At 40.2% G+C, this 72089-nt stretch overlaps 2 protein-coding genes and 1 pseudogene across 8 annotated transcripts; 2 read left to right on the forward strand and 1 right to left on the reverse strand.

The window, feature by feature from the left end:
- The first annotated feature begins 16732 nt into the window (after nt 1-16732).
- On the forward strand, nt 16733-51972 carry DDX6 (DEAD-box helicase 6). Of its 7 annotated transcripts, none has more exons than XM_061203451.1 (14): nt 16733-16850; nt 20128-20602; nt 23274-23337; nt 24281-24385; nt 33989-34118; nt 35349-35495; nt 36620-36714; nt 38175-38297; nt 38785-38913; nt 40366-40482; nt 43516-43579; nt 45825-45926; nt 46408-46614; nt 47624-51972. In XM_061203451.1, exons 2-13 carry the CDS (start codon nt 20403-20405, stop codon nt 46581-46583), a joined length of 1452 nt encoding a protein of 483 aa, XP_061059434.1. In that variant the 5' UTR covers nt 16733-16850; nt 20128-20402; the 3' UTR covers nt 46584-46614; nt 47624-51972. The 7 variants fall into 7 exon arrangements, with proteins under 7 accessions (XP_061059434.1, XP_061059432.1, XP_061059436.1 ...); XM_061203449.1 differs by lacking the exon at nt 16733-16850 and adding an exon at nt 17263-17347; XM_061203453.1 differs by lacking the exon at nt 16733-16850 and adding an exon at nt 17263-17347 and having other exon boundaries at nt 46408-46590.
- Nucleotides 29894-30141, reverse strand: LOC133099021 (metallothionein-1E). Its single transcript, XM_061202489.1, has one exon. The coding sequence runs from the start codon at nt 30107-30109 to the stop codon at nt 29924-29926; it is 186 nt and encodes a 61-aa protein (XP_061058472.1). The 5' UTR covers nt 30110-30141; the 3' UTR covers nt 29894-29923.
- Nucleotides 51973-66279: 14307 nt separating the features above from the next.
- LOC133099785 (large ribosomal subunit protein eL31-like) lies at nt 66280-66632 on the forward strand (annotated as a pseudogene).
- The last annotated feature ends 5457 nt before the right edge of the window (nt 66633-72089 follow it).

Consider the following 72089-nt stretch of genomic DNA (forward strand, 5'->3'; position numbering starts at 1 on the left):
ACTTCTCCCTGTTGACAAAAAATTAATCAGTCAATCTAAGAAAGAAATGGAAAATTTTATTCAAGCCAAATTGAGGATTACGACTTGGGAACAGCCTCTCAGAAAGCTCTGAGAATGGTTCAGCCCGTTAAAGGTCAAAGTACAGATATGTAAGTTTTTGAGACAGAGGGCTCTACATTAAATGAGGTATTATTGACAGTACACAATCCAGATTGTGGGTCGTAGTGGCCCCTTACAAGATTTAAGAAGCAAGGCTATCTCTCAAGGAGTTGCGACCCTTGATGAGATCAAGAAATAATGTTATCTCCTAAGGAGGTCTGGTTAATGCAGATGTACGATACACACTAGAGGAGAAGGAGGAGGCTCAAATGGACAAAGAAAAGTTTTATGTTTAAATTTTCCTTGTCATGCCATAAAATATGAATTTTATTTCATCATCCCTTAGCCACACATCAAATTTATCCCCAAGGCTAAATTCTTGATTCTTCCTCCTAAATATCTCTAGAACCTGCTACTTCTCTCCCTCAACACTTGATTCTCACTCAAACCTTCATTTCTCACCTGGATTACCTTCTGATCTTCCTGCCTCTAGTCTAGCTCCATTTTATGCATCTAATTTCTTTTTCTAAAATACAAATGTGATCGTGGCACTTTCCCAGGGTCATGGTTTTAAAATTCAAATTTGAATGCTTTCAAGTGAGTGTGTACTCTGGAAGTCTTTGCAGGCCCCATCACTTCCTCTAGGACATTTTTTTAGGCCACCTGCCTTCCCCTAAAGGCGTTTGAGCTTCTGATTCCCTGCTTTAACGATTTTCCATTGCCATAGGGTAAACTACAAACTCTTTATCTGACCTACAAGACCTTCATGATCTGGCCCTGCTCACCTCTCTCCAGCCTCATCTTTCCCCATAACTCTGTTCTCTAGCCAACCTGAACTACTGAATACTTTTACTTCAAATTTGCCAAACTGCATCTTGCCTTAGGGCTTTTTGTGTGCTATTCTCATTCTCCCCTTCCCATTCATCTGGCTAATTCTGACTCACACCTCAGTTTCAATTTAGACATAATTTCCTTTGGGAAGCCCTACCAGTTATTTGCCCCTCCTGCTGGCTCTCGCAGGGAACTCTGTCTACTTCTTCTATAATAGCACTTATCACACAATATTCTAATTACCTGTTTATTGTTCTATCTCCAAAATGTATCTCAGTATTTGACACATAGGAGACCCTCAATAAATATTTCTGAATTAATAAATACATTTATTTAGTAGCTAATGATAGGTCAGGCCCTGGGATAAACTATATATAAATATATAGATATTTATATACCATACACACACACACACACACACACACACACGATCTCCTTTTGTCCTCACAATAACTCTGGATGTAGATATTATTATCATGATAATACACATTTTCTAGGTGAGGAAACTTAAGTCTCAGAAAAATAAAGAAACGTGGCCTAAATCATATAGCTATTAAGCAACAGATCCAGGATTCAAATACAAGTCTGCCTGATCCTGAAATCTTGCTCCCAACCATTTAGGTTGCTACATCTTTAGTCTAGTTCAGGAAACAGCCATCCATGCCTTCCTGGACCAAGTCCTAGCCTGCCCCAGGCACTTGCTCTCTCACAGTCCCCTTGTAAGTAGTCCACTCACTCTTTCATGATCTGTTGTGCACACAGCCAGGAGACGGAGCAGCATTTTCATGGCATCCCATAGCTTCTCCCAGGTAGGGTTGTCAGATTTAGCAAATAAAAATTCAGGAAGCCAAGTTAAATTTGAATTTCGGTAAATAAGAAATTATTTTTTTGTCTATGTCCCAATGCAATATTTGAGACATATTTATATTAAAAACTTATTCTCTCCTTATCTGAGATTCTAATTTTTCACTGTGTGTCTTGTATTTTATCTGGTATCTCTGCACCATTGTCCTTCCACCTTCTCTGAAAGCCCCTCTACTTTCAAACCATCCTGCTCACTGTCATCTATTGATTCATTTGTTCAACACATACTGAAAAACCAGATACTGACTTGCTGTGATACCACACATCCCCTACAGGGAATATAGAGAAGTCACTACCTTATCAGTATTTAGCGCTCTATTTTTTTTTTAATACATATCACTCTGAGCACATAAACATGCTCTAGCCTTCACAATAATTGTCAGCCCTATTTTCCCTTCTCAGAATCACCCTATTTTTCTCCTCTACTCAGCTCAGATTCTTAAAAGACTTGTCTCCACTTCCTCACCTTCCATTCATTTGAAAGATAGGGTAAAGAAGAGTGATTAAGAGTATGGATTTTACTGTCAGAATACTTGGGTTAATATCCAAACTGACTCTTGCTATTAGTAACCCAAAGAGCTTGATCTCTCTAAGCATCAATTTCCTTGCCCATAAAAAGAGATAACAGTGCCTGCCTCACTTCAGAGGGTTGCTGTGAGCATTAAATTAGATCATTCATATAAAACACTTAGCACATGCCTGCAGATAATAAACATTCAATAAACATTAGTATTATCCAACTGAAATCTATATTCTGCCCAGTACTCTACTGAAAATGCTCTGGCCTAGGTTATCAATGACCTTGTAATTGTCAGATCCAAGGGTGTTTTTCGGTCCTCATCTTGCTGAACTCTTGTGACACTTGGCACTACTTCTTTCTTTTCTTTTTTCTTTTTAAATATTTATTTATTTATTTGGTTGCTCCGGGTCTTAGTTGCGGCAGGCCGTTCCTTATTTGCAGCTCGCAGGCTCCTTAGTTGCAGCAGGTGGGCTCCTTAGTTGTGGCATGTGAACTCTTAGTTGTGGCATGCATGTGGGATCTAGTTCCCTGACCAGGGATTGAACCCGAGCCCCCTGCGTTGAGAGCTCGGAGTCTTAACCACTGTACCACCAGGGAAGTCCCACTACTTCTTTCTTGAAGTTCCCTCTCCCTTTCTCCCCACATTCTCCTTGTTATCCTTGGCCTGTCTCTTCTTCTCAGACTTCTTTGCCACATCCTCTTCTTCTGCCTGACTCCCCTGATGTGCCCTTCCTTGAGTTTATCCTTCGTCCTTCTGCCTCAGTCCCACCTACCTTTCCTGGGACATCATTCCCACTCCTGTTGTTTTAACTCTCCCTCTCTGAAGAAGACATTTTTCCTTTTTCCACTTTTGACCTCTCCTCTGACCTTCAGTTCCATATCTCCAGATAGATGCCTACAATAGACTGAATGGTTGCTTCCCTCCAAAATTCATATATTGAAATTCTACTCTCAATGTGATGGTATTTGGAGGTCGGGCCTTTGGGAGGTAATTAAGTCATGAAGGTGGAGTCCTCATGAATGGGATTAGTGCCCTTATAAGAAGATGCCAGGGAGCTAGCTAGCTCTCTTTTCTACCATGTGAAGATACAATGAGAAGTCAACTGTCTGCAACCTGGAAGAGGGTCTCACCAGAACCTGACCATGTTGACACTGATTTCAGACTTCTAGTCTCCAGACAGAAATAAATTTCTGTTGTTTATGAGCCACTCAGACTATGGTATTTTGTTATAGCAGCCTGAGCTGATTAAGACAATGCCAAAGAGGCATCTCAAACTCAGTACTCAACTTAGCCATCTCTGAAAGTATCACTTACCATCCCCACCATGAACCTAATCTTCCTCTTAGGTTCTCTCTGACAGTGGCTGTTGCTTCCAACCTCCCAAGTCTGCAGGCCTAGAAACCTAGACGTCATTCTTTCCACCTCCTTTACCTTTCTTTCTTTTTCTTTTAAATTTATTTTTGTTATCTATCTATTTATTTATTATTTTTGGCTGCGTTGGGTCTTCGTTGCTGTGCACGGGCTTTCTCTAGTTGCAGTGAGCGGGGGCTACTCTTCGTTGCAGTGTGTGGGCTTCTCATTGCGGTGGCTTCTCTTGCTGTGGAGCACGGGCTCTAGGCACACGGGCTTCAGTAGTTGTGGCTCACAGGCTCAGTAGTTGTGGCTCGTGGGCTCTAGAGCGTAGGCTCAGTAGTTGTGGCGCACGGGCTTTGTTGCTCTGCAGCATGTGGGACTTTCCCGGACCAAGGCTCAAACCCGTGTCCCCTGCATTGGCAGGCAGATTCTTAACCACTGGACCACCAGGGAAGTCCTCCTTTACCTTTCTTCCCCACATCCAATCTATTCCCATGTCCTGTCATTTAACTTACTATTGATCTCCCAAATCTGTCTCTCTTCGTCAACCCTCATGCTGGGTAGAGAATGGATTATAAGGACCAAGGAGATCAGTTAGGAGGTGTTTTCAGTAGTCTAAATGAGAATTGATGAGGAACCTCTTAACTGGTCTCCTTGGCCCCTCAAAAATCCATCTCTATTCAGCTGTCAGAGTAATATTCCTTTTATTTTATTTTGCCACACCACACGGCTTATGGGATCTTAGTTCCCCAATCAGGAATTGAACCTGGGCCCTTGGCAGTGAGAGCATGGAGTCCTAACCACTGGATTGCCAGGGAATACCCAGAGAGTAATATTCCTATAGTCCCATAAAGTCACCCTCATCTTCAAAATCTGTAGGTTAATGTATAACCTTCAATGCTTGACACAGGCTGTTTATAGAGTGATTCCTGATGGGCTCTCCAGCCTCAGCTATAGTCACTTATTTTCCCAACACACACCTACACACCTAAGCTACTTGTGGGACCCCACTCCCCATCCTAGTCAACCTGCTGTTGACTCTGTCAGTAATGCTCTTTAATCTGTGGTCCACCTGATCAATTCCACTGCATCCCTACCCCCTTGCAGAATTAATTACTCCCTGTACTCCTCTTAGGCTTAGTACGTATTTTCTTATTTTAAAGCTTGCTACATGTTTTTATTATAGAATGCATTATTATGTTATTTTGGTAATGTGTTTATCTTTGCTACTATTAGAGTGTAAATTTCTTTTCATTCATATTTGCTCCCCCAGAGTCAAATGTCAGGTCTGGCACATAGTGGATGTACAGTTAATGTTTTTTAAGCTCAACTGAATTTCTGTACAGGTGAGGCCTTGAGGAGGAAGGAAAAGGGGATATTAAGAGAGAGGGGAGGTGGGAGCTAAGTTTGGAGAGGTTGGGAGAAGGCACCTTGTTTGCCAATCTACGACGCTTGGCTTTTACCCTATGGAAATTTGGAACCAGCAGAATCTTCAAGCTGGGGAGTGATGTAGAAAAAATTGTTTCAAGAAGCCAGTTCTAAAAGCAGACTTGAAGACTGTTGCAATAATGCAGGCAATGGATAATAAATGTGTACATCAAGATAATGGCAGTGGGTATAGACAAAGGAGCTAAGCTGTAAACAGTATTTCTGAAATAAATTTGATCAATTTAATTCAGAGGGGTAAGGAATGAAGGTTAAGACTTCTAGGTTTCTGGCTTAGATGGCTGGTGATACCATTAACCAAGATACACAATACAAGAAGGGCAGGGATGTTGGGGGGTTGGGACACAGTCAGAATGAAAGGCTAGTGAGGCAGCCAGAATAGATGTACCTAGTCACTAGATGGGGACACAGCCTGGGGGTTATGCATTTGGTGGTTATCAACACACTAAATGCCTGGTGACCTCATGATGGGTGAGATCATCTTCAAAGGAAGAAAGAGAACCAGGAAAAGTGGAGTCCTAGGAGCCAAGGAAGGAAGATATGGAGAAATAGTGGGTACTCAACAATATCTAACACTGGAGAGTAACGTGTTCCCATGTGTGTTTTATGAACTCCCCTGGGATGTTTGGCAGTATTCTACTACTGGGAACGTGAGAGAACAAAGAGAGCAACTGGTGATCGAGTTTGGAAAATCCTGTGCTAAACAAATTTGAACAATGTTTTTCTGTTGCAGGATTTTACATTTACATATTCACACTGTGAATTTCCCAGAGGGAAATGTATTCATTCATTCATTCATCCTTTCAGTTCGACAAATATTAAACATCTTTTACGTGCTGGAATTATGGGGCTATTCAGTAACAAAACAGATAAGGGTTCCTGCCCTGAAGAACATGAATTTCTCAGAAAAGTCAGATATTAGCTAATTAAACAAAGTAACTGCAATTGAGCTACATGCTACAGAGTTGACGCACAGGGTACTACAGCAGCGTCTAATAGGAGGAACGTGAACTCACTTTTTTACCAGAGCAACTCTAGGGACTAGTGTTCTGCAGAACCAAATTGAGGAAGTGTGGCTGTGGAAAGGTCAAGTAGGCTGAGAACTGGAGCATATGTCTGTGGATTTAAAAACAAAGAGGTCATTCATGGTACTAGTGAGAGCTATTTCACAGAGTGGGAGTTGATGAGGTCTAGACAGACAATCTACTCTTTGGTAAAGTAAGGGAAGAAGAAAACAGGGCTGCAGCTGCAAGGGGAAGAGAAAGTCTAGGGTAAGTCTTTAGTCTTTAGTCTGTCTTTTGTCTGGGGAGTCATACCCATTTGCAAGTTAAAAGGAAGGAATCAGAAGAGCTAGACAGTTTGCACTCAAAAATAGTGAGGGCACTCAATCGTGTACAGTATTCACTTGTAAATGTTTGTTTGGTATATTCTTTGCTCTAGGGATTGTACTAGGCACTTGGGATACAAGGGGGAAGACAATATACATCGTGCCTGCTCTCCTATATTCTAACAGGGAAGACAAACAATAAACAAGTCATCATGAAGAAATAAAATAATTAGAGCTATGATAAGAAGTATGAAGAAAATAAACAAGATCCTGTGATAGGGGACATGGTGTATGTGTATGCGGGAGGGTCTTTGAGGAATGAGATTTACTTGAAGAATAACAAGAAGCCAGCTGTGTAAGGAGAGGAGAGGAGTGCTTCAGTTAGAGGAAACAGTAGGTCTTGAGGTGGGAAAGAGTTTAGCTGATCTAAGAACTTCCAAGGGCCACTGTGGCTCAAGTAGAATGAGGTACTAGGAGAGTGGCAGGAGCTGAAGTAGGAGGGGTAGGTAGGACTCGGATCATGTAGGTCCTTGCAGACCAGGGCAGGGAATTGGGAGCATATTCTCAGCATATTGGGAAGCTATTAACAATGCAGGGTACTGATGCTCTCATTTACATGAAAAAATATCACTAAGGCTGTGTGGAATATAGATTGGGGTAAGACAAGGAGTAAGTAGGGAGCCCAAGTTAGGACACAACAGCAGTAAACAGGCCAGTGAAAGACAATTCTGTCTGGTTGAGATTGGAGGCAATGGGGTAAAGGAGTGGACAGATTCAGGAAATATTTTAGAGGTTGGTGATGGATTGGATATAAGAGATGAGGGAAAGATCTAGGCTGAGGAAGTAGAAATTGAGATACAATGTAATTCTTTTGGAAGGATTTTTTTTTCAGTAAAACTTTCTGTGATCATTGAAATGTTTTACATTTGCCCTGTCCATTATGAGCCATACTGTGTGACTATTTATTTATTTATTTATTTTTGGCTGCGTTGGGTCTTTGTTGCTGCACGCTGGCTTTCTCTAGTTGCGGCGAGCAGGGGCTACTCTTCGTTGTGGTGTGCGGGCTTCTCATTGCAGTGGCTTCTCTTGTTGTGGAGCACAGGCTTCAGTAGTTGTGGCACATGGGCTCAGTAGTTGTGGCTCACAGGCTCTAGAGCACAGGCTCACTAGTTGTGGTGCACGGGTTTAGCTGCTCCGCAGCATGTGGGATCTTTCCAGACCAGGGCTCGAACCCGTGTCCCCTGCATTGGTAGGCAGATTCTTAACCACTGCGCCACCAGGGAAGTCCAAGAGCCCTTTCAATAAACACTTACTGAGCACCTACCAAATGCTAGGCCTTATGTTAGGTGTTGGACATACAAAGAATAAGGCATAGATAGATCCAGTCATTGTGAAAGGCAAACCTACAACCAAATTAACTCTGATAGCAAGGGATCTGCACAGTCACAGAAATTTGCACAATGGTGGCACTGAGGTGGGAGTGCTTCACTCTGCCTGGGGTACTGGAGGGAAGGGATGTAGGGAAGGAGGTAAGGCCAGGTTCTCTAGAAGATGAGTCTAGAGGTGGAGAAGGGAAACTGAAAAAGACTGAGCTCTGTGACCTTGATTTTTTCCACGAAGCAGGAGGCAGTCATCTGCTGTGAGTCAGTAATAGGTCAGAAGACTTATGTTACATATTCTTGGTTGTGTTCTCTGTAGGTGAAGTACCTGGATTTGCACCTTCAGCAACCAGCATGATGTCCTGACCTTAGTCACAGGGCATTTTATACTCATCCAGAGATATCATTGAGAGCATATCTCCAAAAATGTCTGCATCTCCACACATTACTTACTACTCTATTATTCATTCAACATTTTTAATTGTACGCTTTATTTTTCCTTCCAGTTTTATTCGTAACTGACATACAGCACTGTATAAGTTTAAGGTATATAGAATAATGATTTGACTTACATACACCATGAAATGATGACCACAATAAGTTTAGTGACCATCCATCATCTCATATAGATACAAAACTAAAGAAATAGAAAAAAATGTTTTCCTTGTGATGAGAACTCTTAGGATTTACTCTCTTAACAGCTTTCATATATACCATAGAGCTGTGTTCATTATATTGATCATGTTGTACACAACATCCCTAGTACTTATTTATCTTATGAGTGGGAGTTTGTACCTTTTGACTGTCTTCATCCAATTCCTCCTCCCTCAACCTGCCCCTCTGGTAACCACAAATCTGATCTCTTTTTCTATGGGTTTGGTTGGTTGGTTGTTTTTGAAGTATAATTGATCTACAACACTATGTTAGTTCCTGTTACACAACATAGTTATTTGGTATTTCTATACATTTCAAAATGATCACAGTAAGTCTAGTTACAATATGTCACCATACAAAGAACATCATTATCGACTATATTCCCCACACTGTACATTTCACACCCATGACTCATTTATTTTGCAACTGGAAGTTTGTACCTCTTAATCTCCCCACCTATTTCTTTCTTCCCCTTACCCTTATTCAACAGCATTTAATAAGCGTTTATTGTGTATCTGGTATAGAATAAATGAATGAATGGTGAATAAATGAACAAAAGAATAAATGGTTGAATGAATGAACAAGTAAAGAATTACAGCTTGTCATTGACACTAGAAACAAGATTTAACTAAAAATTTGATAGCAATTATATTTTTAGCTACCCCACCTTTAGCATCGAAACCTTTAGCTGCCTAGATCACTCACTATAAAAATAGCTATTGTTTATTGAGGCTTGCAATGAGTTAGGCCCTATGCTAAGCAGTTTACATGTATTTCTCATTTACTCTTCTCATAATCACCCCAGAGGCAGAGGTATCATCCTGATTTTACAGATAAGAAAACAGGTTTAGGGAGGTTAAATAGCTTAGGAATTCAAGGTCTTTTTATTCCAAAGTTAGATCTCAACACTATGCATAGTTTTCACTCGTCCCCTACTTCCAAAAGACACTATGCTTTTGCATAACCATTACTTGATCTTTTGAACCTGTACCCTGAAAACATTACTGAAATTGTTAGGATGGAGATATCTGAAGCTCCTCCTTTTGCTGGCTGGAAGAACACAGAGGCATGCATCTACAAATAGGGAAGGTGATATTTGACCCTGGTGCCACTGACTGTGGGCACCTAACCTGATATTTCCTACCATTGTCATCACTTCACTCTTTCCTACAAACTACCAGCCAGTAAGTATTGAGCATCTCAGTTATCAACCAATTTATAAATATGAACTAGTTTTGTGATGTGGAATGGAGAATTATTAGACGTGATACTTGCCTTGAAAGAGCTTCCAATCTAGTAGAAGAAATAAGATCACAAAAAACTCAAAAAAAGCAAACTAGCTAGTATGTACCTGGGTACTAAATGGTGTGGCACAGTCTATAATCAAAGAGCTTGGGAGACATGACATTTGGAGTCAACTGGGGGCAAAGGAAAGTAACATTTATTGGGCTTTTTTTTAGCCTAACACACTTACAATGTGTTAGATATTGTGCTAGACTCTTCACATACGTGATCTCATTTTAATGTATCATCCAGTTTTATTCAACAAACACTTCCTGAGCTTTTACTATATTTATACAAAATACTAGGTGTTATTGATGAAAGAAATAGGAACATGACTTTGTTCCTGTCCTCACTGAGCTTAGAAATAAGACGTGTACAAATGGCTATGATACAGGGCTTTAAACAACAGTGACTGTATAATTTATTGTCCAAATTGGGATGCTTTTGAGAATAAATAGGAGCACTATTAATAATTACTGTGGAACAACCCAGGCATTAAACCCAGACTGCTCTGAACAATCCAGGTTGTTATCACCTCGGCAAGGAGAGAGCTTGAAGTGGTGGCCAAGCACAAAGGAGCCAGGGGGCTGAATCAGCGAAACCCAGTGCTAGAAATGGATCATTTGGGCTTGCTGCTTGGGAGGGCACAGGCAATAAGCATGTAAACAACATAACTTCAGGTAGCTTAAGGGGGTAAAGAGAGGGGGGAAGGGGACTACTTTAAAAGGCATGGCCAGAGGAATTCCCTGGCGGTACAGTGGTTAGGACTCCACGCTTTCACTGCCGAGGGCCAGGTTCAGTCCCTGCTTGGGGAACTAAGATTCCACAAGCCGCACGGCACGGCCAAAAAAGAAAAAAAAAAAAAAAAAGAAGAAGCATGTTTAGTGGGAAGACATTTCGGAGGCAGTAAAATTTAAGCTGAAACTTGAATGATGAGAAGAATCAAGAAATTGAAAGACAAAAAGAAAAAAAATTCACAAGAATGGTCTTATCTCAGCAGTGATCTGAAGGTCAGTAGGCCCAACCTCCCACTCCTGGGGTTTGGGGTGAGGAGGTTTAGGGGCCTCCTACTTAGCGTGAAGAGAGATGAGGGGACTTCAGTTTTATTCTGTAGGTAATAGAGAATCATTAAAGAGTCTTGAACAGAACAGTGATATGAGTGGAAAAATTACTCTGGCACTAGCGTATAGGGTGGGTTAGAGAGGGGAAGAGGTTGAAGCAGGAAATCCAGGCAGCTATTGAAATAGTCCAAGCAAGAGAAAAAACTCCTGGATTGGGACAGTGGCAGTAACATTGGAGAAATAGAGATGGAAGTGATACCCCAGAGCAAGAACATGTAGGATTTATGCTAGGATGTCACCTAGCATAGTGCCAATCTCTAGGAGGCCCTCAGTAAATGCTAGCTCCTCCCCTCCCTCACTCAGCAGGTAATGGGAGTGAGGGAAGATTGTTTCTGTTTGTTGTTTAGAATCGAGAAAAACCTGGGCAGGAATCCAGTTTCAGGTTAAGGGGAAGAACCAGTAGAGAGGGAGATATCAAAAATGTAAGGGAAAGGGGGTTACCGATAGCATGTTTTATTTAAAAAGGGATAGATGTAAAGGTGAATATAGTCTTAGATAGGAGGTGTGATACTTCATCCTCCAAGACAGGATCAACAGAAGTCTGTCGAGGGAGGTGGAAAGTCAGTGAAGCTTCTATGGAACATCTTTGATTTGAAGGTGGGCTTATGGATAGAAGAAAATATTTGGAACGCTTCCGTGGGAAACAATTTGTCCAATAGCTGTTCTCACCCTTGGTTGAATATTAGGCTCTTCCTGGGAGCCTTAAAACAAAAAATGATGCTGGACCCCCAGCCCCAAAGATTCTGATTTAATTCCTCTGGGATGGGGCCTAGGCACTGGTGTTTTCAAAAGTGCCTGTGTTGCTGTTAATGAACAGCCCTGATTGGGAACCATCAGAAAGAGGTTCGAGGGCCTCAGAAAGGGCTCAGCTGAGGTATGGGAGCAGGAATTTGTTGTTGAGCCAATCAGCCTGGTTACAGGGCTCTCTCCAGCACCAACTTTTCTGGAGCAGAAGCTGTGAAATTAGAGCATGGCTCTTGTTTACTGAGGTTGGTAAAGCACTAGGCTGAAGAAGTAAGAGGTGATAGAGGTTGGGGGAAAAGAATTGGCCAATCACAGATTGTCTAATCTGACAGAAAAAGCAGAGGTTCAGATGAAAGTCGATAAAATAATAATAGCAACACCACATAATTTTTTTGAGTGCTATCTACCAGTTGCAAAAATAAAGTGATTTATACAAATTCTCATTTACTCTCACCGAGCTCTAGGTCCTCATTTATTATCCTCATTTTATAAACGGGGAAACCGAAGCTCAGAAGTTAAGAAAGGTTCCCAAGTTTATGGAGTTAATAAGTGGCAGAACTGGGATTTGAACGCAGATCTGACTGACTCTAGAACCTGAGCTCTGGTTGGGCAGGAACAAGCGAGTGGGAAGGAGGGAAGATAAGAGCCTGTAGGAATCTGCTGGGTTTGAATGGGCTTGAGATTGGCCTTGAGGAAAGGAGATGAGAGGGTTTCTGAGGGAAACAATGGAAGGTGAGGGAATGGGTCCTGAGCATTAGAGGGAGAGTAGGAAATCAGATTGGATAGGCACACTGACAGGCCCAATCTGTCAATGGAATGTAGACTCCATGTGGTAAAAAGGAACTGGGCGACACTAAGGGGTTATTTAGGAGGTGGTTGACGTGATAAAGAGTAACCTTAAAATTTATCAAGCAGATAAAGAGCTAGGAAGGTCACTGAGGAGAGCTCTGCACTGAAATACTTTTTTCTTCCTTTGTTCCCTGTCTTGTCCTGGTAGCCACAGATGTGACTTAACCCACCCATGGCACTCAGGACTGCAGACTGCCCACTCCTCAGCTCTAAGCTATCTTTCCAGGGCTCGTACCTAAGATCACAGTTCTATGTTCAAGGATTAATAGAAGGCTCTGCAGATTGACTAGTGGCTGGAAAGTGGGGCTGGGCACTTTGTCATGTTTGTTGCTACCCTTGCAGAGAAGGTTATTCAGAAATATAATGTTGTTACAAGGTGCTGGGTACAAAGGAGGCACCGTACACATGCCAACACCACGAGAATTCCACAGGATTGCCAGGGACCTCCATCAACATCACTCATTAGCAACTGCCCCTGACCTAACTCAGAAAGTACCCAAGAGCACCAAGCCATCTTCGATGGGGACGGTGTCAGTTCTTTCTTGATTTGAGTAGACCAAATTAAATTTATACCTAAAGAACTAGTTTCCAGATTTCAGTGTCTTCCCAGCCCACGTTGTTTCCAAATTAATGAAAATTAAAATTGCTGGTGCACAGTAAGGAAAACTGAAGAGGCAAAATGAATAGCTAGAATTCTCTGAGTGATGACCAGAGTACAAATAATGCTGGGACCTGATGAGGCCAAAAGACACCTAGTGAGCTTAGCTAGCTGGCTGTGGTACCCGGGGAAGGGGGAGATGTTATCTGTCAAAGGGAAGATAAATTCTGCAAACCAAACCTGGCAGTTTGGGGAAAATGTGTTTAACCCACTCACTTCCCTCCTTATTTGTAATATTGCTTTCCTACTTTTCAACTTGAGTTTACTCTGGAAGTGGAATATTTATTCCAACAAAATGTGCCCGGTGTGGTCTCTCAGAGATTAAAGACATCTGCTTAGTAGGCATTAACTTCAGTGTAGTACTTGCACCTCTCCGAGGATGTCTTACTAAGCCCTCAGTAGGCTGACGCTGCTTCATTTTCTTCAGGTATATAAACTGAAGAGGCAAATTTTACCTGCTCTGAAGTCCAAAGAAAATGGTACTTGGCTCCTTGGGCTCATTAGCCTTTAGTCTTGGTTAGTAATTACCAGATGTTGCTCAGGCATATTTGGAAAAGAACTTTATCTGTTGAACTTTCTTTTGGACAATCAGAACATTATACTGCAAATTGTGAAGGAGGGGAAATGCTGTACTAGAAAGCTTAGCCAGGTGTGACATAATCATTTTCTTGAGGATGTGGTGTGGCAAACTTTTTTTCTTCTAGGTAATGAACACATTTGCTTGTAGTTTGAGTTTAAAAAAAAAAAGCTGGGGCTTCCCTGGTGGCGCAGTGGTTGAGAATCTGCCTGCCAATGCAGGGGACACGGGTTCAAGCCCTGGTCTGGGAAGATCACACATGCCGCGGAGCAACTAGGCCCGTGAGCCACAACTACTGAGCCTACGCATCTGGAGTCTGTGCTCCGCAACAAGAGAGGCCGCGATAGTGAAGAGGCCTGCGCACCGCGATGAAGCGTGGCCCCCACTTGCCGCAGCTGGAGAAAGCCCTCGCACAGAAACGAAGACCCAACACAGCCAAAAATAAAATATATAAATAAATAAAAGATTACTATAAAAAAAAAAAAGCTATTATGTTTCCTTTAAAAAAACGTGTAGACCGTCAAAAGTGTGAAATCCATTTTAGCCTGTTGAAAATATTTGGGTTTTTAAGATAGCATCACAGATGTATATATTCCAGGTTCAAATTACTCGGAATTCTAGATTCTAAATATTATAAACTGAAGTTGAAATCAAATGTAAATTAACCTGTGATTTTTTTTTTTTCTTCTAGTTATTTTTAGGTAAATAACTGAGGATAGGATGTGAGGCTGGCAAACAATATTCGCTGGGAGGACCCTTATTGTGATCGAATTCCAAGTAGTATTTTTTAGTCACATCTCATTCTTACACACACACACGAATCCTGTTGTGTTTTAAACAGATACTGAAAACCTCAACTCTATTTGTGAATCTTTTTCTTTTTTAAGATATCTTTCCTACAGACGGAATCTCTAGCAGCCAGCCAACAATCCAGGCCTAACACTTTAGCTAACAGCTTCATGGTTCAAAAAAAGTAGGGTGGGGGAAGTGAGAGTGAGTAAAAACAAAATGAAAATGACCAGTATGTTTTGGGAAACACTTTACTACAGTTATTAGGTGACCTCACTGGGGATAGCACGCCCTCCAGAAACCGTATTTACCATGAATCACCCAAACTATTATATTCAATAAGGTCAAAGGGCTGATTTATGTAATATTTTTTTTTTGTAATATTTTTAAATTTACATTTTATAAATATAAGGATACTGTGTGTATTATCAAATAATTCATCTGTATTTCTAAAGTGTCATATTTTCTATCGTTCTTGTTAATCTGTTTGAACTAGGGAGAAAAAAAGGTATTGAGATAGTTGAATATTGGATCCATCAATCACTAAAACTGAACCAAGAAAAGATCCAAGTTTTCATAGTTTAATTCTATACCATCCATACTTCTCACCAGAAAACTGATAAGGGCTGACATAAATAACTCAGTTGGAAGGATATCTGACTATCTTATAAAAACATTATGCAGAATCTTTAAAGGTGTTAGCCCTGGCAGGATTCCTAGGTGAGAATAGGCAACTATACCATATTCTACTTTTGGTGGCCTCCTCACTTTTGGTTTTTGTCATGACCTCAACCAGGCCCCCTTTGAAGGTTTATTTGTGAACACAAACCTTTCTCCTTTGGCTGGTCTCATTTTTTTAGTGGTCTAGGGAAAGAGACCAAGGCAGGCTGTGGCCTATTTTAAATCCTTAGGTTCCCTTCCCTCCCACTCCTTGCCCTCCTCCCCTCCACATTCCTGCTACATGGAAAGGCAGTGGGGCCTCATACCTCAACATTTTATTAAAGAACCACTTAGCCATTCTCTCACCAGGATGGGCACAAGATGCCGGTTATTCCCTTAAATGAGTGGGTTTTTAAAAAGCTGGGTGGGAGACCCCATGCTACAAATTTAATTTAAAAACTGTTAAAGGAACCTTTTTTTAAATCTCAAGAACAGCCTTTTCACACTTCTCTACCACCTTTCCATTGGCTGTGTGTAAATAAACAAAGACCACCAAGTGAGAACAGGCTATTTATTCAAAGCTTGCTACAGCAACGGAGCCAGCCACCTTCACTCAGCTTGGGACTTACAGGCCGGCAGTTAAAAAAAAAAAAAAAAAAAAAAAAAGGGGGGGTGGGTGGGTGGGTGGAGTAGGCTTCAGGGTATGCTCTGATTGGAGGTTAACTCGGGGAAGCTGGAGGCGGGCTAACTAGAAGCCGGGCGTCTAACGTGATTGGTTGGGGGGGGGGAAACATATTTGGCTTTCTCTGATTGGTCCCGAGTTGGTAACAGGGGCAAAAATTTGGGAAGCTGGCAGTCAATGACCGACTCCTGCCCGTTCTAAGCTGATCACTGCAGAGGCTGTGGTTTGGCTTCCCGTGTTGGTTGCAGCAGAGGTTGTGGGTCGTAGTTCTGTTGTCAACATATGGTCCCGTCATTGCCCTGTATATTGTCTGTCAACTGGGCGAGACCCAGGTTTTTTTTTTCCCTTGACCTAGATAACTTTCTAGCTTCCGATTTTTGTTTTACCTGGAACAAGATTGCATTCCTATTATTTCTGTTAAGGATAAACGGAGACATTAGGATATGGAAAGTATTTATGGGAACAAATACATAAGTGTCTTTCTGATGAGGGTCAGGCTGGAGAAAGAATCACCCTCGGTCCTCTGATTCCCCATTTCCGTACAGAACTCCTATTACCATTATAACTGACTCCTTAGCAGCGTTTCCTTCCTTCGGGGGAGGCTCGGCCTCCTTGGTTCCCTCTCTTTGAGGACGGCCCTTTGGGGCCGAAAGAGGAGGATCGCTGCCCCAGTCTCCCACTCCCCTTCCCGAAGCTCGCTTTCCGGGTTCCGGCCCGGGTCGCACCCCCGCTACCCAGCACCCCACCCCCGCCCAGTCCTCCTACAGCGTCCTCCACCCCCGCCCCCGCCCGCGCACAGCGCCCCCTGTCCCCCGCCCAGCGCCCTCCCCGGTTCTCCCCACCGCACCGGTCCCGGCCGGCCCCCCTTCCGGTTCCCACACCCGGACGCGTGCCGGCGCCTCCGGACCACTGGTTCCGCGCGTTCCTGCACGGAGGCGCGCCCCGGAGGGGCTCGAACGGACGCGACCCCCTTGGTCCTGCAGCAGCCTCCCCGGCCCGCGGGAGATGTCAGGTCAGCTCTCCTGTCCCCGAGTCGCTACCAGGTCCTTGGTCAGGAATAAGCAGATCCTTCTCGGGTCCCAAGCCCCCGACATCCATTCTGGGGGGACTCTTCCCAGCCACCATTCCCTGATCATTTCTCCTCAGCTGTGGAAAAAGCAGCCCTCCTTTCTCTTCAGAAAGGGACCCGTATTTTCCCTTCAACTTCCATCAACTTGGGCCCCCGCGGGCCTCCAGTCGGTGGGAAAGCACTACCCTCCATTTTTGCCTCAGGGAGGTTCCTCGGCCCGGATTTCTCCTGCCACGAATCAGGAGAGGCCGAGGCGCCGCGGCAGGCTCAGCGGCTGCAGCTGGGCCCTCGCCATTTTGCGCGGAGGAGGAGCCGCGGCGGCCGCCATGCGGAGAGCTAAGGGGCGGGGGCGCTGCGGGCGAGGGAGGGGGCGGGGGAGCCGAGTTAGCTCGGCCCGGGCGGCGGCTTCGGCGGCGCCTTGAGAGCGGGCAGCGGCGGAGGTAGGGCTGGGCGGCCCAGGGAGCGGGCGAGCGCCGGCAGGCTGGCCCACCAGCCCCCGGCGTGGAGCGGGGCGGGGGGCGGGGCGGGGGGCGGCCGAAGCGAGGGGCCGGGTGGGGGCGGGCGGAGGTTTCCGAAGAGGAAGGAGCCGCCGCCATTTTGGGAGCTTCGAGTCAACAATAAAGGACCGAGGGTACAGAGCGGGAGTGGCCTCAGTGGTAGGACTCGGGCCCGAGCCGCGAGGAGTGGGGTGAGGTGAGGGGGTGGAGGTCGGCGGTGCAGCGGGGGCTGCGGGGAGTCCCCTGCCCCCGGCCGGCGTGGGGGGCGCTCTGAGGCGGAGGACTGAGGCCTGGTCGGGCCCGGCGGAGGAAGGCAGGCGGCAGCTGTGGGGCGGGGGCGCCCGGGAGGAGTGGGATAGAGCACTGTTGTGCCCGGCGGGGTCCGGAGGAGGAGCGGGAGAATTCCTCGGAGGAGCTTTGTGGGAGACGAGGGAAGGTGGGATCGTAGGGGGCGGCAAGGACTTAGGGAGATCGTGGAGGTTACAGGGTACGAGGCGGCCCTATAGGGGGCGGCAGGGATATGCAGTAGTGGAGGGCTGGGTTTCGAAGAGGACCGGCTGCTTGACGGAGTTAAGGCCTTGCAGGTCGATAACAAGGGGGTGATTATGGAGCCCCAGAGTCATGGAGGAAAGGAGGGGCCGTCTGACTTAAGGGTTTCTCTTCGGGGCCTTTTGGGGGAGCCCCTATTGTTTCCTACCCGCGGAGCTGGTTCCCTGCTCTTGTTGCGCAGATACGATTGCAGGGCCCCAACCCTTTTGTGTTTATGGGCCCAGCGAGCTGACTCGAAGTGTGTGGGTTTGGGGGGGGGGGTGTTGAAGGGGAGGGAAACAAATTATTTGCCTACAGTTATGGGGCTCAAATCATTGGCTTGTTTCTTTCCCTTATCGCTCACTCCCCTTTCTCTTCCACAGTCCCCTCGCCCCTTCAAAATAGAAAGGTCACTCCAACTTGCAGACCGAGCTTAGAGAAACTGCGCTGCATTCGCACACAAAAGGTCTTTTTGGAGATGACGATACTGTTTTGGGTGTGAAACTGTCAATTGCTAACTACAATCTGGGAAGTGCTGTAATTAACTCCGCTAGGGGTTCCTCCCAACTCGTCTCTGTTTCGTTCGTATTTTTGAAAATGTAGAAATATAACTTGCAAATCTAAATTGGGAAGGGGTAGGAGGAATATTTCTTTTCCTGAGACGTAGAGCTGCAGTGCTGGTTTTAGTTTAATTAAGAGGGGAGCAGTTATCACATAGTCACATTTTGGATGCAGGGAGGTATGACGTCTTACGTGCATGATGGACAGTAATGATATCATTTAATTTTTAGAAGTTGCCACTTTCATCCTCTTAGTGCTTGCAAATAAGTAAGTCTTCTGGTATGAAGTAGGTGATATCGCTGATCATAATATAAACCTGTCAATACAGGAAACCAATTACTACCTTGCACTGAAATTGGGTGGCTCTTAACCACTCTCTGCTTAAGAGGTCTCTCAGCTTCTGGGAGACTTGGAAATATACAGCTTTGTGTACGTGATAATCAGGATTTGCTTGTGAGCAACTTTATTTTCAATTAAAAAAAAGACATCAAAGAGGTTTTTTTTTTAATTTTATTGTTTGAGAAACCTTGGTGTATGGCAGAAACGCTAATTAATAAGCTAGTGTATATTTGGTAAGAAATGTAAAGGAGTTAAAGAACAAAGCAAACAGAGTAGCCCTTTATTTTCTGGTCTTTTTCCCTCTGGCTTTTAAATTACGTTTTCATTTACTTCCTTTAAAAATAATTTTATTTGGGGAACAATTTAAAAATTTTTAAAATTAACTTAATTAGTACTCTGGGTTTCCTGGAAAGTTTGATTAAAGTTACTAGTATCTTTAGCCTTTCACAGATTTTTTTTTTTAACACAGGTAATTTCCTTTTTGTGTTTTTGTAATTTAAAAAAATGCTACTTCAAGTTGGGATATACTTTTTGAAAAGTGTTGTATTTAAAAAAGAAGTTTTTTTAGTATTCAGATTTAATTAAGGTAGCTAAAGGTTTTCTTGGCTGTTTTTCAAGCAAAAGATTTTGACATGTAGACATATTTATATCCCTTGACTGCTTCCGTTACTCTTTTAAAGGGCAAAAACTTAAGGGAAAAAAGAAAATGTATTTTTTTAATAGTTTAACTTATGTCGTTGAAATTCATAAGGGCATAAATGTGTTCTTCTGAAAGCATAAGGTGAAGTCAAAAGCTCAACTCTTCAAGGATTCTCAGTTGTCAGAAATAGAAAAAAAATTAATGAATTGTCTTGCCTTGTTCATTTGTAGATTTACATTAAGTTGTGTGATACTTCATTGAGTTGTAATGCAATTGAGTGTAATGACTCATTGACTTGATAAGAGGTGGCAGGGACTTCAGAGAATTCATCAGGGAGGAAATAAGGGAAGAGATTGTCATTTGACAGCTAATGCTAACTTAATCACAGTATCTTTCTACTTGGTATTCTCTGGGTTGCTTTGAACTGACAGTTTAAAATGTTTGAGATCGGTCTCGGTGCAGGTTTGGTTTTTGAGGCAGTTCATCTTTTTGTGTCTTTCCTAGCTTGGCTAGTGATTTGGTCTCAGTGCAGCTATATTCTTAATTCTTTAATTTAAAAGAAGAGAGTGCTTCTAAATGAGTTCTTTAAAAGGGAAACAAATTTTTTTTTCTAATTTTACTCTGTTTGCTAATTTAACTTTTTTCTTTGTTTCAGACTGAAGTGAGCGAATTCAGATATATAACTCAACCTTGTTAGAGGGCTTTATTAAAAAATAAAGAGTTGATTCTGTGCATGAGAGCAAGTTACTGCTGCTTACCGTTCAGAGACTTACAGGTGCTTGCCTGCATTGCAATAAAGGACTCATATATTGAGCAAGACTTATATTTATCTCTTCGTTTTGGAGAGCCTAATAAACTGTTATTACAGTTTCTCTACTGACTTTCAAAAGTTTTGAAGTTTGAAAGAGACATCTTTACAATTAATACAGCATGAGCACGGCCAGAACAGAGAACCCTGTTATAATGGGTCTATCCAGTCAAAATGGTCAGCTGAGGGGCCCTGTGAAGCCCAGTGGTGGCCCCGGAGGAGGGGGCACACAGACACAGCAACAGATGAACCAGCTGAAAAACACCAACACAATCAATAATGGCACTCAGCAGCAAGCACAGAGTATGACCACCACTATTAAGTAAGTGTTAGAATAAATAATAAACACACTTGGGGGACCAAGGAGATTTGTTTTGTTAGTTTGTTGTTGACTACTTTGTGTATACCTTAGTTTAACCATTTTGATAGCAAATAGAGGACAGATGCCTTTGTTTTATGGCCAGCAGGTATTTGCAGTAGAAGAATGTATTTCTGTCATAACTAATTCAGGTTTATTAAGTAACTTAACAGGCACAGATTAATATATATTAATTTTGTATAAACTATTTTTTGAAACATTTCTGGCTTTCATAATGAGCTCAGATTCATCTTGTTTTTGCCATTATGGCTTTTTCCCTAGTGTTAGAACTTGACCTTATCCTAGTTTGAATGGCAGTTATAGCCAATTTCACGTTTTAAATTTAAAGACTTGCCCAGCCTTCTGAACTTCAAACATACTCATAGAAAATTTATCCATAACTTTTTTTTAGTTTATGACACTTTGCTTTTCTGCCCTATTTATTTACTTTTCAAATACACTTTCTCCTCCTTTTACACACACACACAAAATAACAAGCAGTTTATGTCATAGGGAACTCAGGATTTTGAACTCTTGTAAACACATCTCTGAATAGTCCCAAACCCGTTTGACAACTTCTAAAAACGTAAGAGCCTCATCTTACTACGGAATATTTTTTCTTTTAAATTTGGAAGTGTGTAGGCTATCATCTTTAAGTGTACACTTTAAAGTATTTGAGTGGTAACTATGACTCCAAAGAATCAGTTAATAGAAAACATTCAAGAATCTTGACCCATTTGAGATTTGTCTTTGTTAAAAATCTAGCCATGTAAGTTGATTTAATCTCTAGAAATCTTCGTAAGATGATAAAACTCTTTCAAGGAACCAAAGCTTGTGTTTTATTACAACCTAGATCTTTTCCATGCTTAAAAAGTACTTACTAAAGAAAAATAGTCCTAACTTCCAACAGAATTGGTTTGGTCACTGGGAGAATTGGCATTAATGCGTATTCTGTTATTTTTGAGATGAATATTTTAATTAGTATAGAAATCAAGAATATTTTCTAAATTGCAGTTTGTCTTGACAAAATATGAATAGGCCAGCAATATTTAGGCTATTTTTAATCCTTAATCATAGAAACATAAAGCTACATTATTTCATTTTGAGAGTATTTTCTACTTGAACTCAGATTTGAGACAACAGTGGATTTTGCCTTTTTTTTTTTTTTTTTTTTTTTTTGCTTTTCCTAGGATTAATGGTTTCTTTTCAATTCTGTGAATCTTTAAATCTCGGTTTAAATGTCATCTCTTCTATGAAGACTTCTAGATCCCATGGCTCAGAGCTCTTCTAATACCTATCTCTATCACTTATTTTCTCATTAAAAAATTTTTTTAACCTCCTAAGATTATACATTTTTTTTGTAGGCAGATTTTGCGTTGTATCTTCCCGCATTTTTATCCACTATTTAGTGAATTTGGCAATGTGGCAGGCTGGCTTACTAGGATGTTCAACTGACATTTTTGTTTATACCAAACTTTGCTATGGTATAGACTGGGGTGAAAGGCTTTAGTACCCTTGGATTGGTAGCAAATAGTTCCCTGTGTTACAGTATCTTGGATTATGTGGGACCTAGCTTTAAGTAAAATATATGCTTATCTTTCTAAATCAAGACTCTTGAGATGTGTGGGGTGCTCTAATTATATGAGTTATTGCAATTAAATCAGTGAAAGCTTACTTATTTTAAAGACACAGTTGAAAGCATTGCTTTATTGACAGTCTTTTTTCTGTTAGATCCTTTGGGTATTGTATTATTTGAAGTTTTTACCTGACCAAAAAAAATTTTTTATTACGTTTTCTTTGTTGTTTTCTTTCATGATTTCAGGCATCCCCAGTAAAAAAGATAAAGAGAGATGTTTACTAGCAGCTAATGTCGAGTTCTTCTTTTGCCAGGCACTGTGCTGAGTGCTTTATAGAAATTATTTTATGTAATTTTTATCCCATTTTATATGTGAGAGAATGGAGATTTAGAAAAGTAACTGTTCCAGGGTCACAGAACTAATATGTAGAAGAGTCAGGGCTTGAACTCAAGTCTGAAACTTTATAGATTCCTTGGCTTTAACTAGTCACCAAGAGATACAAACTCAGATGCCTATAGGGGACTGCCAGATTAGAGGGTACTTGCCCTATTAAAAGGCATCAACCACTTGATTTTAAACTCCATTTACTAAGCTCTATCAAACTGTTGCCATGCAGAAATTTGAAACCAGTGTTGCTAAAGCTTCCAGGTTTTTTCAGGAAAATCCAGAATCTGGACTTTTACACAAAATCTCCTAATTTTTTAATGTTGGCCACTAATTTAAATTAAAACACACACTATATAGGTCAAACAAAACATATGGGTTACCAGTTTTGAAAATGGTTGGACTGTATACAACACTGCTTCTCTTAAGAGGATGGATACCTTACTCCCTTCTGTTCTTGATTTTTTAAAATTCTCCCTAGATTGTTGTGCTTTGTAAGAAAGAACCGTTTTTCTAAAATTGTTTATCTCTTTTGTTACCTGTATTCTTAAGTAAACGGCAATATGTTAAACTTAGTGTGGTTTTTAGAATTATGATCGAGATGAATTATCTTTGTATTTTAGAATACTAATGCTGTGAATTCTGATACTTCAATTTTACTGTATTCTCTCTAGACCTGGTGATGACTGGAAGAAGACTTTAAAACTCCCTCCAAAGGATCTAAGAATCAAAACTTCGGTAAGTTGGTTGTAACATTCAAGTGGAAAAATGATGTGGAAAGTGAAGTAGTTATTTAATGATAACAGGCACTGTGTTTACTCTTAAGTAAGTTGAAGTGGTTGAAATTGTATAACTCATGTATGATGAGTTGCCCCAAATTTCCACTATTTGGAGGAATTAGTAATAATGTGTATGTATACACATTATTGCAGTATATAATGTAATATTTAATATACAGTATACAATACAATAATTATCACTATATATACAGTATTTAATATGTAATTTATATATTAAATATTGTGTTTATACGTATATATATCTTATCTCATTTGTGGAACGCTTTTATGGTTTTCAAGGTATTTTCTCAAAATTCTCGTTTCCAGCAGCACAGTAAGTTTCAGGGTAGGTATTGTCCACATTTTGTGGATGAGAAAACTGAAGTTGAGAGGTTAGTTCTCTTAGCCCAGTGTTCTCAACCAAGGGCAATTTTTGTCCCCTAGGAAGCATTTAGCAATAGCTGGAGACATTTTTGGTTATCACAGCTGAAGGGATGCTACAGAACAGCCCCTTACAGCAAAGAATTTTCTGGCCCAAATGTCAATAGTGCTGGGCTTGAGAAACCCTGGTTTAGACTAGGATATTTGTAGGCAGTGCATGGTGGAGCTAGGGTTTGACTTCACATCTTGTGGTTTGATACTTATATAGAAATAACAGTATTCCACCAGTCCTTAGAGAAAAATGACCACAGGGTGGCTGGTCTTTCCCCAAAACATAGTTTTTAAATGGCTTGTGTGTGTTAAAGAGAGTGATCAAGACAGAGAACTAATCTGCATATATTTATATTTTAAATGGGGTAAAGAATTAGTCTCTCAAACACTTTATTAAGCATGCTAATTACCAAAGGAACCCAGTTGTACTTCATTCTTCTGATGTTGTGTGTCTGCTTTTGTTTGACCAGGATGTGACCTCCACAAAAGGAAATGAGTTTGAAGATTACTGTTTGAAACGGGAGTTGCTGATGGGAATTTTTGAAATGGGCTGGGAAAAGCCATCTCCTATTCAGGTATGTTTCCCCTTTTTTATCATATGTATAATGTTATGAGTTAAGCATTACACACTTTTTGATCTGGGGGGATGATACAGTGAAACAACAATTCTCTCCAGTTTGTATACACACACACATATATATATGTACACACAGGCATACACACTTTCCGAACCTTTAAATGGTAAGTTACAAAATCATGGCCCTTTATTTCTAAATATTTCAGTATGTATTTCCTAAGAATAGGGATAGTCTCTTGAATAATCATAGTACAGTTATGTTCAGTCAATTTAACTTTAATGCAATATTTCTATCTCATCTGTCATTTGTAGTCTTATTTTTAATTGGCCCCCAGATTTTGTCTTAAAGCGTGTTTTTTCTCTTCTGTATAGGACCCATCCTAGGATCAGGTATTGCATATAATGGTTACATCTCTTTTAGTAGTGAGCATTTCCCTATTCTTTTTTTGTCTTTTATGACATTGACATGTTAAAAATATGGCCCCCTTCCTTTTTTTTTTTTTTTCCTCCAGTAGAACATTCCTCATTTTGGGTTTGTCTCATGTTTCCATGTGATTAGATTCAAGTTATGCATTCTTAGCCAGAATACTGCAGAAGTCACATTTGAAGGTATAGTGTTCATCTATTCCTCAAGGGTGATTTTAATTTTGATTAGCCTTTTGAAGTGGTGTCTTGATTTTTCTACTGTATAATTATTGCTCCCCCCCACCACCTTGAAACTAATAAACAGTCTTTGGGGAGCATTTTAAGGCAATGCAGATATACTACTCTTCATAAAAATTTCCCCCTAGCTCCTCCTTATGTATCTATATATTATCAATGTGGACTCATGAATTACTTTTTTTTTTAATGGTATTTTTTTATATATATAAATTTATCTATTTATTTATTATTTTTGGCTGCGTTGGGTCTTCGTTGCTGTGCGTGGGCTTTCTCTAGTTGTGGTGAGGGGAGGCTACTCTTCGTTGCGGTGCACGGGCTTCTCATTGCGGTGGCCTCTCATTGCGGAGCACGGGCTCTAGGCGCACGGGCTTCAGTAGTGGTGGCACACGGGCTCTAGAGCTCAGGCTCAGTAGTTGTGGCGCATGGGCTTAGTTGCTCTGCGGCATTGGCAGGCAGACTCTTAACCACTGTGCCACCAGAGAAGTCCCTTTAATGGTATTTTTGTGCTCGAATTGTCCCATATTTGGCCAGTGTGAGCTCCTTCAGGCCAGTTCCTTTGTGTTTGTAATGTTCCTCTTTCATTTTTTTCCTCTGATAGACTATTTTATAAAGCAGTTTTAAGTTCATAGCAATTGAGCAAAAGAGATTTTTCATAAATCCCTGCCCACACTCATGCATAGCCTCCCCCATTATCAGCATTCCCCACAAGAGCAATATTTGTTAACAACTGATGAACCTGTGTTGACACATTATCACCCAAAGTCCATAGTTTGCATTAGGGTTCATTCTTGGTATTGTACATTCTGTGAGTTTGAACAAATGTATAATGACATGTATCCACCATTATAGTATCATACAGAGTAGTTTCACTGACCTCTGTGCTCCGCCTATTCACCCTTCCCTTCCCTCTTCGTTTTTCTTGAGCACTTCCTTTTTGGTGTATCATGATGTCAAGCTTATCTGTAGAGCTACCCTTCCCCAGCCTCAGAATCAGCTATTTCTCCAAGGAACTCTGATTCCAATTAGTGGGGAGTAGTATTAGGGACCAAGATCTAAGCACTAGGTGCACTCTTTCAGTGGAAGGAGCAAGGAAATCTATGTATGTATACACATACATGCCTGTAGACCTAAACATGCATTATACATACACAGATTTGATAAATGTGTTTATTGTCTTCACATAAATTGAAGCTGTTGAATCCAAGCTGTACTCGGGACAAACTCTGTGACATCATTGAGTACTTTTTCATTGAACAAACATGTATCAAGTGACCTAGAAAGTGTTAGACCCTGAGGGTGTTATGATGAACAAGATAAATAGGGTTCCTGCACTCAGTAAGGACAGCTTATTGTACAGGTAATTTCAGTGTAATGTAATGGGCACATATATGTAGTTGAAATTGCACATATATGTAGCCACTAGGGAAGATGGAACAACATGGAAGAAGTGATCCATGTTCCAAGTGGGGAACACTGGAATGGTGATTGCCTGGGGATGAGAGTGTGCCTTTGTGGACAAGCTGAAAGGAGTTTGTTGTGGTTAGAGAAAGTATCAAGATAAAGTTATACCTCATCAGGCAATTTGAGTGCAGATATCAAAAATATTTAGGAATCTACTTTTCTATAATATAGTTGATGTTAATCTATTTTATCTATAGGAGTGAAACATTTTATGGGCACTTTTCTACTGTATCATTCAACTTTGTATCTCTAGTACTTAGCAAGGTGCATGGCAGGAAATAGGCCCTCAGTTGTATTGCTTTGTTGGAATTATGGTTAATGGATATCTGTAAGCGAACTTCGTCTAGAGAAGTGTTTGAGAGCACTGTCTTTGCGGTGAGGCTGCGCAGGTTGAATCCCAACTCCACTCCTAAGGAGATTATTTAACTGTCTCGAAGCCTCCGCTTTCTGACCTATAAAATTGATAAAATAGTATATACCGTGGGGTTGTTGTAAAGATTAAGTGAGGTAATTCATGTTAGTATCCTTACTACAGTGGCTAGTAGGTGACAAATGCCCAATAAATGTTATGGGGTTTTATTTTATGTAGTAGTTTTATCAAAAGAGATTGATTCATTTAGCAGAGTTAATTCTTAACGGACCCTTGCTGACTCCTGTTTCACACCTTTGTATTAAATTTTAAAATTCACTTTGTTATTTGCATTCTCAGTTTGGTATAGCATATAGATAATTAACTCTCCAGCCACTTAGCCAGTCTACCATCTAGCTTTTTCTGTAAAGTAGAAATGATCTCCCTCCCAGGGTTTTTATTGTGAGGATCAAAGGTAGTGTACAGGCATACCTCGTTTTACTGTGCTTTGCTTTACTGTATTTTGCAGATACTGCGTTTGGGTTTTTATTGGTTTTTTTTTAAAACAAATCGAAGGTTTGTGGCAACCCTGTGTTGTCAGATGATGGTTATTATTTTTAAATTAAGGTGTGTATATTGTTTTTTTACACAGTGCTACTGCACACTTAATAGACTATAGTATAGTGTAAACATAACTTTTATATGCACTGGGAAACAAAAAAATTTGTGTGACTCACTTGATTGCACTGATCTAGAACCGAATCCGCAATGCTCCAAGGTGTATTTTGAAATAGCAAGCAGAGTATGAATATAAAGTATTATTCTATATACCTGAGACTATCATTCACATTGCTTTTTCCTGCACTATTGTTTTGCCTGAGAATCCATGGAAAACACAAGATAACATGCTTCTTAGAATCATTCAGTGTAACAAACCATAAATACTAGGACTTTAGAACCAAAAGAAATCTAGAAGTCTTCTAGTAAAATCCAACCTCGTGACTGACATTCTTCTATTCTCTTCTTGTCTACCTTCTCTCCTCACCTTTTTTTTTGTTATTTTTTTTCTTTTCCTAAAACGTGTCTATTGTCTTTATAGTACTTAGTTTTACAGTTTTATTCAGGTTTTTTTTTTCTCTCCAGATATAAAATCCTCTTGATCAGATGGGTGTCATATGCATTTGAATCTTTTTTAAGAGATCTGACTTAGTTGCATTTTGGCTATAAGATTATTGGAAAATGAGGCACTTAAAATCTTTTGAGGCGATATAATTTTACACTGACAGGCTGGAACCAGATATACTACAGATTGCTTCCACACATCTTTCTTTGGTACAGCCATCTGTGATTCTAGTTCTAGGTCTGAATGCTGTGCCCAGTAGCATAACCATGCCATTCTAAGGTCTAGCTTTACAGGAATAGAGACTTCTTTGGAGGACCTAAGAGTCTGTCTTATTCTGCTTAACATTGAGAAACCTTATATTAACTTGGGGATGATTGGTGACAGCTCTTGCTGCTTCCAGACCTTAGGCACAACTTTTGAAGACTTTTTAGGTAAGAAGGTGATGGAATGGCAAGTAGTTCATTATTGAGGGAAACATGGAAGTTCCTTCTTTTGGCAACCAAATTTCATATCAAGTCGGGAATCTCAAATTATTTTGAGAAATTATTTTGTTAACCAAGTCTAATTGGTCGTTTATTAAATTTATAGTTAAGAATTAGAGCATTCTTAATTCTTTTGTAATTCATTCCTCCTGCTAACATGGATTTATTGCCAAAAGAATTATTTTCCTAAATTCTCAAAAAAGTCTTTAAATGCATGTCTTCATTGGTTACTATGGTAAAATTGGGGTGTGTTCCTTAAGCTGGAGATGTTCTTTTTGAAATTACTATCTTTCATCTCCTTTTTTTCTGGGTAGCAGTAGATGTCTTAACCATTGCTTACCTCCTCCACAGTACCCATATTTTTTTTCCCCTGAAATTAAGGTTTTTAAATTCAACTGGTCCTAGGAAGTAAAAAGAAGCAGCTACTCTAAAAGCAGCTAGCTGAGCAATTTGGAGCCTTTTCAGGTACTGTACTTTTGTAAAATGCCTCTCAGTACTAGGAAATTGGAAGGTATCCCATTCTTTGGTTGTAGGCAACAGAAACCAACTTGGGTTAACTTAAGCAAAAGGAAATTTATTGAATATCAGGAATTCACAAGATTAGGGAGAAGCCTGGAGAAACACACTTGGGCATTGGCCAAGAACCAAGGCAGCCCTAAAGGGCTCAGGAAGCTGTAAATTGTTATAGGATGCACTATAGCAATTTCAATTCTTAGAAGGGAGCATTCAGCCAGCCTGACTTCAGTCAGTGTCCTCCATTTAGCTGAGGAAGTTGGCTAGACTATCCATTGGGGTGGGGAGGATGTAATTCCTCAAAAGGAAAGTTAGGGTGCTACTAAGAAAGGGAAATGGATAGTAGGGTTATAAAAACACAATAAATACATACTGGCTCAGTCCCTAGACCTTACAGTGGAACATGGACTTTGGAGAGCTAAAGTGGCAGAATCAGACCTTAAGGTCGTGGGGTTGTTTCTGTTTTTTGTGTTTGTTTTGGTTTTGTTTTTGGTTGCTTTGCTTTGTTTTTGGTGGCCTTAGGGTATAAATCACACAGCACACAATTCACACATTTTAAGTATACAATTCATTGTTTTTTAGTATATTCACAGTTGTGCAGTCACACAACTAAAACAGTCAGTTTTAGAACATTTTCATCACCACAAAAAGAAACTTCTTTAGTAATCACCCTTCATCTTCTGCTAGCTCTAAGCAACCACTAATCTACTTTCTGTCGGTATGGATTGGCTTATTCTGGACAATTTCACGTAAATGGAATCATACAATATATGCTCTTTTGTGACTGGCTTTTTTTTTTTTTTTTTTTAAGTCAACAACTTTTATTACAACTCACATATTTGATAGAAAAAGGAATGTAGCGTCAGGTCCGGTTGTATGAAAATCGGTAAAATGCAGGTTCGTCCTGGTTGCTCTGTTGACAGCCGGGTCAGGCTCTCGGCGACATCAGGCACAGCAGCTGCACTTGTCCGAGGCCCCTTTGCAGACGCAGCCCTGGGCACACTTGGCGCAGCCCACGGGGCAGCAGGAGCAGCAGCTCTTCTTGCAGGAGGTGCATCTGCAGGCTTTGCAGGTGCAGGAGCCAGCGCAGCTGCAGGAGCCGCCAGTGGGGCAGGAGCACTTGGGGTCCATCTGGAGGAGAAGTGAGGCCCGAGGTCCAAAGCAAGGGGGGCAGCCGCTTCACTGGTCCGGTGGGGGGCGTGTGACTGGCTTTTTTGACTTAGCATGTTTTTAGGGCTCATCCATATTGTAGCATGTATCAGTACTCCATTCCTTTTTATTGTTGAATAATATTCCACTGTATAGCTACACCACATTGGTTTATCCATTCTTCAGTTGGTAGGGTTGTTTCCACTGTTAGCTGTTATGAATAATGCTCCTTTGAACACTGGTGTATGAATTTTTGTGTGGAGATATTTTCATTTCTCTTCGGTATATACCTAGGAGTAGAATTGCTGGTTCATATCGTAGCTCTTTAACCTTTTGAGGAACTGCCAGACTGTTGTCCAAAATGGCTGTACATTGTACTTAGTGGTATATGAGGTACTGATTTCTCTGTTTGCAAACCGAAGTTCAAATCCTGGTTCTAGCATTTCTTGCTTTGTGACCTTCAGTAAAACAGTCTGAGGATCCATTTGTCAGTTGTAAAACAAAAAGTACCTAACTTGAAAGGATATAATTAATGTTAAGTATCTAAGCATAGTGTCCATCACAGTAAGTTTTTAAAAATTATTTAGCTTCCTTCCTCCTTTCTCTTCTCCCTGGCAGCTCCCCATGACTTCCTCTTGGGTTTCAAAGCTGTCTGAGTCGGACTTGAATTCTCTTGCTTCATATTCCTTAATCTTCCTAGCAAACAGTGGTAAGAGACGGTGTGGATATACTGGATTTCCTGACTGCTAATCATAATGATCACCATATGAGATGAAATACAGTGCATCTTAACTTACAGACCAGCTTACTTTGTTAAAGTCCTATCCTTAAACAGTTTGTGTAGAGCATAAGTCCTGTCAGAGTAGAGGAATAGAAGTCAGTGAATGGCTTTTAAGTCAAAAGATAAACCCCAAATAGGAATTAGGATACCCCCCAATCTAATTCTATCCTCTCTTACTTCATTCAGAAGTCTTATCTTTTTTTTTATTATTAATTTTTATTGGAGTATGGTTGCTTTACAATGTTTTGTTAGCCTCCACTGCACAACAAAATGAATCAGCCATACACATACAGGTATCCCCTCCCTTTTGGACTTCCCTCCCATTTAGGTGACCACAGTGCATTAGGTAGAGTTCCCTGTGCTATACAGTATGTTCCCATCAGTTGTCTATTTTGTACATAGTTTCAATAATGTATATGTGTCAATCCCAGTCCCTCCCTCCCCACCCTTTTCCCCCTTGGTATCCATACATTTGTTCTCTACATCCAAATCTCTTTCTGCTTTGCAAGTAAGATCATGTATACCATTTTTCTAGATTCCATATATACACGTTATTATACGACATTTGCTTTTCTCTTTCTGACTTCACTCTGTATGACTCTCAGTTCATCCGTGCCTCTACAAATGACCCAATTTCGTTCCTTCTTATGGCTGAGTAATATTCCATTGTATATATGTACCACATCTTCTTTATCCATTCCTCTGTTGATGGACATTTAGATTGCTTCCATGTCCTGGCTATTGTAAATAGTGCTGCTGTGAACATTGGGGTGCATGTGTTTTTTTTGAATTATGGTTTTCTCTGGGTATGTGCCCAGTAGTGGGATTGTTGGATCATATTGTAGTTCTATTTTTAGTTTTCTAAGGAAACTCCATACTGTTCTCCATAGGGGCTGTATAAATTTACATTCCCACCAACAGTGTATGAGGGTTCCCTTTTCTCCACACCCTCTCCAGCATTTATTGTTTGTAGATTTTTTGATGATGGCCATTCTGACCGGTGTGAGGTGATACCTCATTGTAGTTTTGATTTGCATTTCTCTAATAGTGATGTTGAGCATCCTTTCATGTGTTTGTTGGCCATGTGTATGTCTTCTTTGGAGAAATGTCTATTTAGGTCTTCTGCCCATTTTTGGATTGGGTTGTTTGTTTTTTTGATACTGAGCTATGTGAGCTGCTTGTATATTTTGGAGATTATTTAATCTTTGTCAGTTGCTTCGTTTGCAAATATTTTCTCCATTCTGAGGGTTGTCTTTTCGTCTTGTTTATGGTTTCCAGAAGTCTTATCCTTTTAAAGAACCTGATCCAGGAAGTCACTGGGAGACTACCTAGCCTTTTTTTCTGCTGTAGAACTGAGTAGTATGCAAGTAGCCTGTTTAAAACCATAGAAGAGAATGAACCCATGGGGATAATGGGCCTTCAGGACAACAAAAGATTAATAGAGTTGACTCAAAGTAGGGGGGAAGAGATTAAGACCAAAGGGTCAAAACCAAAGTTTTCTTCTTTGACCTGCTTTACCATACAGAATAAGCAGACTGTTTAATGCTGGCTGTAGGAACAAGATAATAGAGTATTGTCACTGGATCATTTTCGCAGTTGTTCTGGCAGCTATGTTAGTTATTCTGACCATATGGAACCCATCTGACCCCTGTGATTGGGGTTCTAGAATAAGAGTCATGGTGGGAAATGAAAGTCATGATGCTTACGATTTAGATATTTCTCCAGTAACGGTTTTTGTTTTGTTTTTTTTCTTTTTTTTTGGCTGCGTTGGGTCTTTGTTGCTGTGCGTGGGCTTTCTCTAGTTGCAGCAAGCGGGGGCTGCTTTTTGTTGCGGTGTGCAGGCTTCTCATTGCAGTGGCTTCTCCTGTTGCAGAGCCTGGGCTCTAGGCGCGTGGGCTTCAGTAGTTGTGGCACGAGGGCTCAGTAGTTGGGGCTCAGTAGTTGTGGCACAAGGGCTCAGTAGTTGTGGCACACAGGCTTAGTTGCTCCGAGGCATGTGGGATCTTCCCGGCCCAGGGCTCGAACCCGTGTCCCCTGCATTGGCAGGTGGACTCCTAACCACGGCGCCACCAGGGAGGTCCTTCAGTAACAGTTTTAAAGTGCTAGAGATACTTGTTTTGGTCATTAGCTCAAGCATAGAAAGAACTAATTATTTTAGTGATTGTGAATCTCTTTTCCTAATTTATTTTCCTAATTTTCTAGTTTTAGAAATTAAAATGTTTAGTTTTAGAAATCGAAATGTTCTGCTTCCTCTCTGTTTATACCTGTTTTACTTTTTAAATTTCTCTCCGTATATGTGTATTTAATATTTAGTAATTGTTAGGAATCCTTTGCTATTGTCTAGGAAATATTATAATATTATAATAAGAAATATTATCTTCTGCAAAACACATATGACAAACTAAGCCAAATATGAGAATGAGAAGTCAGCCTTGATAATGTGACCATGGATCAAGATAACTGGAATAGAGTTGAGACTCCAGTTGAGCACATCTCAGGACAGAAGTTGGCTGTGAGACAGACATTGGACATTATGTAATACGATTTTTAAAAAAATCAAATAGGACCTGAGGTTAAACTTTCCCAGCTGATTCCTGTTTTGTGTAGGGATAAATTGTCCAACCTACAATTTTTCATTGTGGTCAAATTGGTTTACTAGTCTCAGAATATCTTATTACAGTCTTTCCTTTGAATATTGTTTGTGCTATCTTTTCCTCCAGTTTTTAATTGTGAAATGTCCTTTGCTTTTTTTTCCTCTGTGTATTCATGATGTTAGCCCAAGTTACTCTTCTTGGCTGTTGATGCTCAGCTTCCTTAGACAACACATTTGCACATGCAGACTTACATGTACAGTTTTTTTTTATTACTTGAGTATTTTATAAGCAGTTCTGGTAAATGTCAGTTGATACTGATGGTGATGTGGACTGGTCCTGCTAATTTATTTGGTCTCTACTTATTCTCGTAAAATACTTCAAAATAATACCAAAGAGCTATGTATACTTTCAGTGTGTTTTAGAGAAGAATTTGCTTTATGTACTGTTTTTATTCACAAATAATTTGCATTGTCTTATCTCTTCTAGGAGGAGAGCATTCCCATTGCTTTATCTGGTAGGGATATTTTAGCTAGAGCAAAAAACGGAACAGGCAAGAGCGGTGCCTACCTCATTCCCTTACTTGAACGGCTAGACCTGAAGAAGGACAATATACAAGGTTAGTTGTTTGTTTAAATTGTAAATGGCGATTTAAATCTTGGAGCTATTACCATCTTTTTTTTAGTCAGAACTTAAATAATCTGGAATTCGTATTTATCCTTTTCACGGTTTTTGGCCTGGTTGTCTTGTAAAAATGATTCCTAACTTTTTAAAGAGATTTCTAGTTTTCAAAGTTCTTTTACATATTACACAGCTATGACAACATTCCAGTGAGATAGGCAAAATAAGTATTATTGTCCTATAGATAGGAAAAGCTAAGATCTTGAGAAGTTAAATTATCTGACATAGATACTTACAAACTATGGAACTGAAATGTTTCTTGTGGCAGCTGTGTGTCTGCAGAGTTCCTTGTAGAAACATGAACTTTTTCTCTTTAAAGCCTTGTGATTTGGGGATTTTAAGAGCTTAGGCAGTAGGGAAGAAACAAATTTCCATAACTGTACCCAGAGTAAGCTAATAGAGTTAAGTTTTCATCTCTGAAGCTTTTTCTTAAATTTTCAGCTATTTTTTTCCCCAGCTTTCTTTCTTTCTTTCTTTCTTTCTTTCTTTCTTTCTTTCTTTCTTTCTTTCTTTATTTTTGGCTGTGTTCGGTCTTCGTTTCTGTGCAAGGGCTTTCTCTAGTTGCGGCAAGCAGGGGCCACTCTTCATCGCGGTGCGCAGGCCTCTCACTATCGTGGCCTCTCGTTGCGGAGCACGGGCTCCAGATGCGCAGGCTCAGTAGTTGTGGCTCACGGGCCTAGTTGCTCCGTGGCATGTGGGATCTTCCCAGACCAGGGCTTGAACCCGTGTCTCCTGCATTGGCAGGCAGATTCTCAACCACTGCACCACCAGGGAAGCCCTCCCCAGCTTTCTTGATCTATAATTATTATTTCTGCCATCTCTCTGTTACTTACTTTCATATGATATAAATAGAACTGGGCGGCAGGAGTTTCTTATTTGGGTATTTTGACTAGTGAATCTCTTACTAAAATATTAACGAACTTTGGGCTAATAATTGACAACTCGAAGAACCCTTTAAGGGGTTGTAACTAAGAAGAGTACAAGAATTGTATAGCATTGTTACTGAGGAAAAGTCTAAATCTGGAACACTATGATAGGTTCTCTTTTTTTTTAGGAAATTTATTCATTTGAGTGTCTTAATTAAAAGGGGAAATATTTCTGTAGCTTCTTAAACTCTTAATATATGCTGTTTTTTTTTCTGTTTTCTCTGTTATTTGTTATTTTCCAGCAATGGTGATTGTTCCCACTAGAGAACTTGCTCTACAGGTCAGTCAAATTTGCATCCAGGTCAGCAAACACATGGGAGGGGCTAAAGTGATGGCAACCACAGGAGGAACCAATTTACGAGATGACATAATGAGGCTTGATGATACAGGTAGGAAATGATTGATGTAAGTTGGCTGGCTCTCTGTAATTCCACACACAGGTGTTTCCTTTCAGTAACTTATTAAAGTTGTTTTTAAAATTAATAAGGAACAAACATTGCAGTAGAAAAATGAATAAAGGAAATGACCATTTCATTCAAGCAAAAAAACAAATTGTTTTAGTAATTGAAAGAATATTCAACCTTACTAGTAATTTTTTAAATTGCACATAAAAACAGTAAAGTGATATTGTACCTTTCTGATTGACAAGGTTAATTCATATTGGCAAGGCTAATTAGTAACCAATAATGTGAGTTTGTGGAGAAATTGGCTGTCTTGCAACATGGGGGTATAAATTGATATAAGCTGTATGGTGGGCAATTTGGCATTATATTTCAAAATTATAAATGTATATTTTTAAGAATCTTTTTTTGAAGAAATAATTGGACAAATGCAAGGTTGTTTACTACAGCATGGTTTGTAGTACTGAAAAAATTGGAGCAACATGAATGTCAGGGGAGTTTGGCTAAAATACATTGGGTATAGTCTGAAGGGAATTCCACACGGCCATTAAAGAGTGAAGCTGACCTGTATTCATTTTTTAATGAAGAGTTCTCCATGATAACATTATTTAGTGAAAAAAGAAAACAGCAAGAATGAAATCCACTTATATAAAATTATATATAGAATTTTAGTCAAAATTTTATATATGATTATCATTTGATTAGTTTAATTACTATATTCTTTGTGCTGTCCTGTTATTTAAAATGATTATTTGATCCTTATTACAGTCTTCAGAAGACCATTGATCTAGATTAAAGGCAAGCTACTGTATCAGAAGCTTGGCATACCTTTTGTTTTTCCTTGGGGGTTGCCCCAAGACAAGTATGCCCCTTATTTGGAGCAGGTGATTTGGGAAGTTGTAGCCCCACCCCATGTAGCAGTGAAACTAACAGGTATTCTCTAGCCAACCAAAGATGAAATGGAAATCCATATTCTAAAACACACCTTTGCTTCTTTGTATTATTCCTACCTCTACAGCAGTATTTCTGATAAAATATATGATATAAACCTTTACTATATCCTTTTTGCCCCAACTAAAATTAACGAAAATATGTTTTCTAATCTTGTATAGTGCATGTCGTGATAGCTACCCCTGGGAGAATCCTGGATCTTATCAAGAAAGGAGTAGCAAAAGTTGATCATGTCCAGATGATAGTATTGGATGAGGTAATGTCTCTTCATTTGGAAACATACTATTCTGTACTAGTCTGGCTTTGTTCATAACTGCCAGTGAGTGAAGCATAACCTCTTCGTGTTTATGAGCTTTTATTTATTTATTTTTAGTTTTTGGCTGCATTGGGTCTTCGTTGCTGCACGCAGGCTTTCTCTAGTTGTGGCGAGCGGGGGCTACTCTTCGTTGCGGTGGGTGGGCTTCTCATTGCGGTGGCTTCTCGTTGCAGAACACAGGCTCTAGGCACACGGGGTTCAGCAGTTGTGGCACACAGGCTCAGTAGTTGTGGCTCGCAGGCTCAGTAGTTCTGGCACATGGGCTTAGTTGCTCTGCGGCATGTGGGATCTTCCCGGACCAGGGCTCGAACCCATGTCCCCTGCATTGGCAGGTGAATTCTTAATCACTCTGCCACCAGGGAAGTCCCTGTGACCTTTTAATAAATGCATGACTCTTGTCGGTTCAAACTAATTTGCTTATAAAACATGTTTTACCCTTTAAAAACAATAGATGATAGGAATTTATAGGAGTAAATCAGCCTTGTGTCTTTTTCCTAGTAAAGCCAGGTTTTTATTTTTCAATAAGAGAAGTTGTTGAATAATCTCAAAGCCAAGTTCATTCTAAGTCTCTTTCCATTCTGTGATTCACCTTAAGAAGCATGTAATGTCTCTAACCCCTCATTTAACATACAACTTTGTATTGTTTGGTTTTTCGTCTCTGTTATAATGTGTTACCTCACCAGGTTATAAGTGCCTTTTAAGAACTTATTTAGCTCTGCATCCTTGGGACCTAGCAGTGTTTTATACGTATATGAAATCAGTGTTGATGTTTTTAAAGTTATTTTCCTGTTTGGTCTGTGTTTTAGATTACTAGAGCAGTTTCGTCATGATCTAATTCGGAACAGGTTTTTATCTTTGAGTAATGAGAGAGCACATTTATTAGTTACTGCGTGCTAGCACTAAGTGCTTTACATGTTTTTTCATTTAATTTTTGCAAGAATCCTATAAGGTAGGTATCCTATAAAGTAGTTACTACAGTAAGAAAACACCTTAATTTTTAAATTGTGGAAACTGAAATAGTCAGTGGTTAAGAAGCCTCCCAACATAGCTAATAAGCGAAGGAGACAAGTTTTAAACCCAGGTAGTTTGACTCTGCAGCCTGTACTTTTTAACCACTATACCATAATCTCTCTGTAATGGGAGTCACATTAAAATTTTGTTATGGGAACAAGGATTATATCTGTCTAGGACTATTTTTCCTTGGAAGATGAGTATTACAGACTTTTCCCCTTCTGAATCACTGGTAATGTGTCTTGGTGCCTTTGGACTATGCAGTGTTGTAGAGGACTTACTGTTTACAACCAGGAGCATTCCATGAACTTGCTGGATGATGCCTTATTAACCAAAGACCTTAGACATTATTTCATTGTGTTTAAGATCGTCTTCTCTTTGTACTGCAGGCAGATAAGTTGCTGTCACAGGATTTTGTGCAGATAATGGAGGATATTATTCTCACGCTACCTAAAAACAGACAGATTTTATTATATTCTGCTACCTTCCCTCTTAGTGTACAGAAGTTCATGGTGAGTATAAACCTGTACTTGGAAGCAGTACTATCCTGTTGTTCATGAGTACATCTTTATCCATGATTACATCTCACTACTAGTCTATATATTAACGCTGATTTCAAGTTTTGGGCTTTTTCTTAAGCTGATCAATTAAGGTTTGTTGTGCATAAATTAACTGATTTTTTTAAGATACAAAAGTAATTTGATTCTTATTTGTTCACTTAGCTTTTGGTGTCAGACTGACATAGCCAGTGATGCTAGATAAATTGATTACAGCATAATTCTATATTTAAAGTACAAAACAGTAACTTAGCTGTATATCTGAATGTTATATCTCCCATTTTATGGTAATTTACTTCTTTCATGACAGATAATAACATTTTAAAGAGGGCTCCATCCCTTAAAGTAAGAGTTTATCAGACAGAAATGTATGAGGATATATTCTGAGTTTAAGAAATAGACTCTGCTTTCATTTAAATATGAGACTCTTCTTTTTTTTCAGAATTCCCATTTGCAGAAACCCTATGAGATTAACCTGATGGAGGAACTAACTTTGAAGGGAGTAACCCAGTACTACGCATATGTAACTGAGCGCCAAAAAGTACACTGCCTCAACACACTTTTCTCCAGGGTAAGTCTGTTAGGCTTCAGCGGCTGAATGTTGTCCGTTACTTACTACTTAACCTCAGTAAAACAAACAGTTGTATCGGTTTTCTCACCATTTTCTTTTTCTTTTCTTTTTTTTAAATACTTATTTATCTGGCTGCTCCAGGTCTTAGTTGTGGCATGCGGGATCTTTTAAGTTGCAGCGTGTGGGCTCTTAGTTGTGGCATGCGGGATCTAGTTCCCTGACCAGGGCTTGAACCCGGGCACCCTGCACTGGGAGCACGGAGTCTTTAACCACTGGACCACCAGGGAAGTCCCTCTCAGCATTTTCAGTGCAAAAAAAATTCCTTAGTTTTTCCTGAAAGGTAATTTGAGTTGTTGATCTGAAGCTGATACTGTATGATTGACAAGTCACAGGCACTTCTAATTTGATTCTAAAATAATTTGACCTTAATTACAGATAATCCTCATTATTTTCAGTAATTATAATTGTTCCATTGTAGGCAGATTCTGTTTTTGCAAATTTGCCTACTTGCCAGAATTTCCTTGTCACCCCGAAGTCAGTACTCAGGTGCTCTTGAGGTCATTTGCAGACATACGTGAAAAATTTGAGACCTCACGCGGTTTCCCCCTGCTTTCTTGTTTCAGCTCATACTATAAATGAACACCCTTTTCACAGTCTATTTAGTGCCACATTTCCCACATTTCTGTGCTTTTCTGTTGATTTCACTCTTTTAAATGGCCCCTAGGCATAGTGCTGAAGTTTTGTCCAGTGCTCCTAAGTACAAGAAGACTGATGTGCCTTGCAGAGATAATGTATTAGATAAACTTCATTAAGGCATGAGTTACAGAGCTGTGGGCCATGAGTAAATAAGGTGTCTTTAAACAGTAACACTGTTTAAACCACATTCCTTGGTGGTCCAGTGGTTAGGACTCCGCACCTCCACTGCAGGGGGCATGGGTTCGATCCCTGGTCAGGGAACTAGGATCCTGCAAGCTGTGTGGCAGGGCCCAAAAAAAAAAAACCAGTAACACACATAAAACAAGGTTATCTGTTGACCCGTTAATGAAGAAGTTAAGTGTTCCTCACAGGAACCTAACCCTGTATTTCCCCTGGAAGCAGTGGTCCTATATTCAGTAATTCAGTGTTTCCAGTAACTGTATAGAACATAACTACCTCAAGTAATGAGAATTGGCTGTGATTTACTCCTGTTGGCAATTATGTGGCCCTTATGAAAAATACTCTGCTACAATAAAACTTACTCTACAATAAAAATTATCTTCAACTACTACGTAAATGAATAGTACTTAAAATTTTTACAGTTTTGCATCTCTCTTGTATCATGAGATTCTAAGTCTTAGATGATATTTTCAACATTAGGGTTAATATTTTCAAGATTTGGCAAAGTTAATGAAGGTTTTTGTTTTCCTTCCTTATGTCATCTTTTGTTTTGTTTTGTTTATCCCCTGTGCTCAGCTTCAGATAAACCAGTCGATCATTTTCTGTAACTCCTCTCAGAGAGTTGAATTGCTAGCCAAGAAGATTTCTCAACTGGGTTATTCTTGCTTCTATATCCATGCTAAAATGAGGCAGGTGAGTGTAAAACTTGAACTTGCATAGATTTTTTAAAAAACCTTTTTCTTAGTATTTCTTGGATTTTGTTTGTTTTAATGCTCTTCCAAATGCCCTGAGTTTAAGAATAAATTATTCCTTAGCAGGCAAAGGACCATTCATTTTAACCTCTCTGGCGTTAGGTTTTCTAACTACAAACAGGGGTAATAGTACATATTCTTACCTCACAAGGTTGTCAGGAAGATTGAGATTATGTAGGAAAGAATAGTTTGTAAATTGCCAAGCATAATAGAAATGTGAGATTTTATTCCCTTCCTTCCCCGTATTCTTAGATTTGGGCTAGTATTTAATACAGTAATCACTAGCTACACGTGGCAATTTAAAAGAGTTGACATTTAAATAAGTAAGTTAAAATTAAACAATATTTAAAATTTAGATTCAGTGCAATCCCTATCAAACTACCAATGGCATTTTTCACAGAACTAGAACAAAAAATTTCACAATTTGTATGGAAACACAAAAGACCCTGAATAGCCAAAGCAATCTTGAGAAAGAAAAACAGAGCTGGAGGAATCAGGCGCCCTGACTTCAGACTATACTACAAAGCTACAGTAATCAAGACAGTATGGTACTGGCACAAAAACAGAAATATAGATCAATGGAACAGTATAGAAAGCCCACAGATAAAGCCACTCACATATGGTCACCTTATCTTTGATAAAGGAGGCAAGAATATACAATGGAGAAAAGACAGCCTCTTCAATAAGTGATGCTGGGAAAACTGGACAGCTACATGTAAAAGAATGAAATTAGAACACTTCCTAACACCGTACACAAAAATAAACTCAAAATGGATTAAAGACCTAAATGTAAGGCCAGACACTGTAAAATTCTTAGAGGGAAACATAGGCAGAACACACTATGACATAAATCACAGCAAGATCCTTTTTGACCCACCTCCTAGAGAAATGGAAATAAAAATAAACAAATGGGATCTAATGAAACTTAAAAGCTTTTGCACAGCAAAGGGAACCATAAACAAGACGAAAAGACAACCCTCAGAATGGGAGAAAATATTTGCAAATGAAGCAACTGACAAAGGATTAATCTCCAAAATACACAAGCAGCTCATGCAGCTCAATATCAAAAAAAACAAAAACCCAATCCAAAAATGGGCAGAAGACCTAAATAGACATTTCTCCAAAGAAGATATACAGATGGCCAACAACACATGAAAGGATGCTCAACATCACTAATCATTAGAGAGATGCAAATCAAAACTACACTGAGGTATCACCTCACACCGGTCAGAATGGCCATCATCAAAAAATCTACAAACAATAAATGCTGGAGAGGGTGTGGAGAAAAGGAACCCTCTTGCACTGTTGGTGGGAATGTAAACTGATACAACCACTATGGAGAACAGTATAGAGGTTCCTTAAGAAACTAAAAATAGAAGTACCATATGACCCAGCAATCCTACTACGGGGCATATACCGTGAGAAAACCATAATTCAAAAAGAATCATGTACCACAGTGTTCACTGCAGCACTATTTACAATAGCCAGGACATGGAAGCACCCTAAGTGTCCATCAACAGGGGAATGGATAAAGAAGATGTGGCACATATATACAATGGAATATTAGCCATAAAAAGAAACGAAATTGAGTCATTTGTAGTGAGGTGGATGGACTGAGAGTCTGTCTTACAGAGTTAAGTAAGTCAGAAAGAGAAAAACAAATACCGTATGCTAACATGTATATATGGAATCTTAAAAAAAAAAAATTCTGAAGAACCTAGGGGCAGGACAGGAATAAAGACCTAGACGTAGAGAATGGACTCTAGGACATGGGGAGGGGGAAGGGTAAGCTGAGATGAAATGAGAGAGTAGCACTGACATATATATACTACCAAATGTAAAATAGATAGCTAGTGGGAAGCAGCCGCCTAGCACAGGGAGATCACCTCATGCTTTGTGACCACCTAGAGGGGTGGGATAGGGAGGGTGGGAGGGAGATGCAAGACGGAGGGGATATGGGGATATATGTATACATATAGCTGATTCACTTTGTTATATAGCAGCAACTAACAACAATGTAAGGCAATTATACTCCAGTAAAGATGTTAAAAAAATAAAATTTAGTTCTTCAGTCACACTAACCACGTTTGAAGTGCCGCATTACATGTGACTAGCAGTCACAGTTTTGGAAAGTACAGATACAGAACATTTCCATCATTGCAGAAGGTTCTGATTTTTCTGTGTACCTCCTCAGGTACATCTGTTTTTACTGTTTGCCTTTAGAAAAGGATGCAATCTATATTTCAGAACTTAATTCAACAGAAAATAAATTCAAAACCATCACAAGACAACATTTTGTGTTTGTGCTGACGTGAAATTTCATGAGAAAGTAGTTTCTGTAGGCTAACGGGTTAAGAACTTAATCAACTCACATATGGTTTTCAAAGAAGCTTAGTGTCATGGATCAGATACCTTCATGTAGGCCCCTAATATTAAAATTATCACAGGAAATGAATGAAATTGAAGAGAGTATTTTCAGAATGGAAGAACATTGTGTTGAAAGACCAGTTTGCCAGATGCTATATTTATTGCTTTTGCTAGTCAGTGTATGTTTTCATTTTTGTTTTTTAATTGGAAAGTAGTTATTTTTAGCTTTTATATATAATAACTGAAAAGGTAAATAGTAGATGTTTTGGTCAAGCCAAACTTTTGACATCTTTTGTTTGAAATATTTTAGAAGTATGGTGAAAATTATCACTAAAAATCCACTCCAGCAAAAAAGAAAAATACCTTTAAGAATTGAGATAATAAGCAACATATACACACGTATTCATATTAATTCCCATGGGAAACTAATTTATGGTTAATTATTTTCACCTTTTGTTTTTAATTTATGTGTATTGAATTTGGCTCCTTTCTCATTCATGTAAAAAAATTTTTGGGTATAAAGAACTTTGGGTAGGAGAAAAAAATCATGGCAGTTTGGGGGCTTGTGTGAGTTTTAATCAAATCAAATGCATTACTTTGTTCCTAGGAACATCGGAATCGTGTATTTCATGATTTCCGAAATGGCTTATGCCGCAATCTTGTTTGCACTGGTAAGTATTTTGTTTCGTTTACGCATAGTTTTCCTTCTTAGTTTTGCTCTTTCTCTATCGTATCACGCAGTGAGGCCCATGACATAGTCCAGCTCGCTCTACTATCGTTTCTAGAATTTCTGAAGTTGAGAATGAGCTGTAGTTAACTTTTGAAATTAGGTTCCATACCTGAAACTGCAGAAGACTTGTTCTGGCACTCATACCTCATCTCTGCCTTTTAAACCAGTTTTGGGGTTTGTGTATTTTCTGAATAGTTTTAGCATACAGGAATGAATTACATATAGCATACACAAAATGAATTATGTTAAGAAACTATGTTTTAGAAGTGTTTATCATGGCCTTTTTGGGTTTTTTTGCCAGAATCAGACCAGTTTATATTTTGGTATATTTCACTGTGAAGAAAAACAAACTGGGGCGGGGCAGGTGGACAGTCAGAGCAGACAAAACAAATGGATTCAGTAGCCTCCCATCTCTACACTGGGAATATAGTCTTCGTATTGATACTAGATTGATAATCTAAACTAGGCTTCTGGATAGAGGGAAGAACCTGGATTTTTTATTTTTTTTTTTAATTTTTGAGGTATACACACAGATAAATACAGAACTGCATGGGTTCTGAAGGCCGGCTGTAAAGTTATATGCAGATTTTCAACTGTGAGACCCTAACCCCTGAGTTGTTCAGGGGTCAACTGTATAGACGAACAGAAGGTGCCATTTGCCATTAACCATTTCCTTATTTGAGAATGAAAAATACTTTTTTGTTTTCTAGAAAGAGTTCTTAGTACTTATAGAACTCACCCATTGATATGAATTACTGCTGTGGTTACATGGTTTTATTTTTAAGCATTACTTGCAAGGCTGCCTTCAGATAAGTTTTTGAAGTGCCGATGCTTTCTTCTTTCTGATTTTTCAGAACAGTGGGTAATATGTCGTTAAATAAGTACTGAATAACATATATGTATAAAATGTATAAATAAATATATGCAAAGTACCACTCCTCTTTTCAAGGAGTAGTTGTTTAATCAGAGATAAAAAGATAACATTACGAACCTAAGGCAGGGCCTGCAGACTTTTTCTGTGAAATGTCATATAGTAAATACCTTAGACTTTGCACACCATATGGTCTCTGTTACAAGTTATAAACTTGTGGCAGTATATAAACAAATGGGCATGGCCACATGGCAGTAAAACTTTATTTGCAAAAACAGGCATTGGGCTGGATCTACAAGGGAGTAAAGGTAATTTGCAAGTGGGAGGTATGTACAGTAAATAATCATAAATTTTCGTAAGAGAGGGAAGGTGACTAGCTGAGGTGATCTGAGAAGAGATGAAATGGTAATTTAAGCTATAGGTGAGTTTCATACTTGGAGAAGAAGGAATTTTAAGTTAGGGGACTGGTATAAAAAGTAATCCATAGACGGCTAAGAAGATACGTTTAAAGAAGTATAGTGGACAAGTTTGGTGGAGAGGAAGGTTTGAGATGTGTTAGAGAAGTATGTTAGGACCAGAGTATAGAGTGGAGGACCTTGAATATCAGTTTTAAATTTTATCTGGAGGCAATTTAAAATACTGAGTTACAAATTCAAAGCAGTATTTTAGAAATATTTGACCATGGATTATTTTGAAGTGTGGAGCTGATAGATGCAGGGAGAACTAGTTATTAGCCTATAATAGTTATTTCTACCTGTATTTTTCAAAGCCTAAATTAGCATAATAATTGTGGGACTAGAAAAGAGTTAGAAGGGATAGCCTTGCATATTAGCTTACCTCAGACCTGTTATAAATCATTTAGCAGAACGGGATGAATGAATTCTAAACAAAGCATAAATAATTACTGCTAGAGGATTATGTCTTTTTAGAAGTATGCTACGTTACACAACAAAATTTTTAAAAATAATTTACTCTGTTAACCTTGGATTAAATACTCAAAAATAGACGGAAGAAAATTATACTCCTGAGACTCATTTATGAATGTATAGCTTATCAGTCATCCTTGATTTGCACAGTCACCTTAGACCATTTTTTAAAACTTTGTTACAGGACTGGGAAAAGGTAACTTGTTGAGCAGAAAGCTGCTTATGGTAACGTGCATGACAGATAATGCCAGTAATTTGCAAATGCTTTTGAATTACTGATGAAGTGAATGAAGCTTAGGTTTACATTAGAAATATATGTTAAAGAGTATTATGGCACCAAATTGAAGGATATAATGGAGTTTTTGTTTTTGTTTTTGTTTTTTTTAAAGATTTGTTTACCCGAGGTATTGATATACAAGCTGTGAATGTGGTAATAAACTTTGACTTCCCAAAGCTGGCAGAGACCTATCTCCATCGTATTGGAAGATCAGGTGAGGAAAAGGAAGGAGATGTTCTTCGTGGAAGTTGTTTGAGAAGTTTAATCACTAAATTTTGTTCCTTTGTAGAGTGTGGTAGCAGTTAGAACAGTGAATTAAAACTAATTTAGTTGTTTGATATATCAAATTAATTTCCAATTCTTCCAGAACACTTATTTTAAAAAGTTAAAATAACTTTATGCTTAATTTAAGATTCACAAATGAGAACCTCACTTCTGTAACTGTCCTGTTTAGTATGTATATTCTGGCAACTTCTGACAGAAATGAGCACCCGTTTTTTCATTTGAAAAAGGTAAAATAGAAGTACTACTTCAGGCTGTGAAACCTGAAGTTGTAACGTGTGTATGGGTTCATATACTCAGAATGGTAGTGAACAAAAACATAAATCCTGTATGGATTTGCCACTTACACACTAGTGCTTGCACATTGATTCCCATATTTAACTGTTTTATTAATTAAAATTGGTTTTTGTTAGGTCGCTTTGGTCATCTTGGCTTAGCCATCAACTTGATCACATACGATGATCGCTTCAACCTGAAAAGTATTGAGGAGCAGCTGGGAACAGAAATCAAACCTATCCCAAGTAACATTGACAAGAGCCTGTATGTGGCAGAATACCACAGCGAGCCTGTAGAAGATGAGAAACCTTAACAAGCATGTGTGTACCCGACAAAATAGCAAAGTGAGCATAATGTTTAAAGAAAGGAAATCAAGGTCCTCTTTCCTGGGGGAAATTTGATGTTCCACGATATACAATTAGCAATAAAGGATGAAATACCTCTTGGCATAAATGACAGTAAACAGGAAGTATCTCTGTTGAAGTTGTGATCTTATTGGCGAATCCATAAATGCGGTTCACTTGAATACAGTCTTCCTAAGTAATGTAGTATGTGAGCAGTACTTAAGACAAGTTCAGACTTCTGAAATAATGGAAGCAAAAAAGAATCTTAGCGATTTTGAATATGAAAATATTTTTGCTCTTTTCCTTTATCACTCGGTCATCTCTGTTAGCGTTCACTCTTAATTTCTAAGGGGTACCTTAATAAATTATGTTAAATTACCTGTAAAATTTTATTGCTAAAGGTGTAATCAGGTTATGAGGATAATTGTCTTATTTTAAATGCCCACTCTGGTTTCCTGCAGATGGTTTCTCATCTTTTGGTGACTGTTGGGCTCTGGTAGAAATGCTTAAAACAAGGCTTAACATAGGGAAAAACCTTTAAAACAGCCTACATTCCTCTAAGGAAAATCTGATTTAATTTGAGAGCTGATAATTTCCAAATCAGCAGTGAACATCCTACCTGTTGCTATTTTCAGATTTTTCAAATTACTCTCTTCACTTTAACCTTTTTATCCTAATTTAAATGTCCAACACAAAACCCTTGGACAAATATAAAACTAGCCCATGTTTGCTAATACATTGGCAGGCTGTTGAGTTCATGTACGGTTTAAAAAAAAATTTTTTTTTTAAATTGTCATAGAGACTGCTGCCTGTTACCAGAACTTTCAGGGTTTCATTCTGTCTCTGGGATACATAGCAGAAATTCCTTAATCCTGAGTGGACTCTGTAGTAGGCAGACAGGCTCAGTAGAAGCTGTGCTAGAGAGCAGTGGGACGGGGATTGTGAACACCTGTGTGTCCTAGTTCATATTGCTTTCAGGGCATTAATTTCAGGCTGCTTTTTTTTTTAGGTTTTGACAAACTACAGAAGGCTCGTTTGGATCTGTGACACATCGATTTTGGGGGGATGCTCTTCTCTTTGTGGGTTTTTCATCTTCTTTTATTTTGGAACTATAAAGACTTAAAAGAGCGCAGACATTTTTTCTTTTTTTTAATTGGTGAAGAGAAAAAAGCTGAAAAGGAATTTACCTTTTTTGTTCCACTTGTTTGCACTGTGTGCTGACTGAACATTAGTTGCACTAACTGCTGGTTTTTTAAAAATGTTTTCTGGGGAAGGGGGACAAGGAAGGAGGAGAAAGAAGAGAAGGGGAGAAACCCTAAAAAGAGAAGAATCTTGATGAACACAAGCTTGTCTGCGATTTCAAAATTCTCCAACAGCTGACTCTTGAGTGCATTTCAACTTCTCCCTGGTTACTCATCCGTTTTTTAAGCCTGAAGAGCTTATTACTTATTTGTGCAAAGTGCCTTATGCTATGAGACCATTCAGAATATCATCTTTTAGACACAGCCCAAGGAATCAACAGTAGTATTGTTTTTTTCTTTTTTCTTTCTTTTTAAAATTTTTGTCTTTCCATTTTGGTTTCAAGTTGAAGTCTCTCTCTTCCCTTTCTACCCGATACTCAAGCCCAGGGCTGGAAGATGAAACGTATTAGTAATGTTAAACACCATTTTCTTTTTCTTTATGTGGAGGAGTTGATATGCAACTGCAGTTCATCCGCACTGTAAATACATGTATTTAAAAAAAAACAATCCCAAGTAAAAATTTCTTCTGGGCTGAGTAGATGCAACATCATCGCTCCCAAAGGAAAGAGCAGTCTATCATTGCAGGAGCCATATGACAAGCCTTTTGTGCTCTATAGCAGAACACTAAAGACTGGTTTACATACGCCTCCATTAGCAGTTATGGCACTTGATGTGTAGACATGTCAGAGCCTTTGACCCTCTTTCCTCTGTGGCAAAGCGTGTCCCATAGAAAATTGGGTGTGTATACTTGTATAAACTTTGTAAATAGGTTTTTTTCTGGGTTCATATATATATATACATATATATATATATATATATATTTTTTTTTTTTTTGGATGAAGGTTGCTGGGATTAAGGGGATTAGAGTGATTATGGGAGCAGCTAAAGATGAGAGGGGCTCAGTTTTCCGCAACACTAAATTCTAAAAAAGTACTTTGGCTTCTTACTGTAGAGAGCAGACCTCTACAGGGACACCCTCTGTTGGAAAAGGGACCCAGAAGTCTGGGATTCACTGCTGCCACACTTTGTCTCATATAGTACCTTTGGAGGAGGCCTGACAGAGAGAGCAAGGAAGCTTCAGAAACCTGTAATTCAAGATGTTATTTTTGAGACGCTCTCTCTGATAATGTTTCTTCCTCCCTTTTGTTTGAGAAACTTTTCAAGCTCAGCAAAAGGGGACAAAGAATAATTTGCCTTGCAGTGTGGCAGTTTGAGTGGCAGTTTCTTTGAGCAGTATATGTATAAAGCATGGATTTGCATTTCAGAATATTAGCCAGTACCAGCTGTGGTAACATTAGCAGTTCTGGGGCTTACTTTCTGTGGATCTTCTCCTGTACTGTGTAAGTGTATTGCCCTCTGCCCACCTTGATACATAAACTTGCAGGAATGGGCAACCCCTGAGAGCTGTTAACTTTGACGCTACAGAAAGCTGCTTGCCACCCTCTTGCTTTGTGACAAGAATTATCTGTCATTTTGCATTGTAAATTGCTGGCAAATGCGTTACAGTCAATAGTGTTGCTTTAAATTGTGCCCCTCCCAACATGCTTGATGTTTGGCCTGATCTCCAGGCAAAAGGAGTGAGATGAAGCAAAACCAGTGAACTTTTTTTTTAATGTTTTTAATTCCCTTTTAACCCAGTGTACTAGGTCAATTAGGAGGCATCTAGGATTTTTTTTTAAAAAAAGGAAAAAATAAAATTAAAAAAATTTGATTTCCATATGCCATTGTTTTCCAAAACCCTAAAATATTGCAAGATGTGTCCTGCATAAACTTCCATGCTTAACTCATCTGGAAAAAAATCAGTTATTCAAAGTTGCTTTTTGACTCCGCCTAGTTCTAAGCAAAATTGTGACTCACCCAAAATTCCTTGAGGATCAAAATCCTGCAGATGCCTCCTGATCAGACATAGCCCTAACTCCTTAAAAACTGTAGCAAGAGCTGCACGGTACAAACCCCAAAAAGAATAACTCGTTTATCTGGTAGCCAAGCCACATGTGTCTATCCAGCCAATGTTGGTTACTAAATACAAGGCCTACTTAAGGAAGTAACCTTTTTCCGGGGAGGGGTGGGGGGAGGGAATTTAAAAGGCATCAACTTTTGACCAAAAATCTTGCCCTTGTGCTGATGCAGCTCTCATTCTCCCCCACCTCTGGCGAGATAAGAGGGATCATTCATTATAGAAGAAAAACAAGGACTGCTCATAAATGCAATTTTGTGTCTCACTAGAGAGTGTGTGGGTGACTAAGCAACGCAGTCTTTTTTGCCATCCTCAGACTGTGCTCTGCCTGGTGCCACATGCCTGTGGGTCCCTCTAAAAGCACAGACTTTAAATTGAAAGTATTAATGAAGTACAGCCTCTGATGAGGAGTGGCACTTAAAACTATCTGGGACACCACTATTGGACACAGTCTTGTAGAGGCAGCTGTCCAGTTTTGGTGCTTGTCTCTTGAATAGGAATTGTTAAATGGAAAGATGCTCTAAGGACTAGGTCAAAGCCTAGTCGTCTTTTTTTTTTTTTTTTTTAATTGCCCTTACAATAAGGAGCATTGTTACTATTGGAAGTTGTTTTTGTGTTCCTTGCAGTATTGGGTGTTTATTTTAAGTAATGATAATATTTTTCCACTGGTTCATTTGGATGAAAACTATTTGCCCTATTTTTAATATTTAAATTACATTCAGCACCTGGTTTAACCAGTGGGTATATAGTTGTGTAATGGGTTGTGGACTGTTACACAGCTTGCTGCCTCTGTCTTTCTCTTTTCCTTACATTCCGATGGAGAAACTTTCTTGCCTTTTCCCTTAGGAATGGAATGGAATAAATTTATTCTAAAATGATCTTCCATGGGAAGAAGTAAGGGAGAGAGAAACCTAAATATAATCTCTAAATTATTTTCAAGTTGGTTCCAGCATCGTAATATGGGTTGGCCCCAAAGACTGGGGGGGAGGGGGGAGGCAATTGGTTATCAATATTTGTTTTCAGAATGAGATGGGAGCATCTTTCCTTTGCCATGTGCTTTGTGTTAGAGACCGTCATGCTTGGGTTAGAACCAGACAACCCAGCACAAAGCCTTGAGTGTAAATTGTTGGAATCAAAACATCTCATTCTGATCACTTGATTTTTTTTTTTTTTTTTAATAGGGGTGGGAGGGAGGTTACTTTGCCCCAAAAGGGAGGGTATCTGCACTAAGGATTTAGAAACACTTTGGAAGCTCATAACCTCATCAGAAACTGCCTTTAGTCACACTCCTGACCTTATAGATGAGTAACAAAAAGATGAAATAAGTTCTTGGGAATTAAGCCATGTTATTTTAATTTGCTCCTTTTTCAATGTTCTGTGTCTCTTAAGCTGTTATTGTGGAATCATTTTCTGGCAAAATACCTTTGTCAAGCAAAATTATTGGCCTCGTGGGAGCTGACGTCAGTCAACTTCGGTGAATTTAAGTGGACTTTGGTGAGCTTATAGTTGTACTTTATATCCTTAAAGGTAGTTTTTTAAAACTTCCAAAGAAAACCCACTCTCCTTTCTGATCTAAAAACTCATCTTTGGGGTAAAGAGTTAAGTGTCCAAAGGTTGTAACAGTTCATGAGGTAAGAGGGCGCTAGCCTGGCACCTGGATTCTGCCCCTCTGTTGCTGACAGATTCCAACAGAAGTGTGTTTAAACTCTCCAGTAGACAATACTGGGTGGGGGGGAAGGGGGGGGGAGGGTTGGGTTGCTAAGGTACAGGCTGCTGTACTTTACCCAGTGGTTGTGAGGGAGGGTCCCTGGAGAAAACCAAGTCGCTAGTCCCTTTTTTGAAACAAAATTAAAACTTGAAAAAAATTTTGTGTTTAGTACAAAATGGGATAGAATTTAACGTCCCTAGCCACAAGGGACCAGTTCCACTGAGAAGTGAACAGTGGGGATTCAATTTTGAAAACATTTGGGGAAAGGGAAAATTGGCTTTCTGTTAATTGGCAAATGTTCCAGTGGGGCTCTGTTTTTGTTGGAATGTGTTATGTTGTATGTACACATATATGGACCAGAGTGTCTGCTGAGTTTATAAAGTTAAGAAAAGCTGGTTGATAAAATCTTGATTTTTGTTGCTTTATCTCAATAAAAGCCCCCTGGAACTTCAGATGTGTGTGTAGTGTGTCTATAGCAGCAGGCTGTGCGGTTTAGGAATACTTGCCTTTGAAATTATTTTTACTTAAATAACTCACATTCTGGTAAAGCAGTAAGATTCTCAGCACTACTCCTCTGAATAAAATATGTGAGCACCTTTGTCCAGCCTTATTCGTTGTCCCACCGTTCGCATTTCACTCTGTTTTCATAGCCTAAACACAGAACAGATAAATCAGTTGGAAAGGAGAGAGATGTTGGTCCACAGTATGTCCGGGGGACTGCCAGTAGTCAGTCACCTCCTAGAATTGTTCAGATGTTTTAGAAAGTTGAACAAAAATTACTTAGGAATTAACGACATGAATGGAATTTGTATTCTGAGACCGAGAAGTACTAATGAAAGAAATCAGAAGACCTAAATAATTGGAGAAATCCAGACACAAAGCTGGACACAGCATCCTTGCCCCCCACCCCAAAAGAAATACTTCAGTATAACAAAATAATGTTCCCGACATGTATGCTGAAAACTGCAAAATGTGCTGATGAGAGAAATCAGGCCTGAAGACATAGCCTTCCAATCCATGAACATGACACCTCTATTTTTGTCGTCAGTTCCCCAGTTTCATCTGTAGGTTCAGAGTATTTCCTTCCAGTCAGTCCCAGCAAGCTTTTTGACAAGATAGCCACAAGATAATTCTAAAATTCATATGGAAAGGCAAACCGCCATAACAGGTTTGGAAAAGAAAATTGGAGGACTCATTACCTGATTTCAAATTATAGGAAGCTACAGCAGCCAAGAAATTTGTAAATTCAGTTCTTTCACTACAGTACACTGAAGAAATAAATGTAGGGAGACATGCCATCAACCTTTTCATCTAAGGAGCAAAGAATGGATGTGTACAGTCTGGCCGAAGATCAATTTTTCTTGTAGATGCTGTGTGGGCAGTTGTTTGTTCCTAGTTCATTAGGTGCATTTCCATTATCCTGTTAATCTAATCGCGGAACAGCTCTCTCTCTGCCTCTGGATTTGTCCCACCCTCCCTCAGTTTGCTGTCTCCAGAGATTGACCTGTATGAACCACGTAAATATTTCCTCTGCTCTCCGGCTCCCATTTGGGTTTGCTCACCAGGGATTCCCCCTCAAGAAATTAGAAAAAGAGTGAGGTAAGGAGTTTGTATTCCTTTAATTCCCTTCCGATAAGATGCCTCTAGCTGCTTTGTTTCTCAACTGGAGATCTCCGCAGCTGAGTCTGTCACTCTCTCCCTCCATTTTCTGGTAACCATCCTCTCCCCTTGGTAGATTTTCCCTACACCCATGCTTTTGTAAATAGGCCAGATGTAAATAAACTCTCCTCAAATTTTCCTATGCCATCTGTTTCTTGTTGGGACCCAGACAGAGTAATTGGTACCAGAAGTGGCCCCAGGAAACAAGACTCTTAAAACGAGATTCTGGGATTGGGTTAGTTATATTTGATGAGCTCAATGATAACCTCCTTATGGGGGTTGGTGGATGGGATGCAACATGAATAATTCATGGTATACAGTGGCATCACAATTCAAATTTTCACTGGTAGTACCATGGGATTAAGTGCAGGTAAAGGACGAGGCATAGGGAAATCAAGGGGCTGTGACAATCAGCAATAATACAACCCACGGACTGGGAGAAAATATTTGCAAATGATGTGACCGACAAGGGATTAATTTCCAAAATATACAAACAGCTCATACAACTCAACAAAAGAAAAACAACCCAATCAAAAAGTGGGCAGATGATCTATTTCTCCAAAGAAGACATACAGATGGCCAAAAGGCACATGAAAAAATGCTCAATATCACTAATTATTAGAGAAATGCAAATCAAAATTACAATGAGGTATCACCTCACTCCGGTCAGAATGGCCACCATCAAAAAGTCTACAAATAATAAATGCTGGAGAGGGTGTGGAGAAAGAGGAACCCTCCTACACTGTTGGTGCGAGTGTAAATTGGTGCAGCCACTATGGAGAACAGTATGGAGTTTCCTTAAAAAACTAAAAATAGAGTTACCATATGATCCTGCAACCCCACTCCTGGGCATATATCTGGAGAAAACTATAATTAGAAAAGATACATGCACCCCTATGTTCATAGCAGCACTATTTACGATAGCCAAGACACAGAAGCAACCTAAATGTCCATCAACAGATGAATGGATAAAGAAGATGTGATACATATATACAATGGAATATTACTCAGCCATAAAAAAGAATGAAATAATGCCATTTGCAGCAACATGGAAGGACCTAGAGATTATCATACTAAGTGAAGGAAGCCAGACAAAGACAAATATCATATGATATGCTTATATGTGGAATCTAAAAAAAAGAGAAAAATGAACTTATTTACAAAACAGAAATAGACCCACAGACATAGAAAACAAATTTATGGTTACCAAAGGGGAAAGGTGGGGAGGGATAAATTAGGAGGATGGGATTAACATATACTCACTACTATATATAAAATAGATAACCAACAAGGACCTACTGTATAGCACTGGGAACTATACTCAATATTCTGTAATAACCTATAAGGGAAAAGAGTCTGGAAAAGTATATCTATCTACATATCTATATCTATAGATATATATATATCACTGAATCACTGTGCTGTATACCTGAAACACAACATCGTAAATCAACTATACTTCAACAAAAAAAATAATAACTTCCTTGTACCTTTCCTCCACCAACCACACACACACATAAAAGTGGTAGACCTTTTAAAACTTGTTCTTTGGCACGGGGTGTAAAAAAAAAAATGAAAAGGCCTCAATTGCATACATAAGATTAAAAATATGAACATGCAATTAACATACAAACAGAACAAGAAGGCCTCCCTGGGAGTTTTGAAGAGGGTCCCTTATCTGTAGATAGCTTTGTCCTTAGCTAATTGGTTACTGTGTCCCTAGGACTGAAATAGATGGCAGCCTTCTAAAGTTTTACTTGATTTGTATACACAGAAAATCTCTGGATCTGATGAACAGAATTCTGACTTGAGCCAGTCTGTTGATCTCCTCTGAAGTTTCCAGATGCGAGACAGTTAGCTGACACAGAGCCTCTTGAATAAAAGCGAAGCCTTTCTCAAAAGGACTTGTGACCATTTGCTAGTGTGACTATATATTGGGGAAGAGGGAATAACTAGACTTTTGAGGACTACTGGGGGCCCAAAATGCTATGAAGATTTAGAAGATGCAAGATTGGTGGTTTATAGGCCTTCCCTGGTGGTCCAGTGGGTGAGGCTCCGCGCTCCCAGTGCAGGGGGCCCAGGTTCGATCCTGCATCTAGTTGGGGAACTAGATCCCACATGCATGCCGCAACTAAGTTCGCATGCTGCAACTAAGACCCGGCGCAGCCAAAATAAATAAATAAATATTTTTTAAAAAAATGATTGGTGGTTTTTACTACATCTTCCTTCAACACACATATCTGGTTTGTGCAGGAGACAAATGGATTGTGGGAAATGACAGTGGATTATCATAAAGTTAAGTGATGATACCAGTTGCAACTGCTGTTCCAGATGTGTGTGTTTTTTGCTGGAACCAATCAACACATTCCCTGCCACCTGGTATACAGCTACTGATGTAGTGAACACTTTCTTTCTCTAGACCTGATAGCAAAGACTGTATGAAATAGTTGGTTTTCAGCAGGCAGGACCAGCAACACACTTTATTGGTCTGTGTCAGGGCTCTATTACCTCCCTAGCTGGTCTACAGAGACGGATCATCACTGAATTCTACAGGCTATCATCACACTGGCCCACTACATTATAGCAGGATACGGTATCTACCTTGGATACTTTGGTAAGATTCAAGCATGCCAGAGGATAGGAAATAGATTCCACCGAAAAATCATGGACCTGCCCGCCCCAGTGAAATCCTAGGGGTCCAATAAACTGGGGCATGTTGCAATATCCCTTTCTAGGTAAAGGGCAGATTGCCACATCTGGCTCCTTCTACCACTAAGAAAGAGGTACAATGCCTAGTGGGCCCCTTTGCATTTTGAAGGCAATATATACTTTATTTGGGTGTATTACTTCAAGTCGTTTACTGAGAAGTCTGAATTTTTGTCTTTTTTAACAATGGCCCAGAACAAGAGAAGGCTCTGCAGCAGGTCCAAGCTGCAGTACAGTTTGCTCTGCCACTTAGGCCTTATGATCCAGCAGATCCAATGATCTCAAAGTGTCTGTGGCAGTTAGTGATGCTTGTATAGAGCTTTTGGCAGGCTCCTGTAGGTGAATGACAGCACAGACGTTTAGGATTTTGAGAAAAGCTATGCTATCCTCTGCAGAAAACTATTCCCCTTTTGAAAAACAGCTTCTGTGGACTTCCCTGGTGGCACAGTGGTTAAGAATCCACCTGCCAATGCAGGGGACACAGGTTCAATCCCTGGTCCGGGAAGATCCCACATGCCGCGGAGCAACTAAGCCCGTGCGCCACAACTACTGAGCCTGCGCTCTAGAGTCCGCATGCCACAGCTACTGAGCCCGCGCACCTAGAGCCCATGCTCTGCAACAAGAGAAGCCACAGCAATGAGAAGCCCGTGTACCGCAACGAAGAGTAGCCCCCGCTCACCACAACTAGAGGAAGCCCGCGCTCAGCAACGAAGACCCAATGCAGCCAAAAATAAATAAGTAAATTTATTAAAAAAAAAAAAAAAAAAACAGCTTCTGGCTTGCTCTTGGGCCTTAGTAGAGACTGAACTCTTGACCACCAGGCATTACCAAGTCACCGTGCAACCTGAGTTACCCCTGATGAATTGGACATTGCCTGACTCATCAAGTCATAAGGCAACTTTGGGTTCTGCTGGCCCAGAGGTCTTAATTCCCAAGAGAGAAATGCTTCCTCCAGAGAACTCAGAAGTTCTATTAAACTCGAAACTGAGCCTGCCACACCAGGCTTCTGCCTACTTTGGGCTTCTCATGCTAACCAACCATTGGGCTGCTTTGTGACTATTGATCCTAATTTGAAAGGGGAAATTGGGTTGTGATTACACAAAGAGGTAAGTAAGACTTTGTCTGGAGTGCAGTAGATCTCCTGGGGCTGCTCTTAATACTACCATATAAAGTGATAAAAGTTAATGGAAAACTACAACAATTTAGCACAGGCTGGATTAGTAATAGTCCAGACTCTTCAGGAATGAAGGTTTGGGTCATTCCTTCAGGCAAGGAATCAGGACTATCCGAGGTACTTGCAGAGGGCAAAGGAAATATGGAATGGGTAGTGGAAGAAGGAAGAAGGAATTTATAGATAACATTTATGGCCACATGACTAGTTGTAGAAATGAGGACTATAATAGTTATGAGTATTTCTTCCTTATTTTATTATAAATCTGTCAGGTATGTATCAACTAGATCTTCTCTTTTTTTCTCATCTCATTCTCCTACCGTCTAAGATAAGATGTATTATAGATATCAAAGAGGGTTTTGACCCACTAGAAAAGGCTTGAACATCACCTGAATATAAAGTGACATATAGGAATTTGTATCCTCTTTTGGGAGATGGTTAGCATGCTTTTGATTTTTTGATGGACAGGAGTATGTTAATCAGATGCATGATTTTGAGGATTTTTTACTTTGGAAGTTAAATACGGTGTAAAAGAGGTGTGACTGAATGTCATATTAACATGGGATGGAATGTTGTGGGTTTTTTAATTGTCCATTTAGCTAACCTGGAACTACATTTCCTAGAATCTCCTGTCTTGTTAAGTTGACTTTGGTAGATTTGTAGAGTGTATTAACTTGGCTAAGCTAAAATTAAATTTCCCACAATCCCCTTCCCTGTTTGGCTCGGGATCAGAGTTGGCCAAAAGAAAATTTGCACAAGATTTGGGAGGTGAAACTGAAGCAGCAGGCATTACAATCTGAAGGTCATCGTGGTCAGAGGTGAGGAGAGACAGAGAGGTGCCAGAAAGTTCCAGTTTTCCCTTGCTCTTTTTTTTTTGCTGCACATCCTTGTTCTTGCTCTATGTCCAGCTCTTTTTCTTTATTGTTAGCTCTGCTGACCAATAGCAACCCAGACCTATTGCCAGACCACTTGGCTGTGAATTCACAGAGCGTAGCTATGAAGAGACAACAGCCTTCCATGGTCTTCTATCCCAGTTCCCTGTGTGATCCCGTTCCAGCAGCTGATGTGCCTCACTTCCAGACTTCCCTGAAAGCACTAACTAGTTCACCCAAACTAGTGATTAAGAAAGCCAATTAGTGATTTTTCCCCTGGCTTTTTAACACCCTCATTTGGACCATTACCTCCCCAGTCTCTCCTCCAATTATGTAAAGCAGTGGCTCTCAAACTTCAACAGGCATCTGGATTACCTAGAGGGTTTACTAAAACCAACTTTGAGTCTTACCCCCAGGCTTCTAGGTCTGTGGTGGGGCCTAGAATATTTGCATTTCTAACAAATCCCCAGGTAATGCTGATGCTTGATGCTGTTGGTCCAGGGAGCATACACTGGGAACCACTGGAGTAAAGCCTAATTCCTCTAATAATTCCTCATTCTGTAATATCCATTGTAGTTCTGCTTCCTTGATTTAACTCTGGCTAATATAGGGCCATAGACCATATAGGGGAAGAAAAATTAAAAGCTACAAACATGCAATTAGGAACTTGCCAGTGGGGGTGGGAGAAGAGGACTTCTGCCTTTCACTTCCTGCCAAGACAGAGTAATGGTGACCAAATCTACTCCCTTTCCTAAAGCAGCCAACAATGGACAATATATGAAGCAACAGTTTAAGGCACTAGACACCAGGCAATGAAAGACAGTGAAACCTGAAGATGAGAAAGACAAGATGAGCCCTGTGATTACGATCACCCAACTTACCTTCTTGAGAGAGTTTTCCAGCCACGATGCAGGGAAGGGAACCCAAGTGGAGCCCAGCAAAACTACCTGAGTTGAGGAAACAGAGCTGAGATTCTGAGAAGAGCAAGAAGGTGGAGACCACAGGACAGAGTGCCAGAGAGGAGAGAGCTGCACAGAAAGAGAACTCCAGAGATGTGCAGAGGGTCCCCCTTGAGTATTTAGCTGAGTATTGATTTTCCCAAGCACGTGCAGAAACTACTTGAGACCAGGGAAAGAACCACCCAAAAGGATTAGTGGGAACAGTGCCCAGAGCTCACACAGGGTTGGGAATACTGCCTGTGCCCACCAGGCAGACTGGAATATCTCATGATTCATGAGGCATTGGGTAGAGTACTCAGAAAGGTCTTGCCTCAGTAATGGGGAATAATTAGACTTAGAAAGAGTACTGATATGCTCCCACCTAACACACCTTAAAAAGCAAGACCCCCGGGCTTCCCTGGTGGCGCAGTGGTTGAGAATCTGCCTGCTAATGCAGGGGACACGGGTTCGAGCCCTGGTCTGGGAAGATCCCACATGCCGCGGAGCAACTGGGCCCGTGAGCCACAACTACTGAGCCTGCGCGTCTGGAGCCTGTGCCCCGCAACGGGAGAGGCCGCGATAGTGAGAGACCCGCGCACCGCGAGGAAGAGTGGCCCCCGCACCACGATGAAGAGTGGCCCCCGCTTGCCGCAACTAGAGAAAGCCCTCGCATGAAACGAAGACCCAACACAGCCAAAAATAAATAAATAAATAAAGTAGATATTAATTAAAAAAAAAAAAAAAAAGCAAGACCCCAAAGGATCAAACTCTTTCCAAATAACTGCTTCCCAGAAAAAAAGTTCAATAATATTTATAAATATATAAAAAATCCAGCACCCAAAGTAAAATTCATAATGTCTGGCAGCTGATTAACAACAAGAAAGCATGCAAAGAAGCAGGGAAAATAGGACCCATAATATAGAGAATAATCAGTAAGTCAGAACTGACCCAGATATTAGAATTAGCTAGACAAGAACATTTTTTAAAAATCAAATTAAACTTCTAGAGATGAAAACTACAATGACTGAGGTGAAAAACATACTGGAGGGGATTGATGGCAGATTTGAAAGATTAATGAACTTGAAGATATAGCAATAGAAACTATCCAAAATGCAAAAACATTTTAATGAACAGAGTTTCAGTGAGCTATAGGACAATTTCAAGTGACCTAATATCTGTGTAATAGGTGTCTCCAAAGGAGATGAGGAGGGAGGGATGGAAAATTTTTTGAAGAAATAATGGTCCCCAAATCTTTAATTTGATTAAAACTATAAACCCACAGATTCAAGAAGCTTAATGAACTCTGAGCACAAGAAATATGAAGAAAACTACAGGGTATATCATAATCAAATTGCTCAAAACCAATGATAAAGAGAAAATCTTAAAAGCAACCAGAAAAAAAGACACATTATGTACAGGGGAACAAAGATAAAAATGATGTAGATTTCTTAGTAGAAAGAATTGTTGACAGAAGACAGTAGGACAACACCTTTAAAGCACTGAAAGAAAAGAAAATGTCAATCTAGAATTCTATACCCATTAAAATACATTTCAAAAATAAAGGCTTAAGAAATTTTTATACATAAAAAACTGAAAGAATTCATCATCATCAGACCCACATTGTAGGAAATGTTAAAGGGAAAAGCCAAAATGAAATGATATCGTGTGGAAATATGGATCTACACAAAGGAAATAAAAAGCACTGAAAAGGGTAATTACATGGGTAAACATATAAGATATTGTAATTATTATTTTAATACTTTTAAAAGGTAATTGATTGTTAAACAAAGATAATAAAAATGTAGTGTGGGATTTATAACACATGTAAAAGGAAAACATATGCTAATAATAGCAGAAAGTCAGAACAGAAGAAATGGAAGCATACTATTGTAAGATTCTTATTCAATACTTACAGTGATATAATATCACTTGAAAGTAGACTGTGATCATTTTAATGATGCATGCTGTAAACACTAAAGCAGCCACTAAAATAACCAAAGAGTTATAGCTAATAAGCCAAAAAAGGAAATGAAATGGAATCATAAAGACTCAGTTCATTCAAAAGAAGGCTGAAAATTTTTTAAATGTACAAAAGTACAGATGGAACAATAGAAAATACGTAGCAAAATGACAGATGTAAACCTAACATTTTCATTAATCACATTAAATGTGTTACTACTACACATCTATTAGAATGACTAATATTAATATCTAAAAGACAGTTGGAACTCTCTTACACTGCTTGTGGGAATGTATAGTTGTACAACTATTTAGGAAATTGCCAGTCTGTTTTCAAAAATAGTTAAACATACACCTACCATATGATCCAGCCATTTTACTCTTACATGTTTACACAAGGAAAACAAAAGTGTTTGTCCATATGAAGTCTTGTATATGAATGTTCACAGCAGCTTTATTGGTAATAGCCAAAAAGTGGGAACAACCTAAGTATTCATCGATGGGTAAATAGATAAACAAATTGTGATATACCCAAACAATGGAATACTTTTCAGCAATAAAAAAGAATGAATTATTGATACACAAAACAATCTGAACAAATCTCAAAATAGCAGTGATAAGTAAAAGTAGCTAGACAAAAAGAGTACATACTGTATGATCCATATAAAAAATAAAATTCTGAAGATACCACAATAAAGAAAATTACAGGCCAATATCACTGAGGAACATAGATTCAAAAATTCTCCACGAAATATTAGCAAATCAAATTCAACAATACATTAAAAGGATCAAACACCATGATCAAGTGGGATTTATCCCAGGATGCAAGGATGGTTCAAAATCTGCAAATCAGGGGGAGGGATAAATTAGGAGTTTGGGATTAACATATACACACTATTATACATAAAATAGATAACCAACAAGGTCCTACTGTATAGCACAGGGAACTATACTCAATATTTTGTAATAACCTATAAGAGAAAAGAATCTGAAAAAGAATAGACATACATATATATGTATAACTGAATCACTTTGCTGAACACCTGAAACTAATGCAACATTGTAAATCAACTATACCTCAATTTAAAAAACCCAAAATCTGCAAATCAGTCCATGTGATACACCACATTAAGAAACTGAAGAATAAAAATCATATGATCATCTCAATAGAGCAGAAAAATCTTTTGACAAAATTCAACATCTATTTATGATAAAAACCCTCAACAAAGTGGGTATAGAAGGAATACATCTCAACATAATAAATGCCATATATGACAAACCCACATCCAACATCATACTTAATGGTCATTTCCTCTAAAATCAGTAACAAGACAAAGATGCCCACTCTCGCCAATTTTATTCAACATAGTATTGGAAGTCATAGCCACAGCAATCACACAAGAAATAAAAGGAATCCAAGTTAGAAAGGAAGAAGTAAAACTGTCACTGTTTGCAGGTGACAAGACATAGAAAATCCTCAAGATGCTATCAAAAAACTATTAGAACAAAAATGAATTCGGTAAAGTTGCAGGATACAAAATTATACAGAAAGCTGTTGTATTTCTATACACTAATAATGTACTATCAGAAAGAGAAATTAAGAGACTTCCCCATGGTCCAGTGGTTAAGAATTCTCCTTCCAACGCAGGGGTTGCGGGTTCAATCCCTAGTGGGGGAACTAGTTGCCCTGCAGCATGTGGGATATTAAGTCCACGCGCTGCAACGAGAAGCCCACACGCCACAACTAGAGAAGCCCATGCACCACAGCTAGAGAGCAGCCCTCGTGCCACAACTAGAGAGAAGACTGCATGCCACAATGAAGACCCAGTGCAGCCAAAAAAAAAAAAAAGAAAAGAAAAGAAAGAGAAATTAAGAAAACAGCCCCATTTATAGTTGCATCAAAAAGAATGAAGTACCTAGGAATAAATCTAACTCTAAAAACTATAAGATGTTGATGAAAGAAAGTGAAGAGGATACAAACAGAGGGAAAAATATACTGTGCTCATGGTTTGAAAGATTTAATACTGTTAAAATGACCATACCACCCAAGGCAATCTACAGATTCAATGCAATCCCTATTACCAAAGACATTTTTCACAGAACTAGAACAAATCTAAAATTTGTATGGAAACACAAAAGATCCCTAATATCCAAATTAATCTTGAGAAAGAAGAACAAAGCTAGAGGTATCATCTCTCTGATTTCAAACTATACTACAAAGCTACAGTAATCAAAACAGTATAGTACTGGCACAAAAGCAGATCAATGGACCAGAATAGAGCACCCAGAAATAAACCCATGATTATATGGTCAATTACTCTATGACAAAGGAGGTAAGAATATAGAGTGGGGAAAAAGCCTCTTTAATCAATGGTGTTGGGAAAACTGGACATCTATATGCAAAAGAATCAAACTGGACTACTTTCCTAAGCCATATACAAAAATAAACTCAAAATGGATTAAAGACTTAAATGTAAGATCTGAAACCATAAAAATCCTAGAAGGAAACACAGGTAGTATGCTCTTTGATGTAGGTCTTAACACTTTTTTGGATCTGTCTCCTCAGGCAAGGGAAACAAAAACAAAAATAAATAAACGACACTACATCAAAGTAGGGTTTCGCATAGCGAAGGAAACTATCAACAAAATGAAAAGGTCGCCTACTGAATGGGAGAAGATATTTGCAAATAATATATCTAATAAGGGGTTAATATCCAAATCATACAAAGAACTCAGACAACATCAAAAAACAAACAAACAACCTGATTAAAAAATGGGCATGGACTTCCCTGGTGGTCCAGTGGTAAAGAATCCACCTTACAATGCAAGGGGTGTGGGTTCAATCCCTGGTCAGGGAACTAAGATCCCATATGCCTCAGGGCAGCTAAGCCCATGTGCCACAACTACTGAGCTTGCGTGCCTCAACTAGAGAGCCTGCATGCTGCAAACTAGAGTCCTCACACTTTGGAGCCTGCACACCACAACTAGAGAGAAAACCCGCATGCCACAACTAGAGAGAACCCCGTGCGCCACCATGAAGAGCCCACGCGCTGAAACAAAACATCCCTCACACCTCAATGAAGATCCCACTTGCCGCAACTAAGACCCGATGCAGCCAAAAATAAAAAAATTTTTTTAAATTTTTAAATGAGCAGAGGACCTGAATAGACACTTCTCCAAAGAAGACACAGATGGCCAGAACAGACACACGAAAAGATGCCCAACATCACTAATCACCAGGGAAATGCAAATCAAAACCACAATAAGACACCACCTCACACCTGCCAGAATGGCTATCATCAAAAAGACAACGAATAACAATTGTTGGCGAGGATGTGGAGAAAAGGGAACTTTTGTGCACTGTTGGTGGGATTTGGTGCAGCCTCTGTGGAAAACAGTATGGAGTTTCCCCCCAAAATTTAAAACTAGAACTACCACATGATCCAGCAATTTCACTTCTGGGTAATTTACCCAAAGAAAACAAAAACACTAATTCAAAACAATATATGCACACCAATGTTCATTGCAACATTATTTACAACAACCAAGATACAGAAGCAACTTGTGTCCGTCGATAGATGAGTGGATAAACATGTGGTGAATGGGATATTACTCAACCAGAAAAACATCTTGCCATTTGTGACAACATGGATGGATCTAGAGGGTATTACGCTAACTGAAATAAGTCAGACAGAGAAAGACAAATACTGTACAATCTCACTTATATGTGGAATCTAAAAAACAAAACAAACAAAACAAAATGGAAACAGACTCATAGGTACAGAGAACAAACTGGTGGCTGCAGAGGGGAAGGTGGTGAGGGTGAAATAGGTGAAGGGAAGTAAGTGATACAAATCTTTACTTATAAAATAAATAAGCCATGGGATGGAATATACAGCATAAGGAATATGGTCAATAATATTGTAATTACATTGTATGGGGACAGATGGTTACTAGACTTACAATGGTGATCATTTCCTAATGTATGCAAATGTCAGATAATCATGTAGTACACATGAGACTAACAATATTGTACATCAACTATATTTTAATTTTTTAAAAATAATAAAATAAAAAATAAAATTCTGGAAAATGCACTCTTACAGGGACAAGAAGCAGGTCAGTGGTTGCCTATTGGGGAAGAGGTGGGAAGGAGGGGAAGGTTATAAAGTTACATGAGGAAACTTCTGAGAGTGATAGATGTGTTCATTATCTTGATTGTGATGATGGTTTCATAGGTGTATACATGTTAAAATATTAAATTACGCACTCTAAATATGTGCAATTTATTGTAGGTCAGTTATACCTAAGTAAAGCTCTTAAGAAAAAATAGAGCATGCAGAGAGAACCAGAAGGCCTTAAGGGAAGCTTTCAAGGAGTCATATGTAGTCATAGGGCACAAACAGCTGAAGACCAAGACCTGGGTCTGATGGTAAGGATTATAGAGCCACAGCACCAGTTGGAATGCACAACCTACCAGGTCTCTCACATTACAGAAAACTGGGAGGGAGGGAGGAGCCCCTGAGATATGGGATGGGGCATTTGGGCATACATAAACCAGGCTAAAAACCTTGAACCTTCTCCACTCTTCTAAGTGTGGGCTGTACATAGTGACTTCCTTCCAAAGAGGACGGTATGGAAAGGGGAGAGGAAAAGAATCGTTTGATGGCAGAGAAACCTGACAAACGTGACTCAGCCAGGTGATCCTGGTCAAGATCAACAGTAAAAAGCCATGATGACAGTATGTATCCTTGATATGATGTAATGAGAACAGCACTTTACCTCTGTGGTCTTCCTCCCCCAAATCCACAACTCCAATATAACCATGAGAAGAACATCAGACACCCCAAATTGAGGGACATTCTAAAAATGTCTGGCCAATACTCCTCAAAACTATCAAGGGCCTCAAAAACAAGAAAAATCTGAGAAACTGTCACAGCCAAGAGGAGCCTAAGGAGGTGTTACAACTAAATGCAATGTGGGCTCGTGGAACAAAGATGGGCATAAGTGAAAAACTGAGGAAATCTTTTAGTAACTAAAGGGTGGACTTTAGTTACTAATAATGTATCAATGTTGGTTCATCAACTGCAACCAATGTGCCATACAAATGTATTGGGTTGGCCAAAAAGTTCGATTGGGTTTTTCTGCAATGGAAAAACCCGAATGAACTTTTTGGCCAACACAATAAGTTATTAATTAGAGGGGAAACTGGGTGTGGGGTACATGAAAACTCTCTGTACTATCTTTGCAACTTTTCTGTAAATCTAAAACTATTCTAGGGAATTCCCTGGCGGTCCAGTGGTTAGGACTCTACGCCTCCACTGCAGAGGGCCTGGGTTCGATCCCTGGTCTGGGAACTAAGATCCTGCATGCCGCGCAGCATAGCTAAAGAACTAACTAAAGAACTAACTAAATCTATTCTAAAGTAAAAAGTTTGTTTTATGGCCCGGCAGGATGGCTCCTGCAAAGAAGGGTGACAAGAAGAAGGGCCGGTCTGCCATCAACAAGGTGGTAACCAGAGAATACACTATCAACATTCACAAGCACGTCCACGGAGTGGGTTTCAAGAAAGGTGCCCCTCCGGCACTCAAAGAAATCTGGAAGGAGATGGGAACTCCAGATGTACGCACTGACGTCAGGCTCAAAGCTGTCTGGACCAAAGGAATAAGGAATGCCCCATACCTTATCCGTGTGCGGTTGTCAAGAAAATGTAAGGAAGATTCAAACAAGCTCTATACATTGGTACCTATGTACCTGTCACCACTTTCAAAAATCTACAGTTAATGTGGATGAGAACTAACTGCTGATTGTCCAATAAAGTTATAGAACGGTAAAAACATTAGTTTCATTTATTGAAACTAATGTCTCTCTTGGAATTAGGTTGGGCTGGGGACATTTGCAGATTCTAATGTTGTAGGGCGAATAAAGTTTCTTAGTGTCTGAAGTAAATCTCTGAGGCTCCAAATTCCCCTCAATACATCACCTCCAACTTTCCCAACCCTGCTCAATCCCACCTGCCAAGGAGTAAACTTTTCTCTACGTAAAGTCTGTAAGATGGCTGTATCTGCAATAGCTGATTGTCTCACAAGCTGTCTCTTCAGGCTCCACCTCTCTTTGCCTCCAGGCCCAAGATGAGACCCTAAGGTAACCCATTCAGAGAGGAACAGCCCTATATACATCAGAGTTACAAGACCTTGCTAATCTATATTAGCAAGAACCTAGGGGGATACACATGGGAGTGAATTACCAACATGTAGGACTTGAAGGGATGGAATAGAAGGCTTGATCGAGTCAAACTCAGCCACATGGGTGCGGTCACCTAATATTCTGGCTGAAACAAACTCGAGTAGCACTTATCGTTTGTTAAATTGCCTAATTAAAGCCTGGACTTATTGGTGACCTACAGCAGGGGTTCTTAACTTTGAAGTGTGGTCCCTGTACTAACAGTATCAGCAGCACCCTGGAAGTTCTTAGAACTGCAGATTCTCAAACCCCAACCCAGACCTCCTGAATCAGAAACTATGGGGGCAAGGGCCCAGCAATTTGTGTTTTACAAGCCCTTCAGTTGATTGTGAGAACCACCTGCCTACAGTTAATGAGGTCGAAATGCCAGGTCTTCCCCGGGCATAAGGTCATCACTAAAGGAATCCTAAGGATCCAGGAAATGAATGAATTAGAATGGATCTGTTAGATGCAAGCTGCTCAGCCTTCCCTACCTGTACCACCTGTGAAGGCTAAAAGACGTGCCCTTCACTAAGGTATTAAGAAATGAATTGGTGAGATGAGACGAGCATCCTTGAAGAACTCCATCACAGCTGCTGGAGAAGACAGTGGGGGTGTTGGAACTGGGTTCCCTAAATTCAGTGGGAATAATGGAGACTGAGTGGCAAAGGACAGGTGTTTAACCTTCAGAGACAGGTAAGTGCAGTTACCACAGTGAGCCATAGAGCCTAAAAAGTCATCCAGTGTTTTGAACCATGTGGATCTGTGGCCACAGCTAGATGATCACAGGGTCTCTACTAAGATACTGCAACCTTTTAAAGTGCTGCCTACATAGACCTATGGCCTCAGGGAGTTCCTCATGACCGGGTAATGGAGGACTGTGCCTGTGTCGTAAAGGTCAATTCCAATAGGCCTGGAATCAGCCTGAGGTGTTTAGTGTCCTTTGCATGGCACTGATCCTTGGTCAAACCATGGAACAGTGACTGCGGACAAAAATATTTTGCCTGCCATTTCAGTAAACAATGAACGTTGCCCACCCACAAGCCATCAGCCACTGTAGCTGGCCTGACCACGTGCCCTGAAGGGAATTCGGGGTGGAGAAAGACAGGATACTGGCCTGCTGGGCTGCACCCCACAGGCCTGCAAGCCTTGTAGTTGCCCAGCCTCGAGACCAAAGAAAGAACCTGGAGACAATGACAGAGACATCAATGGTTTATGGGATGGGGGCTCTTACGCGTCTGAAGCAAAATGTCCTGGGGCAACACTCCACTGCGAACAGCAGGCAGAGGGCAGAAAGGAGGCTACCATTTATAAGGGGAATTGACGTAATGTTGGCTCTTCAGTTACCAGGGAAACCAGCACCTGGGGCAGGGGGCAAGCATGTAGGTAGTTACTGATTAAGCCCTATGATTAAGAGGATTGGATAGTCACATGAGTGAAGCAGGGCCTGGTTGAGCAGGGGATGTACAGAGAGCAAGAGAACAGCCATCCTGAATGGCCTGACCGTACGCTCCACCCCTACACACCCTGGCTGACCCTTACGATCTTGGTTCCCCCTCTTCTGAGATATTCCTGGGGTCAGGTATGTAGGGGGCCCTGCAACCAGATACCACAAAGGCAGTACAGACACCAGCAGCTAAAGAGTACAAAGAAGAAGCCAGGCACTTACTGGGTTAGTTTTTCATGGAAGTCCAAAAGCAGAGGACAATGGCGTCTTGCTGTAGACCCAGCAACTGGACTCATTTCTCAGTGAAGCCACTGTCACCCAGTCCACGAACAGATTCCCTCTTCTCAGACGAGGGACAAAATGTAACATATTTAACAGGCACCATACAGGGATGATCATGACCATTAAGCAAAATCCAAGCAGTAACAGCACCCCGAGATAACACCATCCCTGCCTGTGGTTTTCGTCCTGGCCTGCAGTACCACACGGCCTGTGCACTCGGTCCCCACGGCCAGTGCCAAGTGGAGAGGCGCTATAACAACGGACCCCAGGGTTACTGTAATGGTGCCTTTCTCCCGTAGGGGCCCCGGGTTAATTACCTCTGTAGCCTCAGGTGGGACTAGGAAGAAGACAGGTGTAGGTCCCTTTCTAAAGCTAGTCCCCACAGGGCAGCAAATCTAAACCGCTGGGGACTTACCTGCCAGTTCCAGGGCCATTTTACAATGTATCCTCCTGGGGGTAGATCCTGTAACAAGGACAAAAGTGAGTTATTGACCTGATCCATGTTTGACAACAGCCCTTCGGTGGTCAGCAGTCGAACCTGGGTTGTGCTGACTAGTTGCCTACAGGTTAACATAGAGTAAGCACTGGGCTGATTGCTCCTGGGATGGTCAGTTGTAGTCTGTAGGGCTTGAGTTAGCCTCTGGTCCACGTGTTGAGAGTTTCCATCTCAGCTGTTGGCTAAGTAGTCTGTTCGTCCTTTCAATTAGCCCGGCAGCAGTGGGGTTGTAGGGCAGGTGGAAAAGCCAGTGTTCAGCATTTTTAGCAGCCCCTTCTTGAACCTCATGGCCGGTAAAGTGGGTTCCTTGGTCGCGATCGATGTCCATGGGGGTCCCGTATGTCGCACACAGCCGTTCTAGACCAGAATAGTGGTTTTCTGCATTGCTTGACAACTCGGGTAGGCCTTTTGTAAGATCTTCTACCTGTTGTGCTGCATTGTAGACGGCATATAGCTGTTGGTCCATCACGCTGTATCATCGCTCTGCCCCCTTCCATAGCTGGGACCAGAAGCCCAAGGGTACTCTTATTATTTTGCCATTGCAACAGGCCCCAGCCAAACCCTTCTGGGTAACTGGCCATATCCAACTTACAAACCTGTACCTGAGCTAATATCACTAAAGCCTGTGTCTGTAATTGTTTAGGGGTGGTGGGTTGGGAGTATGCTTGTATTTTGTAGATAATCGAGGTCCTTGCCAGCCATCCACATGCAGTCAGATGAACCACCAGTATGGGGCTGCTACTTTAAAACTAGACTCCGAGCTTAACAGGATATCATCAATATAATGGAAGAGAAAGACATCTCCCATGGTAGTCAGCTGCCACAGGGCACCATGTACTAGTGGATGGGATTGTCCCCGCAACTTTCCATTCCCCGTCCCTCTTTCCTGACATCTCAGTGCTCAAGGGAGTTTCCTCGGCCTCCTGGTTGACTTGACAATTGTTGGGCTCCACACTGCAGGCTTGCAAGCCTTGTAGTCGCCCAGCTTGGAGACCGAAGAAAGAACCCGGAGACAGTGACAGAGACATCAGTGGTTTATTGGATAGGGGATCTTACACGTTTGAAGCAAAAGTCCTGGAGTGACACCCTACTGTGTATGGCAGGCAGGCAGGCAGGCAGGCAGGCAGGCAGGCAGGCAGGCAGGCAGGCCGGCCATAGCTGTAATCCTCAAGACTCAGGGGGAGAAGGAGGCTACCATTTATAAGGGGAATTGACGTAAGGTTGGCTCGTCAGTTACCAGGGAAACCAGAGGCTGGGGCAGGGGGCAAGCATGTAGATACTTACTGATTAAGCCCTATAATTAATAGGATTGGATAGTCATGTGAGTGAAGCAGGGACTGGTCGAGCAGGAGATGTACAGAGAGCAAGAGAAGAGCCATACATGAACGGCCTGACCATACATGACCTTAGATAGTTAAGATGCATAAGTAAGGAATAATTTCCATGAGCCCAGACTCTTGCATCTTCCCATATAGAGAAAAGCACTAAAATCATTAACTTGAGATGGCTGTTTTCTGTGATTAACAGTAATATTTTTATGTTCAACTACATGCTGTTGTTGTTGTCTCTTCAGCAAAAACGCCTATATCTCCCTCCTCTCTTCGGAGCAGTTCCTCCGAGCTATCTGAAAGGCTATAGCCCTCAATAAGGTCCCCGAATAAAACATATCTTGCAACTTTTAGGTTGTGCATTTTTCTTCCTTGACATGATTAATTGTGTTGCTTTATGACCATGGTTCTGATGACTTTCTGGGAGGTTTGCACTGGCTGCCAGCCTTGTTTATTGATTACAGTGAGATTCATGATTTGCACCTGGTCTCATTGAGCACCCTGGAAGACTCTGCCTTGATGAGATGGTGGAATTATCTGCTGAGAGACAGCATCCTCCAAGATTAGGATGCCATCCTGCAAGATACAGTATATGCCTTAAACTTGTGGCCAATATATGGGGCCATTTCCCTGTAGGCAAGATGCGTGGGTCCAAGAACCAAGGGTGGAGGTGAGAATGGCCCCTTCCACTATTCTTTTTTTGGCCTCACCGTGTGGCATGCGGGATCTTAGTTCCCCTACCAGGGGTCAAACCCGTGCCCCCTGCATTGGGAGCACGGAGTCTTAACCACTGGACCGCCAGGGAATTCCCCCCTTTTTTTTCCCCTTTCACTATTATTCTTAATAACCCACTAGAAAAATGTTTGCTTCCTGTCTCCCCACAACCTTGAGATTGGTGAGCTTGGTACCCAGAGAAGAAAAGCCATTACCAGGGAACACAGTCATGATTCTGATGAATCAGAAACTGAAACCACCCCATCTCATCTGGGGCTCCACATGCCACTGAACCAACAGGCAAAGAAAGGGTCACCGTACTGGGTGGAGTGATTGATCCTGGCTACCAGGGTGAAATGGAGTGGCTGCCCCTGTGAATCGGGGCAGGGAGGACAGTGTCTGGAATGAGGGGCACCACTGAAGCACCCCTTCATCCAATAGTCCTAGTCAACGGAAAACTGTGGTAACCCCCAAAATAAGGTAGCCAGGGACTCAGAATCTGCAAGAATGAAGATTTCGGTCATCACATCAGGTAAAGAACCCTTTCCAGAAAGGTGCCAGCAGAGGTTAAGGAAAACAGAGAATGGAAGGTGTAAGAAGGCAGCTAAGATTACCTTGGCCTTGGGGTCAGCTATAGAGATGGGGATGTAGCAGCCACATTTGATGAACCTCAATTGTTTCTTTTTCTTACCTTATCTGAAGAACACCAGTGATTTCAGCTAGAGCATGACTAGCTGGCATCATCCCATGATGATACAGTAGCTGGTGGGACTTT

The sequence above is a fragment of the Eubalaena glacialis genome, chromosome 10, assembly GCF_028564815.1.
Source record: "Eubalaena glacialis isolate mEubGla1 chromosome 10, mEubGla1.1.hap2.+ XY, whole genome shotgun sequence".
NCBI lineage: Eukaryota > Metazoa > Chordata > Mammalia > Artiodactyla > Balaenidae > Eubalaena > Eubalaena glacialis.

What these genes read in the sequence shown, in the direction of transcription:
- LOC133099021 (XM_061202489.1), bottom strand. Translation starts at nt 30,109, where the DNA reads ATGGACCCCAAGTGCTCCTGCCCCACTGGCGGCTCCTGCAGCTGCGCT.
- DDX6 (XM_061203451.1), top strand. Translation starts at nt 20,403, where the DNA reads ATGAGCACGGCCAGAACAGAGAACCCTGTTATAATGGGTCTATCCAGT. An exon ending in TCCATGCTAAAATGAGGCAG is followed by an intron (nt 40,483 to 43,515) that starts GTGAGTGTAAAA and finishes CTTTGTTCCTAG; the next exon opens with GAACATCGGAATCGTGTATT. An exon ending in CCGCAATCTTGTTTGCACTG is followed by an intron (nt 43,580 to 45,824) that starts GTAAGTATTTTG and finishes TTTTTTTTAAAG; the next exon opens with ATTTGTTTACCCGAGGTATT.